The sequence below is a fragment of the Neoarius graeffei genome, chromosome 8 (genome assembly GCF_027579695.1).
Source record: "Neoarius graeffei isolate fNeoGra1 chromosome 8, fNeoGra1.pri, whole genome shotgun sequence".
NCBI lineage: Eukaryota > Metazoa > Chordata > Actinopteri > Siluriformes > Ariidae > Neoarius > Neoarius graeffei.
Window position 1 is genome coordinate 32688333 of NC_083576.1, and position 72089 is coordinate 32760421.

Genomic DNA, 72089 nt, shown 5'->3' on the forward strand with positions numbered 1-72089 from the left:
TGGCCCCTTTCTACTGGCCATGGACTCATGTGGATATACGCAAGTGGTGTGCGGCATGTCACAAGTGCCAAGTGGTAAATCCAGCGGCCTCCCCAAAAGAGCCATTGTGCCCTCTTCCCCTAATCAAGACCTCCTTCAAAAGAATTGGGATCTTGTTGGGCCATTAGATTGTACTGCATGAGGGCATCGATGTTTTTAGTCCTGGTGGACTATGCAATGCGATACCCAGAAGCAGTGCCACTGCGTAACATTTCTGTAAGCAATGTTGCAGAGCCACTGTTTAAAATTATCTCATGAGTTGGGATTCCAAAAGTAATCCTAACTGATCAGGGCATTATGTTTATAACACACATACTTTGTGAACTCTACAAGTTACTAGGGATTAAATCAATCCACACAAGTGTTTATCACCCACAGACAAATGGCTTGATTGAGTGATTTAACCAAACCCTTGAGAACTTAATTCATAAGTTTGTGCACAAAGACATTCATAACTGGGATAAATTGCTTGAGCCCCTGTTATTCGCAGTACAGGAGGTCCCACAAGCCTCCACAGGGTTTTCTCCATTTGAATTACTATATATGCACGAGCTTCATGGCATCTTAGACATCATATGGGAAAATTGGGAGGAGGGGCCTTCTAGTAGTAAAAGTGAAATTCAGTACATTCTCAACCTGCATGCAAAGCTCCACACACTCAGCCACGTAATCCAGGAGAATTTGTGGCAGGCACAAGAACATCAGTCCCAGCTGTACAACCTTATAAAATTCAGACCAGGAGATAAAGTTCTCATATTATTGCCCATGTTGAACTTTAAATTATTCACCAAGTGGCAAGGGCCCTTTGAGGTCACACGGCGAGTTGGGGACATCAACTACAAGGTCAAGCGAATTGATAGAGGCAAGGCACAGCAGATATACCACCTCAATCTGCTCACACTATGGAACGAGGGGGTCTCCGTGGCATTGTCAACAGTAATTCTGGAGAGGGAGTAATTGGGGCCAGAGGTAAGTACAACCCCAATTCCAAAAAAGTTGGGACAAAGTACAAATTGTAAATAAAAACTGAATGCAATGATGTGGAAGTTTCAAAATTCCATATTTTATTCAGAATAGAACATATATGACAGATCAAATGTTTAAATTGAGAAAATGTATCATTTAAAGAGAAAAATTAGGTGATTTTAAATTTCATGACAACAACACATCTCAAAAAAGTTGGGACAAGGCCATGTTTACCACTGTGAGACATCCCCATTTCTCTTTACAACAGTCTGTAAACGTCTGGGGACTGAGGAGACAAGTTGCTCAAGTTTAGGGATAGGAATGTTAACCCATTCTTGTCTAATGTAGGATTCTAGCTGCTCAACTGTCTTAGGTCTTTTTTGTCATATCTTCTGTTTTATGATGCGCCAAATGTTTTCTATGGGTGAAAGATCTGGACTGCAGGCTGGCCAGTTCAGTACCCGGACCCTTCTTCTATGCAGCCATGATGCTGTAATTGATGCAGTATGTGGTTTGGCATTGTCATGTTGGAAAATGCAAGGTCTTCCCTGAAAGAGACATCGTCTGGATGGGAGCATATGTTGCTCTAGAACCTGGATATACCTTTCAGCATTGATGGTGTCTCTCCAGATGTGTAAGCTGCCCATGCTGCACGCACTAATGCAACCCCATACCATCAGAGATGCAGGCTTCTGAACTGAGCGCTGATAACAACTTGGGTCGTCCTTCTCCTCTTTAGTCCGAATGACACGGCGTCCCTGATTTCCATAAAGAACTTCAAATTTTGATTTGTCTGACCACAGAACAGTTTTCCACTTTGCCACAGTCCATTTTAAATGAGCCTTGGCCCAGAGAAGACGTCTGCGCTTCTGGACCATGTTTAGATACGGCTTCTTCTTTGAACTATAGAGTTTTAGCTGGCAACGGCGGATGGCACGGTGAATTGTGTTCACAGATAATGTTCTCTGGAAATATTCCTGAGCCCATTTTGTGATTTCCAAGACAGAAGCATGCCTATATGTGATGCAGTGTCGTCTAAGGGCCCGAAGATCACTGGCACACAGTATGGTTTTCCGGCCTTGACCCTTACGCACAGAGATTCTTCCAGATTCTCTGAATCTTTGGATGATATTATGCACTGTAGATGATGATATGTTCAAACTCTTTGCAATTTTACACTGTCGAACTCCTTTCTGATATTATTCCACTATTTGTCGGTGCAGAATTAAGGGGATTGGTGATCCTTTTCCCATCTTTACTTCTGAGAGCCGCTGCCACTCCAAGATGCTCTTTTTATACCAGTCATGTTAATGACCTAATGCCAATTGACCTAATGAGTTGCAATTTGGTCCTTCAGCTGTACCTTTTTTGTACCTTTAACTTTTCCAGCCTCTAATTGCCCCTGTCCCAACTTTTTTGAGATGTGTTGCTGTCATGAAATTTCAAATGAGCCAATATTTGGCATGAAATTTCAAAATGTCTCACTTTTGACATTTGATATGTTGTCTATGTTCTACTGTGTATACAATATCAGTTTTTGAGATTTGTAAATTATTGCATTCTGTTTTTATTTACAATTTGTACTTTGTCCCACCTTTTTTGGAATTGGGGTTGTATGAAATCCACCCTGGTCCTCTGTGGAGACCACCTTTCACCGGCCCAAGTCACAGAGGCTGTCAGGTTGCAAATGTAGTTTTCCAGTGTGTTCTCACCTCTTCCCAGTCACACTCACCTCATAGAACATCACAACAAGATGCCCCCAGGGGTGGTAGTGCATAGCTGCCCCACTGCTTACCTTTACACAAGAAAACTGTAGTTCATGATGAACTCAAGGCTATGCTTGAAATGGGGATAATTGAGGAGTCACACAGCCACTGGAATAGCTCAGTTGTTTTGGTCCCAAAGACTGACGGGTTGGTTCGGTTCTGTGTGGACTATCAAAAGGTCAATGCAGTGTCTAAATTCAATGCATATCTGATGCCTTGCATTGATGAACTGCTTGGTCAGTTAGATGCAGCTCATTTTTATTTGACACTGCATCTTACAAAGGGATATTGGCAGATCCCCTTTCCCCCCAAAAAAATGCCTTTTTCACTCTGTTCAGTTTATACCAGTTCATCAGCTTTCCATTCGGGTTATTCAGGGCTCCTGCACAGTTCTATGAGACAGCCTACCTCAACGACATCATCATATTTAGCAATGATTGGCTGTGGCACATAAAACACCTCAGGGCCATTCTAGAGTCATTGAGGCATGTGGGGCTCATGGCTAACATGAAGTGTGTGATTGGGCAGATAGAAGTATGGTATCTGGACTTCTACTTGGGTCATGGGCCGGTGCATCCCCAAATTGACAAGACCGCAGCAATTGCGACCTGCCCAAGGCTCAAGACCAAAAAGGGGATGAGACAGTTCTGGGGCTAATTATTTGGATGTCACCAACCCACTGACTGATCTCACTAAAACGGTCCAGTGGACGGAGCCATGCCAACAGGCCTTCACCCAGGTAAAGGCTGCACTGTGTGGTGGGCCAATTTTACACTCCTCTGACTTCTCTCTCCCTTTTGTTTTGCAGACTGACATGTCGGACAGAGGACTGGGGGCTGTTTTGTCCCAGATGGTGGAAGGGGAGGAGCACCCAGTGCTGTACATAATTTACAAACTCTCAATGCGAGAGACTAAGTACAGCACCATTGAAAAGGAGTGCCTGGCCATCAAGTGAGTGGTCCTCACCCTCTGAAACTACCTGCTGGGGTGCCCATTCACTCTCTGTTTGAATCATGCTCCAGTTCCAGTGGCTTCACCACATGAATGATGCCAACACACAGAGCAGTCATTGGTATCTAGCTCTGCAGCCCTTTAGGTTCGAGGTGGTCCACAGGCAGGAGGCACAGATGGCGGTGGTGGACTACCTCTCCCATTGGGGGAGGAGTCAACTGCAGACCAGATGGCTCCCTGGCCTGAGTCAGGTGGTGGGGGTATGTGTCAGCAGGGGCATGGTCAAGTGCCGTTTTATGAATGGAGGGTAAGGCTGGGGAAGGTGAGTGGCAAAGCAGATGCACCTGTGTCTAATTAACCCCTTCAATGCCCTTGGATGAGTCACATATGTCATGAAATCTTTTACCGCTGTGCCTTATGACGTATGCTACTCGTCATAAATGCCTCCTTTTATGTACCTTACATGGCACATTACTTTTACTTCACAGCGCACATTACTGTGAGTTGGTCTAGTGGTTAGCGTGTCTGCCTCTCAATTGGGAGATTGTGAGTTCTATTCATGGTTGGGTCATACCAAAGACCATCATAAAAATGGTACCCAGTTACTTGGTGTACATTGTGTTTTCAAGTAATTCATGTTTATTGACAAGACCCGTTATTTTTACTCTACAACAGTGTTTTTTTGTGATTTTTCTATACAGATATTAAAAATATAAAGTTCTGAACAAGTTAGAGAAAGATTATCAAAATATCCCAATTTTGACCTATATGCCAGGCATATTACAATTAATTATGGGTGGCAGCCAAGGGGTTAATGTTGTGTGCACATATGTGTTTTGCAGTGACTGCCAAGAGCTGATAAAGGGGAAGAGATCAGAGACAGGAAGTTGAGCTGAGCTTTTCAAAGATTAATGTTTGCTTGTGCACAGTTTTTGCAAAGCTGAAAAGCTAATCATAAGAAATAAAAGTATCACTAGACATAAGTACCTGCCTATCTCAGTGCTTCAGTGTCCACCCCAATCAGGGAAATGCTACACATCATTATTGCAAGAAGGCCACCAGAATATATCCATCCATCCATTATCTGTAGCCACTTTATCCTGTTCTACAGGGTCGCAGGCAAGCTGGAGCCTATCCCAGCTGACTATGGGCAAAAGGCGGGGTACACCCTGGACAAGTCACCAGGTCATCAAAGGGCTGACACAGACAACCATTCACACTTATGGTTGATTTAGAGTCACCAGTTAACCTAACCTGCATGTCTTTAGACTGTGGGGGAAACCAGAGCACCCGGAGGAAACCCACGCAGACATGGGGAGAACATGCAAACTCCACACAGAAAGTCCCTCGCCGGCCACGGGTCTCGAACCCGGACCTTCTTGCTGTGAGGTGACTAAATGTAATGAATTTTAAAGTTATTAAATATTACCATCTTATCACCTAATTTTATATATATATATATATATATATATATATATATATATATATATATATATATAATTAGGTGATAAGATGGTAATATTTAATAACTTTAAAATTCATTACATTTAGTACCACTCCTGGAAATGGCTGGGAAGAGGTCTGGTTCCACTTCTGTCAGCAAACATATGCCTGTGTGTGTATATATATATATAGGGGCGGCACGGTGGTGTAGTGGTTAGCGCTGTCGCCTCACAGCAAGAAGGTCTGGGTTCGAGCCCCAGGGCCGGCGAGGGCCTTTCTGTGCGGAGTTTGCATGTTCTCCACGTGGGTTTCCTCCGGGTGCTCTGGTTTCCCCCACAGTATAGGGAAACCAGACTATTTTCTATAGTCCAAAGACATGCAGGTTAGGTTAACTGGTGACTCTAAATTGACCGTCGGTGTGAATGTGAGTGTGAATGGTTGTCTGTGTCTATGTGTCAGCCCTGTGATGACCTGGCGACTTGTCCAGGGTGTACCCCGCCTTTCGCCCGTAGTCAGCTGGGATAGGCTCCAGCTTGCCTGCGACCCTGTAGAAGGATAAAGCGGCTAGAGATAATGAGATGAGATGAGATATATATATATATATAATTAGGTGATAAGATGGTAATATTTAATAACTTTAAAATTCATTACATTTAGTACCACTCCTGGAAATGGCTGGGAAGAGGTCTGGTTCCACTTCTGTCAGCAAACATATGCCTGTGTGTGTATATATATATATAGGGGCGGCACGGTGGTGTAGTGGTTAGCGCTGTCGCCTCACAGCAAGAAGGTCTGGGTTCGAGCCCCAGGGCCGGCGAGGGCCTTTCTGTGCGGAGTTTGCATGTTCTCCACGTGGGTTTCCTCCGGGTGCTCTGGTTTCCCCCACAGTATAGGGAAACCAGACTATTTTCTATAGTCCAAAGACATGCAGGTTAGGTTAACTGGTGACTCTAAATTGACCGTCGGTGTGAATGTGAGTGTGAATGGTTGTCTGTGTCTATGTGTCAGCCCTGTGATGACCTGGCGACTTGTCCAGGGTGTACCCCGCCTTTCGCCCGTAGTCAGCTGGGATAGGCTCCAGCTTGCCTGCGACCCTGTAGAAGGATAAAGCGGCTAGAGATAATGATATATATATATATATATATATATATAATTAATTAGGTGGTAAGATGGTAATATTTAATAACTTTAAAATTCATTACTTTTAGTACCACTCCTGGAAATGGCTGGGAAGAGGTCTGGTTCCACTTCTGTCAGCAAACGTACAGTGGTGCTTGAAAGTTTGTGAACCCTTTAGAATTTTCTATATTTCTGCATAAATATGACCTAAAACATCATCAGATTTCCACACAAGTCCTAAAAGTAGATAAAGAGAACCCAGTTAAACAAATGAGACAAAAATATTATACTTGGTCATTTATTTATTGAAGAAAATGATCCAATATTACATATCTGTGAGTGGCAAAAGTATGTGAACCTTTGCTTTCAGTATCTGGTGTGACCCCCTTGTGCAGCAATAACTGCAACTAAACGTTTCTGGTAACTGTTGATGAGTCCTGCACACCAGCTTGGAGGAATTTTAGCCCATTCTTCCGTACAGAACAGCTTCAACTCTGGGATGTTGGTGGGTTTCCTCACATGAACTGCTCGCTTCAGGTCCTTCCACAACATTTCAATTGGATTAAGGTCAGGACTTTGACTTGGCCATTCCAAAACATTAACTTTATCCTTCTTTAACCATTCTTTGGTAGAACGACTTGTGTGCTTAGGGTTGTTGTCTTGCTACATGACCCACCTTCTCTTGAGATTCAGTTCATGGACAGATGTCCTGACATTTTCTTTTAGAATTCACTGGTATAATTCAGAATTCATTGCTCCATCAATGATGGCAAGCCATCCTGGCCCAGATGCAGCAAAACAGGCCCAAACCATGATACTACCACCACCATGTTTCACAGATGGGATAAGGTTCTTATGCTGGAATGCAGTGTTTTCCTTTCTCCAAACATAACGCTTCTCATTTAAACCAAAAAGTTCTATTTTGGTCTCATCTGTCCACAAAACATTTTTCCAATAGCCTTCTGGCTTGTCCATGTGATCTTTAGCAAACTGCAGACGAGCAGCAATGTTCTTTTTGGAGAGCAGTGACTTTCTCCTAGCAACCCTGCCATACACACCATTGTTGTTCAGTGTTCTCCTGATGGTGGACTCATCAACATTAACATTAGCCAATGTGAGAGAGGCCTTCAGTTGCTTAGAAGTTATTCTGGGGTACTTTGTGACCTCGCCAACTATCACACGCCTTGCTCTTGGAGTGATCTTTGTTGGTCAACCACTCCTGGGGAGGGTAACAATGGTCTTGAATTTCCTCTATTTGTACACAATCTGTCTGACTGTGGATTGGTAGAGTCCAAACTCTTTAGAGATGGTTTTGTAACCTTTTCCAGCCTGATGAGCATCAACAACACTTTTTCTGAGGTCCTCAGAAATCTTCTTTGTTCGTGCCATGATACACTTCCACAAACGTGTTGTGAAGATCAGACTTTGATAGATCCCTGTTCTTTAAATAAAACAGGGTGCCCACTCACACCTGATTGTCATCCCATTGATTGAAAACACCTGACTCTAAGATGAAATAAACACCAAAGGTGCTTTGCTACAAGCAGAGACTGCAGGAGCAACTATGGATGTGGATGTTTAGGTTCTATCTGGTGGAGTACCACGGTGATCACAGGGACCCCTCCGCATCCTCAGCAGGTATCTCAGGGTCACAGGTGTTTCGCCCCTTAACCTGTACACCTCTCCTGAGTGGGGCAGCGAGGGCTGAGTTAGCCTTCACCTGCGGAGGGGGTCCAGCTACGATCCCTTGACAGCCACAGCCACCTGGAACAACTTTCGGCCACTGCGGCTATCTCCCTGATAGCCTTCTGTACCTGTCTGGAGTCAAGTCCGATTTTCTGTAGAAAACTACGCATAGATGAGGCAGGGAAACCCCGAGCCCCAACCTCAATTGGGTAGAGGGTGGCATGCCACCCTGCGAGGGTCGCCTCATCCACTATGTCCTGGTACTTAGCCTTCTTTGCCTGGTGGGATATGGCTAGCCTCTCTTCCCAGGGAACAGTGAGTTCGGCGAGGATGATGGACCTTGAGCTCCTTGAAAGAAGGATCATATCCGGTCGGAGGGTCGTTGCCACCACCTCCTGAGGAAAGACCAGCTTCTTTCTAAGATCCACCCTCAGCTCCCAATCTGATCCGCGGTATAGCATTGATGGTAGGCAGTCAGGTCTTTTCTTTGAGACTTTGCTGCCTTCTGGCTGGAAGCTTGTGAGCCTTGGTGGTATTGGTGGCTGTTTGTTGGCGTGGCACCTCTGTAGTTCGACCCACTTAGCGACCTCGGTGAGGACTTTGTCATGTCTCCACCGGTAGCGCCCATCCGCCAGGGCTTTTGGGCAGCTGGTCAGAATGTGGTTCAGTGTGCAGAGGCTGGCGCCGCACTGGCCACAGGATGCCTCTTGCTCCTTGCCCCAGACCTTTAGGTTGCTTGGTGTGGGTAGGAGATCAGCCACAGCGCGCAGCAGGAAACTCAGCTTGCCTTGGTCAGTGCCCCAGAGCTCCTTCCAAGACAATGATCTCTCAAGTACCCCCTCCCACTGCATCCAGCGTGCCTGGGAGCCCAACCCCACTGCTTTAACTCGGCGGTCTTCTTCAGTTGCCTCCCGCACCCTCTGTACCACCAAGTCCCTTCTGTCTCTGATGTTGCTTTTCGACCAGCTCTTGACGCTGTAGTTGCCAAGCCCGAGCCGTCCGCGACACGCAGTGCCCACAATTTCCTGGTGCCTCCAGTACGCTTCTGCTTCTTTCACCGCCTCAAGGGGTTTCCACTTCCTACCGCAGTTGATGGCGGCACTTGCATGCCTCACTTTTGTGTCCCCGGAGTCCAAAAGCGTGCATGCTGCCCTTGCCTTGGTGGCCTTGAATTCTTCTATGACAGAGGAACATGGTAACCGGAGAATTGATGACCTGCTGTAGAGGTTGACTGAGCTGAAAGCTGGAGGAACGCCCAGCCATTTACGGATAAACCTGCTACAGACCCTCTCCATTACTTCAACTCTGGTCATAGGGAAGTCATAGAGCAGAAATGGCCACTGAAGTCTTGGTATGATGCCATGCTGAAAGCTCCATACCTTGAACCTGCCCAGCAGCAAACTCCTGTCTATTCTTCTCAGCCACTCCTTTAGTTGGGCTGCAGTATCCTCAAGGTTCCCGCTGTCTTTCAGGGTACTGTCATAGCTCTTCCCCAGGCATCGGATTCGCTCCTCCTGGATGGTTGGAATCTGTGATCCCTGGATGCTGAAGGTATTATTCGACAGACTACCCTTCACCATGCACAAACTCCTGGATTTGCCAGGCTTAAACTGCATACGGCCCCAGGTGGCCATCTTCTCCAGTGAGCTCAGGACCCATCGTGTCCCAAGAATGGATGGGGTCATCATGGTGATGTCGTCCATGAAGGCTCTGCAGGCTGGATGCCTTGTCCCATCCGCTGCCATTGGCCCTCTACACTGAGACTCTCCGGCTCTGAGCAGCAGGTTCATAGCTGCCACAAACAGAGAAACTGATATGGTGCAGCCAGCCATTATCCCTTTTTCCAGCCTCTGCCACTCGGTGGTAAAATCCTGCACGGTGAACCTCATGTGTAGAGAGCCCATATGCGACATCACCAGGTTGATGACCTCTGATGGCACTTGGTAATGTTGCAATGCCTTGCAGATAAGCTGGTGTGGGACGTTTGGGTAAGCCTTGGCGAGATCCAGCCAGACCACTGAGAGAGACTTCTTGTTACTTTTTGCCTCCTTAATTATCCTTAATTATTATAATTTCACCTTCAAATTAACTGCTAATCCTCAAGGTTCACATACTTTTGCCACTCACAGATGTGTACTATTGGGTCATTTTCCTCAATAAATAAATGACCAAGTATAATATTTTTGTCTCATTTGTTTAACTGGGTTCTCTTTATATACTTTTAGGACATGTGTGAAAATCTGATGATGTTTTAGGTCATATTTATGCAGAAATATAGAAAATTTTAAAGGGTTCACAAACTTTCAAGCACCACTGTATGCCTGTGGCAGGCTCTAAACCAGGGGTGTCCAAACTGATCCATAAAGGGCCGTGTGGCTGCAGGTTTTCATTCCAGCCATGCAGCAGCACACCTGACTTGGCTCATTCAATCAACTGAACTGTCTTCACACAGTCAAATACTTGCAGCCACACCCACCCTTGATTAAAGGGTGGGTGTGTCAGTTGATTGAATAAGCCAAATCAGGTGTACTGCTGCATGGCTGGAATGAAAACCTGCAGCCACACGCCCCTTTATGGATCAATTTGGACACCCCTGCTTTAAGCTATCTGTGACAGCCCTCCTGAAGATAGTTGTGGCTCAAGTTGGGTTGTATGTTGCACTGGAACCCATAGCATGCACTCTTTTGCATGGCCCCTGTGACAGCAAGGTTTGCTTCAGCATTGCACAAGTACTTTATTGACAGCTTTCATGGGGTTTCTGGCATGCAGCTCACCCACATCCTTATGCTCTGGCTAATATGATGAATCATCATTATATGAGCCTTAGTTTTAGTTTTCTACCATTAAATAGTGGTATTGATTGTAGAAAGGAGCCCTGTGATGACCTGGTGACTTGTCCAGGGTGTACCCTGCCTTTCGCCCGCAGTCAGCTGGGATAGGCTCCAGCTTGCCTGCGACCCTGTAGAAGGATAAAGCGGCTAGAGATAATGAGATGAGATGAGATGATTGTAGAAAGGTTTTACAGTCCTTATATTGGGCCTCATACATAATTTAATAAAGTTGTGTTGAAACATTTTTGTAAACCAAAATTCCCACTATGCATATCTTGATAAATGCCAATCACCCATAAACTACTATGCGCATTCACAGCAGAGCTGTTTTACGTTTAGCCTTTAGTTTTACATTTTACTCCAGATCTACTGTGACCCTAAGCAAGATGAAGCAGTTCCCAAAGAGGAATAAATGAATTAATCTATGACTGGTCATGATGGAGCCTGTTGTGAATATCAACACTGCTTGAGCTTCTCCAATATCTGTTTGGATTTTGATTATGCATTTCTGATTTGATGCTCCAGGCAATATTTTTGCTGTGCATATTGGGACACAACAGCAACTCAGTCCAAACAGTAGCACTAGAATCAATGATGTATGACAGCAAATGGTTCAGTCTTATAACAGAAGCTCATGCAGTTGAAACAGAGTATTCAGAGTGTATTTATCAGACAATCCCATATTTATTTCCATTATGTTGAATTGTTGCTGTAGCACAAACACCCAGTATTCACCGAGACAGTGGATAATCAAATTATGTTCATATTTATATTTCAATCAGTGGAGAGGACCAGCTGTAGCCCCCAGGGTCATTGACTGTCACATGCAGGTGAATCTCTAGAGCCTGTTGCTTTACAATCATTCAAATGCTAATTGTGCCGACATGCTGAAAGCCTATATCCTGTTGGCTGCAAAAGACGTTCCCTCAATAATTTCAGTTGAAGCTCATATAAAGCTGAAGCTCATATAATTTAATTTTGTCAGTGGAAACAGAGTTAATATTATCCTGTCTGTCATCTGACATATATAGTGTAGATGACCCTGTTAATTACACTTTTGAGTTTGTTCATTTGAACCTATAAGATATAGAAAAGGACTTTAATTGAAGTATTGAAGAACATTAATGCACTTGCAAGAAGGACTTTTATCGATTTAATGGGTATTGCAACAGAGACTTTTATTTTGATATGTGCACTTTAGAGGAAGAAAAACGAGACTTATTAGGGCAAAGCTGCGCATTAGCGTTTAACATTTAAATGATAGCGCACCTTGCTGATAGGGTCACCAAGCTCTTACGGTGTTTGAAGGGTGTCCCAGTGTTTATGGTGCCAAAATGTAACGTATTTTTATAGTTTAAGGTTACAGTAAAAGGTTTTTAGTTCTTCAAAGATGCATTTTGTAACCGTATTTACCTTTGAATTGAATTTTGTAATAAACTCTGCTTTTGACATCAGTTTTTGAGCCATCTATCAACGGAGGTAGCCACAGTAAGAGCTTGAGCCTCGCCAAGTTTCCAGCCACTGCAAAGACAACGATGAGTGAGGAAAACCGAGGGATACGATGGGCCTAATCATCCTACATGCTTCACATCGTCTACGACGCAGAGCTCCATCTCCTATACGGACAGAGACCGGTGTACAAGGCCTTCAAGCAATGGTTCATCGGTTCTCAGTCAACGGGGAGTGCTGTGACAGCACGGGCAGCGAGCGGAGGAACTTGGTGGATGGTCAAGATACGGCTAACAGGTTTGAGTGAACTCAATGGATAATGGCAGACAGGTAAAAGTGAATACTGCAAATAGTTACAGACTGCTAAAATAATTGACAATAGTAAGGACTGTCTGTTTCGGCTCTGAACTAAACAAAGGCGGATGGAACTCTGTGCTTTGGAAGAAACTTTTCACGCTAGGCTATAGACAAAGGAGAATATCTTGGTGCTCTAACTACAGACTTGATTGTTGGTTCGGACTTCTAAAGATTTAAAACGAACTTTTCTTATATTCTAATGGACTCAAGTTACAGTGATTAAGGTTAATAGCCTATGCAGTTTGATTTTGATATTTAGCCTACCCTATGTTATTGAGTTTGGGCTTAGCCTATTGTTTGGTATTTCGATATTGGCTTCTGGCCTACTGATTTCATTTAATAAGATAGCTTAGTGAACGTTATTGAAATAGTTTGATTGTTTTGTCGTGCAAGTTAAATAGACTATTTTCAAAATGTCACTGCCCGGGTCATTGCATTTAGAGTCAGGGTTAGAGGAAGACCAAACTCCTGAAATAGAAACTAATGAAGTTGATGGTACCTTAGAGGATGAAAGTAATGCATGTAAAAACCCAGAAGGGAGAAATCAAAATGAAGAATGTACACTAGCTAACTTAAAAGAACCATTTCAATATGCCCAGACTGATAACCAAGGCCTACACTGCTCTGAGCGTAGTCATGTCCCTACTGAAAAGATGCTTGCCTATCAGAAAGAAGAGGCCAAGAGAAAGGAAAGAAAATTTCTAGGCGCTTATCAAAATTGGAAAGCTGAGGTTCGTAACACACGCGAACAACTAAAATTAGACATCTCTTCAACCCAACTAGCCATCCTTGTAGATGTGTTAGAACAAGCAAAGAATAATGTGCTAAAACTGTATGATGAAATAAGGCAACTTGTCACACCTGCATCTGATGTAAGGCGACGAGTAGATGCTTGTGAGGCTGTGACTGCTGACATTATTAAAATTGCCTATGAAAGAATAGCAGGCATTGATGAGTTTGATGCTGTAAGGGAGAGAAACCGACTTCATGCTCTACTTGAGTGTGATTATGCCCATTCTATCTATGGGTCCACTGTCTCTCGAGTAAGTCATGAACATAGCCAACACTCTGATGCGTCCTGCTTAGCAGCTAAACGAGCGGATGCTGCTGCAGAAGTTGCAGCTAAAGAAGCAGCATATGAAGTGATGTTGGAGGAAAGGAAGTATAAAGATAAAATACAGCAATTAGAAGAACAACACAAGAAAGCCTTGGAATCTCAAAAATTCAAATTAGAGCAGTTGCAGGCAGAGAAAGATTTAAAGGCAGCTCAGGCTAAATTAAAGGTCTACACCCAAGAAACAGAAAGAGAAATGAATGCCCTGTCCTTTAACTGCAATGTTGAAATTAAACCAAATCCAGAACAAATTACAACTCAACTTAAATTTAGCTTTCAGGGCTTATTGTCAAATGAGAGCACACCCTCCTTTGCACAGGCCCTTCAGGATAGTATAACCTTAAGTAGACTACCAACGCCAGAGCCTTCAGTGTTCACTGGAGACCCGATTCAGTTCATAGAGTGGAAATCATCTTTCATGGCACTTACTGATCAGAAAAACATTTCTGCTGCAGATAAACTCTTCTACCTAAAGAAATATGTGGGTGGTCCAGCCCGAAAAACATTAGAGGGTGTCTTCTACAGAAATGATAAGGATGCTTATAGTGATGCCTGGAATAGACTAAACGCATGCTATGGACAGCCATTTATTTTACAAAAGGCTTTCAGAGAGAGGCTTTCTAACTGGCCAAGAATCAATCCAAAGGATACAGTCAGTCTGAGGGAATTTTCTGATTTTTTTAAATGCCTGTCAAGATGCAATGCCTCACATGAAAGGCCTACAGATCTTGAATGATTGTCAAGAAAACCAAAATTTAGTACAGAAACTACCCGTTTCGTCTCGTCTCCTTCCGCTTTATCCGGGGCCGGGTCGCGGAGGCAGCAGTCTGAGCATGGAAGCCCAAACTTCCCTTTCCCCAGACACCTTGGCCAGCTCCTTGGGAAGAACACCAAGGCATTCCCAGGCCAGCCGAGAGACATAGTCCCTCCAGCGTGTCCTGGGTCTTCCCCGGGGCCTCCTCCCGGGGGGACATACCTGGAACACCTCCCCAGGGAGACGTCCAGGAGGCATCCGAAAAAGATGCCCGAGCCACCTCAGCTGATTCCTCTCGATGTGGAGGAGCAGCGGCTCTACTCCAAGCTCCTCCCGAGTGACTGTTCTTCTCACCCTATCTCTAAGGGAGCGCCCAGCCACCCTGCGAAGGAAACTCATTTTGGCTGCTTGTATCTGCGATCTTGTTCTTTCGGTCATGACCCAAAGCTCATGACCATAGGTGAGAGTTGGAACGTAGATCGACCGGTAAATTGAGAGCTTCACCTTTTGGCTCAGCTCCTTCTTCACCATGACAGACTGGTGTAGGTATCATGCCGCCATCTTGTGTCAGAACTACAATTCCCAGGCAACTTCCGTGTGACCTATGTCACACGTGGGCGGGATCATCTACGTCAGTCTGCCATGTGCACATAAAACAATGGGACAACGCTTCCATCTTTGTCTCTCGCGTCCGGATTTCAACGAGTCTAGACGCACCAAAGAGATGCTCTCCACCAGAAAGACGTCTTCTTTCTTGCAAGATCCATCACTCAGCGTGATTTTCTTTCTTACCCTTGGCAAAGGTAAACTCTAGAGTCACGCGATCTTTAAACTCAACCTGAGTTACAACCGGTTTACTTGTATTAGAAGTGACGTCACGACTGCAGCCCAGGCAGTTAAAAGTTAAGAAGCAATTGAATCCTTTTTAACTCAAAAGCGCTGTGCATCTTATTCTGATCAGAGACTTTTCCTCACGAACACTGAGGTTCGGACCAAGAATCCTCTGCTTTCTACGGGAACCACCCAAGTGCTCCGCTGGACCCGAAAGTTTTCTACGCCTCCATCACGAGCGGCTCACGTGCTCCCACGGCGAGGCCCGAAACTACACCGGCGAATAGTTCTTCATATCTTGCTAAAGGCAGGATTAAGTAAGATTTTGGCATTTGGGCATAATTAGGATAGTCTTAGGAATTTGCTTTTATTTGAAATAGTGTGAATTTAAACCCAGGTTTATCTGTTACACTGTTAGACACGCAGCGTGTTGATTTATTTTGGTTCTATGTTCTCTCAATTGTTTAATAGATAGGCTGCGCATGCTCCCCTCTGACTAACACTTTAATTTCCTTATCATACATTTTGACCTTATCAAGGTTTCAGTGAGTTTGGTAATGTTATGAGTGTGGAATCTTTTTGTTACTGAGAAAACACGTGCTCAACAGGCCTGACCAGGCCTGATACACTTTAGATAGCGTCCCTTTGTCTTTAGCAACACGTGCTCAGTAGGCCTCACCAGGCCTAACAAACACACTTTAGCTAGGCCATAGGGCCTTTCACAAACACACTAGCAACACAAGGCTAATCTAGGCCTCCACCACGTGTAGTTAGCTACACGAGGCTAAACACATGGTCAAGTCCTTCACACACACACACACACACACACGCACACACACACACAAGCACACGTTAGCAACAGAGTTAATCCTTTGTTCTATTTAGATAACATTCCTTTGTTTTAGCTAGCAACAAGCTAGGCCATACACACACCACACATAAACACACACATGTATACACACCTCATATTTGTATATATTGATTATCCATTTTTGTCTTTGTTATAATAAATCCATTTATTATCAAAGCTGTGTGTATTCATCTTGTTGGTGAACGATATATGAAGTCCCCAATCTCTCGAAAAATTCAAAAAGGTGCATACAAGTTATGTAATATGGTAAGTGATCGTAATAATTTGGAAATATACCATAATTTAGCTGTTTGGTAATTTATTATTAAGCACCAGGATTAATGGTATGATTCATTGAACGATTCACTAAATGATTCACTAAATGCTTCATTGAACGATTCACTATATGATTCACTGAATGATTCACTTCAAATGAGACTGATTCTATGGTATGATTCAATTCAAATGAGTCAAAGTAAACGATTCAATGGGATTGATTCATTTTAATTATTAACCTTCAAATTTAATGAGACTGATTTAATGAGATTGATCACTTAATTTCAATAATTAACTGATTGCACCCACACCGGTAAAGTGACCGCATCACTGTGGAGGCTGCACCGATCTGCCTGTCGATCTCACGCTCCAGCCTTCCCTCACTTGTGAACAAGATCCTGAGATACTTAAACTCCTCCACTTGAGGCAGGACTTCTCCACCAACCTGGAGAGGGCAAGCCACCCTTTTCCGGTTGAGAACCATGTCCTCGGACTTGGAGGCACTGATTCTCATCCCAGCCACTTCACACTCAACTGCAAACCGCCCCAGTGCATGCTGAAGGTCCTGGTTTGAAGAAGCCAACAAGACAACATCATCCGCTAAAAGCAGAGATGAAATCCTGTGGTTCCCAAACAGGATTCCTTCTGGCACCTAGAAATTCTGTCCATAAAAATTATGAACAGAACTGGTGACAAAGAGCAGCCCTGCCAGAGTCCAACATGCACTGGGAACAGGTCTGACTTACTGCTGGCAATGCGAACCAGACTCCTGCTCCGTTCATACAGGGACTGGACAGCCCTTAGCAAAGAGCCCCAAACCCCTTACTCCTGAAGCACCCCCCACAGAATACCACGAGGGACACAGTCGAATGCCTTCTCCAGATCCACAAAGCACATGTGGACTGGTTGGGCAAACTCCCATGAACCCTCGAGCACCCTATGAAGGGTATAGAGCTGGTCCAGTGTTCTGCGACCAGGACAAAAATTGCATTGTTCCTCCTGGATCCAAGGCTCGACTATTGGTCGAATTCTCCTCTCCAGTACCCTGGAGTAAACCTTCCCTGGGAGGCTGAGAAGTGTGATTCCCCTATAATTGGAGCACACTCTCCGGTCCCCTTTCTTAAAAAGAGGGACCACCACCCCAGTCTGCCACTCCAGAGGCACTGTCCCCGACTGCCACGTGATGTTGCAGAGGCGTGTCAACCAAGACAGCCCCACAACATCCAGAGACTTGAGATACTCAGGGCGGATCTCATCCACCCCTGGTGCCTTGTCACCGAGGAGCTTGCAAACCACCTCAGTGACTTCGGCTTGGGTAATTGACGAGTCCACCTCTGAGTCATCAGCCTCAGTCTCCTCAATGGAAGACATGATGGTGGGATTGAGGAGATCCTCAAAGTATTCCTTCCACCGCCCGACAATGTCCCCAGTCGAGGTCAACAGCTCCCCACCCACACTGTAAACAGTGTTGGCAGAGTACTGCTTCCCCCTCCTGAGGCGCCGGATGGTTTGCCAGAATTTCTTTGAGGCCGACCGGTAGTCCTTCTCCATGGCCTCCCCGAACTCCTCCCAGTTCTGAGTTTTTGCCTCTGCAACTGCCCGAGCTGTGGCCTGCCTGGCCTGCCGATACCTGTCAGCTGCCTCAGGAGTCCCGGAGGTCAACATGGCCCGATAGGACTCCTTCAGCTTGACGGCATCCCTTACTTCTGGTGTCCACCACCAGGTTCGGGGATTGCCGCCACGACAGGCACCGGAGACCTTGCGGCCACAGCTCCGAACAGCTGCGTCTACAATGGAGGTAGAGAACATGGTCCACTCAGACTCAATGTCCCCCGTCTCCCTCGGAAGCTGGGAAAAGCTCTCCCGGAGGTGGGAGTTAAAGACCCCCCGACAGAGTGCTCGGCCAGACATTCCCAGCAGACCCTCACCATACGTTTGGGCCTGCCAGGTCTGTCAGGCTTCCTCCTCCGCCACCGAGATATGGCCCAGAAACTACCCGACTGGGCCATATCTCGGTGGAATCGGCAAGTCACACAAACTGAGTCGAAATCATGAACTCCCACCATTCCAAGAGTTTGCTGCATTTGTGGCATTAGAAGCAGAAATCGCATGCAACCCTGTAACCTCCTTCTTTGCCCTTCACTCATCAGAAATCCCTGCAGAGAAACGAAACCTAAAAGACAACAATGGACGAAAGGTTAGAGTGTTAAGCACACAAACAATGATGAGCAGAACACAGAAAAAACACTTCTAAAGCTGCCTTGTGCATTTTGCCAAGATGATAAACATCAGTTGCCCAGCTGTGCCAAATTCATAGCTAAAGACTTAGAAGAGCATAAGAGGTTTGTAGGTGCAATTTGTAATTAAGTGATCACTCATTAAATCAGTCTCATTAAATCATTAGATCAATCTCATTAAATCAGTCTCATTAATAATACCTTTTAATTTTGGTGCTTTGATAATTTATTATTAACAGCTAAATTATGGTATATTTCAAATTATTTAATCACTACCAATGCAGCAACAATGGATCACTTACCGTATTACACAACTCATATGCACCTTGGAATTCTTTGAGATTGGATGACTTCAAAGAATATGGAAGCAACACAAACACAGTTTAACAATTAATTGAATTTATTATAACAAAGATAAAAATGAATAATAGCAGTTGAATACATTCAAATATGATATGGTCATATACTTGATGAGCGCGCGTGCGTGTGTGTGTGTGGGGGGGCCTTGTGGCCCAAACAAAGGACTAGCCTTGGTTGCTAACTAAGACAAAGGAATGTTATCTAAGGTGTTTTTTTTGTGTGTGTGTGTGAGAGTGTGGAGGAGGGGTCACCACGTGTTTCTTTGTAGAACAAAGGGTTAGCCATGGTAGCTAACCCACTAGCTTATAGCATTACTAAATCCACTGAAATCTTGATGAGGTCAAAATATGTGTAATAATGAAATCAAAGGTTAGAAAGGATAGCAAGAGCATGCAAAAGCCTATTAACAATTGAGAGATCAACACAAATAGAACAATAATCAATTTAACACCCTAAGTGTCTGCAGTGTACACAAACAATTCCTGAGTTTAAATTCACACTACTTCATAAAGCTAATTCCTAAGACTAGTCTTTGCATTTATCTGATGCAAGTACTGTAGGATATGGCCAATGCTCATATTTAAGACTCTGTAACAATAGGGGAAACATCCACTGCGTGCTAGTCATGGCAAAATCAAGAGTGAAAGTGACTACAGTCCCCAGATTAGAGCTGACAGCTGCCATCACCTCTATCAAAGCAAGCAGCGTGCTTAAGGCTGAGTTAGAATATGAAATTGCAGATGAATTTTTCTGGACAGACTCCAAAGTCGTACTTGGATATATCAATAATGACGCATGCCGCTTTCATGTGTTTGTTGCGAACAGAGTACAGAGAATACACCTTAGCTCAGAGCCACATCAATGGAAATACATCCCCACAGAAGAAAATCCAGCAGATCACATGTCGAGAGAGTTGACGGTTGATGAGATGTTGGCCTCTAACTGGTTCACTGGACACAAGTTTTTATGGGAAAAGCAGATTGATCTCTTTTATGGAGATCTCACCAGAATTGTCAGTAGGAGATCCAGAAGTAAAAGTAGCTAAAGTCCTTAACACAGAGAGTACAGATCACCCAGGCCTAACAGATCATTTGTCCAACTTTTTTTCTTGGTCCCGTGCTACCAGAGTTGTCACCTGTCTCCTGAGATAGGTAAAGAAAGACAAATCAAACCACCTTGCCACTGTTACTGAAAGAAAGCAGAATGCGTCATTGTCAAGGCTCTACAAAGGGAGACATATAAGGATGAAATGAACACAATAAATAAAGGCAAAACTGTACCACAGAACAATGAGTTGTTTGCTCTTGACCCCTTTATAGAAGAAAATGGAGTGCTTAAGGTGGGAGGGAGGCTCGGCAGCTCTGCATTGCCTTATGCCTTCAGACATCCTATAGTCATACCTAAGAGCCATCCCATAACCAGAATGATCATTGCAGACTGTCATGAAAAGGTCAAACACCAAGGCAAAGGATTCACAATGAATGAGATAAGAGCAAACGGATTTTGGATACTAAGCATGAATAAGGTCGTGGCGTCTTACATTCGACAGTGCGTCGTCTGCCGAAAATACAGGAGACCCACTGAGGAACAGGGAATGGCTGACCTGCCGTCAGAAAGAGTAGACCCCTCACCGCCATTTAGCTATTGTGGAATGGACTGTTTTGGCCCTTATCTTGTTAAGCAAGGGCGCAACACTCAAAAGATATGGCCTTCTTTTCATGTGTTTCTGTTCTTGGGTAATCAACATTGAGATGTTGAATGACTTGTCCACAGATGCCTTTATCAATGGGCTGCGCTGCTTTATTGCTATACGTGGTACAGTTAGGCAAATAAAGTCAGATCAAGGGAGTAACTTCATTGGAGCCCGAAATGAATTGCAAGAGTCATTAAAGGAACTTGATCAAGAACGAATAGCTGCTTTCCTGTCTGACAAATAGTGTGACTTTGTCATGAATGCTCCTCATTCAAGTCATGCTGGAGGAGTGTGGGAGCGACAAATAAAGACATTAAAGGCTGTACTGAACACCACACTCTCACTCTCACCGGGAAGGATGGATGATTCTTCACTCCATGCTTTCTTTTATGAAACAATGGCAATAGTGAACAACAGGCCCCTCACTGTCACAAATTTAAGCGATCCAAATAGCCTAGAGCACCTTATGCCAAACCACTTACTTACCCTCAAGTCCACAGTAGCATTGCCCCCACCAGGCAAGTTTACCAGTGAAGACCTATATACACGCAAGAGGTGGCGTCATGTGCAGTTTCTAACTGAGCAGTTTTGGAGTCGCTGGCTCAAAGAGTATCTTGCCAATATTGCCATTAGACAACGCTGGCATGTACCGAGGAAAAACCTACAAATGGGTGACATATGGCCCTTTTCCACTACCCTTTTTCAGCTCACTTCAGCTCACTTCAGCCCGACACGGCTCGCGTTTCGACTACCAAAAACCAGCACGACTCAGCTCGCTTCAGCCCTGCTTAGCCCCTAAAACTCGCACCGTTTTGGAGTGGGGCTGAAGCGAGCCAAACCGTGCCAAGTGAGGTTGGGGGCGTGAGCAGACACTCCCCTGTGCACTGATTGGTGAGGAGGAGTGTCCTCACATGCCCACACACGCCCCGCGAGCACGCTGGGATCTGTAAACACCGCAAACCCGGAAGAAGAATAATTACGAATTACGAGAATTTCTGAAGCCTTATGCGCCTCGCCTCATCTATACGCTCTTGCCAGTATCTGTTGGCCACAGCACCAAGACCAGCAACACTAACGACTCCATGTCCTCCATGTTTATTGTTTACTATTCGGGTCGTGAGACTACCGCTTAAAAGCTCACTGAATCAGTGACATAACAGAGCATCGTGGACGAGTTCGCGGAGCGCAAGGCTCGTCGTATGCCCTTCAAATAATGCGCGCAGTAGGCTATTGATGTTTTATTATGAGCCATGTACAGTATGTCGCCTAATGTTTTTTTGTTTCTGAGTTACATGTTCGTTTGAAGGACTTAATGTACAAAATAACATAGTTGCACCCCGTAGTGTTGAAATTGGTAAACACAGTGCATTCAGTGAGGTTTGCACCGCCCTCCTTTTATTTCTGACTCTTCCTGTCACCGTTGCAACCTCTGAGCGCTCATTCGTATGCCCTTCAAATAATGTGCGCAGTATAGGCTATTGATGTTTTATTATGAGCCATGTACAGTATCCTAATGTTTTTTGTTTCTGAGTTACATGTTTGGTTGAAGGTCTTGATGTACTAAATAACATAGTTGCACCCGGTAGTGTTGAAATTGGTAAACACCGCAGTTGCGGACATTTTGTAGCCTAAAATGATGTTATGATAAGCTTTAATAAAGGGCCCGGTCATTTGCCCCGCCCCCGGCCCGGCCGTGACTTGTTCCGCCACTGTCACTGATGTCACTGTTTGCGCTGCTTAACGACATCACGTGACGTCCACCCACTTTCGCTAACTCCACCCAATGTGTCCACCCACTTCCAGCCAGCACGGTTCAGCGCGGTTGTAGTCGAAATGCAACTCCAACAGCCCCGCTCAGCTCGACTTGGCACGGCACGACTCAGCCGCGTTTGTAGTGGAAAAGCGGCAATAGTGATGGTTAAAGATGAGGACTTACCAAGAAATGAGTGGCGGCTCGGACGAGTCTTAGAGACTAACGCAAATAAGGATGGGCTTGTCAGAAAGGTTAAAATTAGGTTGGGGGACAGAAACCTGAATCACAAGGGTGAGTGTGTATGCAAACCATCAATAGTTGAACGCCCTATACAGAAACTAGTCTTATTTACGGAGACCTAAAAATTAGCTTAGTATCTGCCACTAATTCTCTTTACCTAAATGTGTAGGTTTGAAGACTCATGAGGTAAAATGGACCCAGGATTTAAAAGGTCACTTTATGATTTACAAGGTCATTTAATATGTTAAAAACAGGTCATTTCATGATTTAAAAGAAGCTAATTGATGATTTAAAGGTATTTGACTGGACAGAGATCCACCGTCTCTCCCTTTTGCCCCCCAAAACTGGAGTGATCACAATCTCGCAGATAGGTCACCTCGTGTCACCCAGAATTCTGGGGCGATTTGTGAAAAAGACAGGGACTCAGAAATTAGTTTCACCGTCTTTTAATCACAGCTTCGCCAAAGACGAGAGAATACAAAGAGCTTTTTATACCGTGTGTGTGTGTGTGTGTGTGTGTGTGTGTTGATATCTGTGTGTGGGTGTGGGTGTTGATATCTGTGACTGGGTCAGTCTGTGAACACTTATCAGTAGTTCTGCTCAATGTTGACGGAGAAAAGAATGCATGCTGCAGAGAGAGAGACTATAGTGTTCATATGTGTGAGTGAAACCTTGGTCTGAGCAGGTCACATCTTAATTACAGTGGTGCTTGAAAGTTTGTGAACCCTTTAGAATTTTCTATATTTCTGCATAAATATGACCTAAAACATCATCAGATTTTCACACAAGTCCTAAAAGTAGATAAAGAGAACCCAGTTAAACAAATGAGATAAAAATATTATACTTGGTCATTTATTTATTGAGGAAAATTATCCAATATTACATATCTGTGAGTGGCAAAAGTATGTGAACCTCTAGGATTAGCAGTTAATTTGAAGGTGAAATTAGAGTCAGGTGTTTTCCATCAATGGGATGACAATCAGGTGTGAGTGGGCACCCTGTTTTATTTAAAGAACAGGGATCTATCAAAGTCTGATCTTCACAACACATGTTTGTGGAAGTGTATCATGGCACGAACAAAGGAGATTTCTGAGGACCTCAGAAAAAGCGTTGTTGATGCTCATCAGGTTGGAAAAGGTTACAAAACCATCTCTAAAGAATTTGGACTCCACAGTCAGACAGATTGTGTACAAATGGAGGAGATTCAAGACCATTGTTACCCCTAGGTAATCCCTAGGAGTGGTTGACCAACAAAGATCACTCCAAGAGCAAGGTGTGTAATAGTCAGCGAGGTCACAAAGGACCCCAGGGTAACTTCTAAGCAACTGAAGGCCTCTCTCACATTGGCTAATGTTAATATTTGTGAGTCCACCATCAGGAGAACACTGAACAACAGTGGTGTGCATGGCAGGGTTGCAAGGAGAAAGCCAGTGCTCTCCAAAAAGAACATTGCTGCTCGTCTGCAGTTTGCTAAAGATCACATGGACAAGCCTGAAGGCTATTGGAAAAATTTTGTGGACGGATGAGAACAAAATAGAACTTTTTGGTTTAAATGAGAAGCATTATGTTTGGAGAAAGGAAAACACTGCATTCCACCATAAGAACCTTATCCCATCTGTGAAACATAGTGGTGGTAGTGTCATGCTTTGTGCCTGTTTTGCTGCATCTGGGCCAGGACGGCTTGCCATCATTGATGGAACAATGAAGTCTGAATTATACCAGCGAATTCTAAAGGAAAATGTCAGGACATCTGTCCATGACCTGAATCTCAAGAGAAGGTGGGTCATACAGCAAGACAACAACCCTAAGCACACAAGTCGCTCTCCTAAAGAATGGTTAAAGAAGAATAAAGTTAATGTTTTGGAATGGCCAAGTCAAAGTCCTGACCTTAATCCAATGGAAATGTTGTGGAAGGACCTGAAGCGAGCAGTTCATGTGAGGAAACCCACCAACATCCCAGAGTTGAAGCTGTTCTGTACGGAGGAATGGGCTAAAATTCCTCCAAGCTGGTGTGCAGGACTGATCAACAGTTACTGCAAATGTTTAGTTGCAGTTATTGCTGCACAAGGGGGTCAGACCAGCTACTGAAAGCAAAGGTTCACATACTTTTGCCACTCACAGATATGTAATATTGTATCATTTTCCTCAATAAATAAATGACCAAGTATAATATTTTTGTCTCATTTGTTTAACTGGGTTCTCTTTATCTACTTTTAGGACTTGTGTGAAAATCTGATGATGTTTTAGGTCATATTTATGCAGAAATATAGAAAATTCTAAAGGGTTCACAAACTTTCAAGCACCACTGTACATCAATCATAAGCATAATGTTCTTACACATTTCATATCAGCAAATGTTCTGACAATGTTCAAAAAAGATATCAATATTATGCACAACTTAATCTCTATAACACAGAGCAATATGTCCTTACGACAGTAATGGAATTTTTAAACAAAAGATACTGTGTCTAGCTGAGACAGAAGGTCACAGAATAAATTAATACCTTCTTGGTCATTTTAAACAAAAAAATACTGTTTCTGAGGGTCACAGAATAAATCCTTTACAATTAAGAATAAATCCTTACAATTCCCCTCTTTGATACTAGAGATTACAACTAGTATCACACCCCGGTATTCTGTGTAATAGCAGGATAATATACATTGGAGTTTTTCCTGCGCAGGGGAGTATAAGTAAAAACATTCATCATATTATATATCCTATCCACCAAGCATCTAAAAATACAGGGTCCAAAAAGAAGAAACAAAAGGAAAACCACAATCACTGGTACACACATAGATAAAGTCGCAGTCCATTTCCCAAACAGTTTAGAGAACCATATCCACCCAGCTGAGTCTCCATGCTTATCATGCTCCAGTTGTTGAGCGATCTGTTTCATTTGATGTACGGCTGCACCTATTTCACCATCTGGGCTGTCATTAGCAGGGACAAAGGTGCAAAGCTTTCTCCGACCATAGCACAAACACCCCTCTTTTCTGCCAACAAAATATCAAGGGCCATACGATTTTGAGCAGTCATTAGGTGCAGGGCAGTTAATTCAGTCCTAATACCATCTACAGCTCTAGTGGTTTCATTAACAAAGCTGGCTAAGCGATAATGTGTTATTTCTACTTCCCTCCACAGATCAGATACGCCAAACTGAGGAAACAGCGACGTCCAGAAATGGTGCCATTTAGAAGTAAGCTGATGTGCCGGGGGTGGGAAAGTGCTATAGATATCTCGTTTCGGGCAATGAGCAGACAGGGGATGGAGAGCAGTGATAGCGTTCTTGAGTTGTATGGGAGCACAAACGCCTGACCAATTGGTGGGAAATGAAACAAAGAGGTCAGATCTATTACCGCAGTACCAGTACCAGTTTAATGCTAATTTAACACCAGGATAATTATTAGGGTGCGGCAGAAGACAAGCAGGATGGGCCCTACATGTATTATTGACATACCCGATGCTGTTGTGTGTGCAATTAGTTAGTGGAGGGTTACATTGGCATGAATTTGGGACCCAGCGAGGACATGGAGAGGTGGTAGAATTCTGATCATATATGTGATCGAGAATTAGGAATTTGTCCCAAATACACAATACTTCCTTCAGAGTAATTTGTTCTAAAACAGTGAGGGAAAATGAAATTAGAGGGCATATCGACCTGCAGAGTAGTGAGAACAGAGTCCTGTAAGACAATGGCAGGGGTTTCCATGCTAGATACTGAAGAAGTCTGGTTTAACGTTGCTGCCACAGAGGGGTGTGGAGAGTAATTACAGAAGGGGCCCCAAATGGTAAAAATTGGATTGTGATTCTCCTAGAACGCATAATACAGAGCTTCAGAGCATAGAGGCAAAGGTGGACATGTAATAATAGAAGACGGCATCAGATGACATACATAACTTTAATTCGTGTGCGCTCGTGCAGTCTAGTTAGCGTATTGCCAAAAGATGTTGTCTCGAGGTCCAGCTCGAGCGGGTAACCCTGCTCCGAGCAGCAGTAGAGTGGCCACAAAGCTCATGATGAGGATTTTCATGGTTGTAGTGAGGGTGATTGGTCCCAGACGGGGCACGAGATCTCTTCCCCTTTTTGTTCACGGCTTCTTGCAGGAAGTGATCGGAAGATCCTCAGCTCCTGCAGGATCCCTGTACAGAGTTTAGAGAGGAGAGAGACTAGAGAGGGACACAGAGAAAATGTTAATAGCAAACTTGTCATAACACAGCTTTGTTATGGGGCCTTCTTCAATCGCATGGCATGGATCCACTGTGGAAAAAGGTCAGTTAGAACAGCAGTACAAGTAACGGCGACTATTTCTGCAGGCCCACTATATCTAGGTTCTCCCAATTGTCCAAATCGTTTAAAAAGTCACACCAGCACCTTGTCTCCCACGTGAAAGGGGTGTGTGGGTGCTGCTGGTGGAGACGATATTGTACTATTGACCTTGGTACAAATTTTATGCAACTTATCTATAAGGGCTGCAGAATACTCATCCATATGTGTTTTCAAATCAGAGGTACCCAGAGACGGAGTTCCCTTCTTCCAGGGGAAAGGGAAAGGTCTTCCAAAAATAATTTCATAGGGGGAGTATCCCCCTAGGCTAGGTCTAAGTGTCATACGAATTTCAGTCAGAGTGACTGGCAATAAGTCTACCCAGTTCTTCGAACCTGTGGCCTGCATGGCCTTAGTTAGTTTGTCTTTCAATGTTCGATTAGTACGTTCTACAATACCAGAGGATTGAGGGTGGTACAGAATGTGAAAATGCCAGTTTAGTGAGAGATACTTGCAAAGGTTTTGTGTGACTTTTGTGGTAAAAGGGGTACCTTTGTCTGAGTCTATAGCGTCTGGAACCCCATAACGAGGTATTATTTCTTTTGCCAGAATACGAGTAACTACCTTCGTGTTTTCTTGAGAACAGGGAAAGGCTTCTACCCATTTAGAGAATTTGTCCACAATGACCAGGAGATATTTAAATGGCCCGCAAGGAGGCACGTGTGTGAAGTCGATTTGCCATTCTAGGAACAGAGATGTAGGTATGGGTAAACACTCGTGTTCCGCGCCTGCTTTAGAAGGATTATTTTGTGCACAGATGAGGCATCTCTCGAGAATTGAGTCCACTGAGCTGTTTAAATTGGCTATACAAAAAAGTTTGTTCATGTCCCCCTTCACCCCCTTCGTGTGCGATGAGTCACGCTGTGAAATTCGCGCACGAGGAAGGGAAGGCAATGAGATGGAAGACAAAGGCGGCCATCCTGACTGTACCATAGGCCATCATAGGCAACATAAGCGCCTTGTAACTGCCAAAAGACAGAGTCATTTGGAGAGGCTGAAGCCTGTAAAGAAAAAAGATCTAAGTCTGGAATCAGTGCACTGGTGAGGCAAGAGGTATTACACGACGAAGGATCTAGGCCAGGAGACATGACACCAGAGGCAGCAGCAAGTTTTGCAATACGATCGGCAAGAGAATTACCCATGATTTCAGGTGTGTTTCCCAAGGCATGCGCCTTAGTTTTAACTATGGTGAGTGACCTAGGGAGATGACAAGAATCAATGAGATTTTGTACTAAGGTAGAGTGAGAAATGGGCTTCCCGTCTGCGGCGTGGAAGCCTCGAGACTGCCAAATCTTCCCAAAATCATGAGCCACACCAAAGGCATAACGAGAGTCTGTGGAGATTGTGACATCCTTACCCTGAAACAAAATACAGGCACGCGTAAGAGCATATCAAATCAAATCAAGTTTATTTGTACAGCGCTTTTAACAATAAACATTGTCGCAAAGCAGCTTTACAGAATTTGAACGACTTAAAACATGAGCTAATTTTATCCCTAATCTATCCCCAATGAGCAAGCCTGTGGCGACGGTGGCAAGGAAAAACTCCCTCAGACGACATGAGGAAGAAACCTCGAGAGGAACCAGACTCAAAAGGGAACCAATCCTCATTTGGGCAACAACAGACAGCCTGACTATAATATTAACAGTTTTAACAGATATAACCCTCAACTGTCCTCATGGGGCCGTCCTTCACAGGAGTGGGGCGATAAAACTCCGACCAGACACAGGGCACCAGGATGGATCAAGCAGGTCCGAGGGGCAGAAGAGGCCAGCATCTCAATCCCAGGATCAACATGTAACTCAGAGGGACAGATGGGGGGGGAAGAGAGAGAGAGAAAGAAAACACATTGTTAGGTATGCCCTAAAAATGACAAGTATTAAATCTGTGTGGTAGGCTCGCAGAGACGAGAGTCTTTACATCAGGCATAACACACAATGGCATGTTAATATGGTAAAAAAATATATCATGACCTGCTCTGGCTGGATGCTTGATTGGGTGATGGGAGCACACTCCTCAGCAATGATGAGATGCAGATGGGACCCTTAGGCCTGGCCAAGACAATTCAGTTACATTTCACCGGGTCTGGGACATGCGACAGAATGTCTGATGGCCGATTCCCTGCAGGCTACGATAGCCAGTCGAGGTCCCCACCGTCTCCACCAAAAGATTTCCTGTTGACTCCATGTAACTCAGAGGGACAGATTTGGGGTGGGGGGGGGGGAGAGAAAGAAAACACAGGTGGTTAGGTATGCCCAATGTCACCTGAATAAGTAGGAACAGTATACATATTGCACCGAGTACAAGCAGGGACTCCGGCAACTAACTATGACAGCATAACTAAAAGGAGAGAGCCAGAAGGTAACACAGGCATGAGGGAGCCCCGGGACATAAAGCAGCCAGCCACTACACCGTCAACAAACTCGAGTGAGCAAGCGAGTGGGGACTGACAGCATCCATACATCCCAGTTTACCAAAACACTCTATGTCTGAGGACCCTCCAGATCTACTCCTTTACCTCATAAACACCATTAACAAAAGGCTTGACTAAACAGATATGTTTTCAGCCTAGACTTAAATGCTGAGACTGTGTCTGATTCCCGAACATTACTTGGAAGGCTGTTCCATAACAGTGGGGCTTTGTAAGAAAAGGCTCTGCCCCCTGATGTAGCCTTCACTATACGAGGTACCAGCAGGTAGCCTGCACCTTTTGATCTAAGTAGGCGTGGCAGGTCATAGAGGAGCAGAAGTTCACTCAGGTACTGTGGTGCGAGACCATTTAGTGCTTTAAAGGTCAATAGTAGTATTTTATAATCAATACGAAATTTGATTGGGAGCCAATGCAGTGTGGATAAGACAGGCGTGATGTGGTCATATTTTCTAGTTCTAGTAAGGACTCTTGCTGCGGCATTTTGAACTAACTGGAGCTTGTTTATGCACTTATTGGAACATCCAGACAGTAAGGCATTACAATAATCCAACCTGGAGGTAACGAAAGCATGGACTAGTTTTTCTGCTTCATGCAATGACATTAAATTTCTTATCTTTGCAATATTTCTGAGATGAAAGAAAGCTATCCGGGTGATGTTATCAATGTGAGTTTCGAATGAAAGACTGGGGTCAATAATCACTCCGAGGTCTTTTACTGCTGCACGTGAAGAAACAGAAAGGCCATCCAGAGTTACTGTGTAATCAGAAAACTTACTTCTAGCTGTATGTGGTCCTAGCACAAGTACTTCAGTCTTGTCAGAGTTAAGCAGAAGGAAATTTATAAGCATCCAGTGTCTAATGTCCTTAACACATTCCTCAATTTTATTAAGCTGGTGTCTCTCATCAGGTTTTGCAGAGACATACAACTGTGTGTCATCAGCATAACAGTGGAAACTAATACAATGTTTACGAATAATATCGCCCAGAGGTAACATATATAGAGAAAAAAGCAGTGGACCCAAGACAGAACCTTGTGGAACACCAAACTTTACCTCGGTACGTCTAGAAATATCACCATTTATATCAACATACTGATAACGATCAGTTAGATAAGACCTGAGCCAGGAGAGGGCCATTCCCTTAACTCCCACAACATTTTCTAGTCTATCCAGAAGAATGGAATGATCAATGGTATCAAATGCTGCACTAAGGTCAAGCAACACAAGTAGCGAGACACAGCCCTGATCAGACGCCAACAGTAGGTCGTTTACTACTTTAACCAGTGCTGTCTCTGTGCTATGATGAGGTCTAAATCCTGACTGATACATTTCATGGATGTTATTCCTATGTAAATATGAGCATAACTGCTGTGCCACAGCTTTTTCAAGGATCTTGGAGATAAAGGGGAGGTTTGATATTGGCCGATAATTGGACAGCTGACAGGGATCAAGGTCAGGTTTTTTAATCAGGGGTTTGAGAACTGCTAGTTTAAAGGATTTGGGTACATAGCCAATCATAAGAGAAGAATTTATTATTTTTAGAAGCGGTTCAATTACTCCAGGCATTATCTGTTTGAATAGATGTGTCGGTAAGGGATCTAGTACGCAAGTTGAGGCTTTTGATGTAGAGATTAATGAAAGTAATTCAGTTTCTTTTAGGGGAGTAAAACATTCTAACTGATGATCTGATACAGTTATATTGTTAACTACAAGGTCACTTTCATTGTCTAACCTTAAATTAGTAGTTTGAATTTTTTGTCGGATATTCTCAATTTTGTCATTAAAAAAATTCATGAAGTCGTTGCTACTACATACTGCAGGTGTGCATGTGTTGATAGTGGACTTATTCCTGGTTAATTTTGCTACAGTATTAAATAGGAATCTAGGATTATTTTTGTTATCTTCTATTAGGGAGGAGAAATATGTTGATCTCGCAGCACTAAGAGCTTTTCTATACTTCAGGAAGCTCTCCTTCCAAGCTAATTTGAACACTACCAATTTTGTTTGACGCCATTTACGTTCCAATTTTCGAGTGGTCTGTTTTAATGTGCGAGTGTCATCATTATACCAGGGTGCTAATTTTTTGTCTCTGACCATTTTCCTTTTTAGAGGAGCTACATTATCTAAAGTATGGCGGAATGTTGACTCTAAGCATTCAGTTGCCTGATCAAGTTCTGCAGGGGCTGACAGTGACCCAATCAAAGTTGACAGCTCTGGGAGATCATTTATAAAGCTCTGTGCAGTAGTTGACGTGAAAGTACGTTTAATACAGTAGCGTGGTGAGGTGCATATATTATTACTCAGACATAGTTTGAATGAGATGAGACAATGATCTGAGATAACTTCAGACTGTGGAAGTATGACTATATTGTCTACGTTTAATCTGAATGTTAGTATTAGATCAAGGGTGTGACCACCATTATGGGTCGGTCCTATGACATTCTGCTTAATCCCGACTGAATCTAAGATGGACACAAACGCTGTTTTTAAAGGGTCTTCTGGGTTATCGAAGTGAATATTAAAATCTCCGACAACTAAAGCTTTGTCTAAGGAAATAACCAAATCTGAGATAAAATCTGCAAATTCAGAAAGAAACTCAGAATATGGCCCCGGGGGCCTGTAAATAATAAGCAATGGAATTAACTGGGTAGACTTATTTTTCGAGGCTACATACATTATATGAGTATGAAGAACTTCAAATGTATTAAATTTATAACCAGGTTTGTGTGTTACACCTAGATAATCGTTATAAATAACTGCGACGCCTCCTCCTCTGCCAGTTAGATGAGGCTGGTGTATATAACTGTATCCAGGAGGACTCGCTTCATTTAATGCTATATATTCATTTGGCTTAATCCATGTTTCTGTTAAACACAGTACATTAAACTCCTGATCAGTAATGAGTTCATTAACCATTAGCGCTTTAGATGTAAGAGATCTAATATTTAATAGCCCCACCTTTAGATCAAAGGTGCTGGCAGCAGCTGTACAGTCAGTCTGATCTAATTTTATATTGATTAGGTTACTGGAACAAACTCTCTGAAAATTTCTACCTTTTTTACCTGAGCATACAACTCAGCTGCCTGAGCCGAGGAGAAAGAAAGAGCGTATGCCTCATGCACAATATCAGGCAGTGAGCACACAGAGTAACCACAGAGGAAAACACCGTCTGAGGGTTTAAAACAAGAGCCATCAACAAAAAGTACTTCCTCCATTCCTAGAGGGCTGGAGGAGAGGTTGGACCTGATACTAGTATTATGTACGATTTCAGACAGACAATCATGGTCAATGTCATCTAAAGTGTCATTCTGAGAATTAAGGAGGCGTGCGAGAGAGTGAACTACAGTATCGAAGGAGGATGTGGCACAAATTTCGAGATTGTTAGTAGAACAGAGAATGGTTTCATATCCGGAGTGGCACTGTGCCATCATATGTTGGGTCTGTAAATTTTGCAACACCTGTTTAACTTGATGCGACGAGTGCAAAATCAATGGGTGAGACAAAACCAATTTTTCTGCATCTAAAACCATCAAAGCACATGCGGCGACAGCCCTTAGACATGCAGGTTAGCCTTGAGCAACAGTGTCTAACGTTTTAGATAAAAACGCACAAGGACGCATCCCCCCATGTTCCTGGGCCAACACCGCAGAGGCTGTGCCTTGGTGTTCACAGGCATAGAGATGGAAGGGCTTGGAGTAATCAGGTAAACCCAGGGCCGGGGCGGAACAAAGAGTGCTTTTGAGGGAGTGATAAGCATCCACCATAGCGTCAGTCCAGGTCAAAGGGTGTTGCAGTGGATTGTGATGAGAGATTGCAGAACGGAGAATCTTGTCATATAAAGAGCAGTCAGGGATCCATTGTCTGCAGTAATTGATAAGACCCAGGAACGCCATCAGTGCATGTTTAGTTGCAGGGTGCTTTGTGTATAGAATCACCCGCACCCGATCAGATGACAGCTTACGACAACTTTGTGAAAGTTCAAACCCCAAATACTTAAGTGTCCATGCAATATTGCAGCTTGGTCCTGGAAACCTTAAAGCCCTTGTGTGCCAGATGTTGGAGCAGGCATAAGGAAGCGTCTTGGCAGATTTCTGGTGACTCAGCAGATACCAGAAGATCATTTGCTTACTGCAGGACCACAGAGCCCTGGGGGAGGGAGAGGTCACAGAGTGCATCATGAACTATGGCTGAAAAAACAGCAGGAAAGTCAATGAAACCTTGAGGCAAACATGTCCAAGTATACTGTCTCCCCCTGTGCATGAAGGCAAACAAAGGCTGTGTCTGCTCTTCAACAGGAACACTGAAAAAGGCAGAACAGAGATCAATAACGGAAAAACAGTAATGATGAGCAGGAACCTGTGACATTACAGAGGAAACGTCAGGTACAATGGCTGCAACAGGGACAATCAGTTCATTAATCTTACGTAAATACTGCATAAAACACCAGGTACCATCAGGTTTAGGTACTGGTTTGACAGGTGTATTGTACAAGCTGGTACACGGTCTCACCACGCCTTGCTCGAGAAGAGACTGTAGGATGACATCAATCCCCTGAGCCTTAGCTTCAGAGAGAGGGTATTGTTTAACATAAACAGGAAGCACATGTTTAAGCTTAGCCTCATAAGGCACACAGTGAACCAGGCCAATCTTGTCCTTGTGTTCCCCCCAGAGGGAGGAGGGGAGAGCACTCAAAGGATCTGTAGGAGAGAATATAACAGGGTTTACAGCAGCAGTACAAACAGCGGAGATATTTGGGACAGTCATACAGTGGTTGCTAGTTCAGAATGCTCGCCTGTCTGCCACAGAACGGTAGGGGCCCTGGCGGTAAGCTGCGGTAAGGGTGCAGTTACAACTTGCAGCCATGGGGGCAGCATAACACTGAAGTAGGCTTTGTCAGTGGCTTCCTTGAGAGTGCATACTCCCAGCACACTGCAAAATTCTTCCGTCCCTTCCAACGAACGTTGTCAGTCACTACGTATATATGCAGAGCTACATAGTCGAGCTACTGGCAGTAATCGAGCTAAGCTCAGAATTGGAGTTCTCCAGATATCCAAGTATGCGCTGTAATAAATCGAATTATTGGATGGTGTAAGTCATACTCCAGGCTGCAGACCCCTTTAGTTGTAGGCTTTTTAATAAGATGTGTAGGTTAGTAGCTAAGCAAAATGAATTCAAATAGGCTATATCCTGTTGACAACAGGAACACAAAGTTCGCAAGTTGCGACAAGAATGTGTTAATCTGTAAATGCGGCGCCCATTGTACTGACATTTATCGCATGACATAGACGATAGCCGATTACCTCTACTGCAAACTAATAATAAACACATTCTAAGGCAAACGAGTTGATCATTCTGCGCAAAGCCAGCTGCAAAAACGAACAGAGGTGCCAATTTCTCTCCTCTCCCTCCCTTTCCATTGGCCCAGCCGGCTTAAAAAAACATGTGCGCCCGCCATCTCTCCCTCTCCTTTCGTTGATAATCAGCGATTTGGTGATAGCAAATTACCTCTATTGCTAACTAATAACAGAGACAATTGAATGCATACGAGTTGATAATTGCACACCACAAACTTGAGCAGATGCGCCAGTTTCTCCTCTCACCTCCTTTCCTCCATGCAGCTGTTAAAAAAAAATTGCAATTGCACAGTTTGTTTGGCATGCCCCGTCACTTAATTTTTTGCACAGACACTGCCGTTGTTTTGTAGATGAAGACAGTTTGTCTGGTTATGTTAGTTATTAATAAATATCCCAACTTAATTTATAACAATAATATTCTAGCGCACGCCGATTCAGCTGATAACGAGATCATTAAACTGCACAGTATTCTCAAGCACACTTCCAGGATTTAAGTTAGAGAGGTGAAGAAGTGGCTGCACGTGATTTTGGTATTTAAAATAAATGTTGTTTGTATAAATGTAGTTCGGGAGGAAGCCCGCGGAGTGATTGACAGCTGTCATTACCTGCTCCCGCCTTCGTGGAGATTTAATCCCTCCTGCTCCTTTCACCTGCCATGCGCAAAGGCTTCTCAAATTGTCCCACCACCTCCCCCTTCTCCATTTCACTAGAGCACCCAGCTGCAATTCCTCAATAGAGATCTTGCAGTCACGTGACCGGAAAGTACACAGACGCCATCTTGTCGGGCAACAACACAGCTGAATACTGCTGCACTCGTGTACAGAATGGATCACTTTCAACTGACGGACTACACGGCTCATTTTTCTAATGCACAGATAATTAGATATATGTCTAAAATAAACGGTCTACAGATTTGTGACCCTTATGGCTTACCGGACGGAGTTTTCACGACCGTGTCAGTGGATCTTGAACTGCCGGAGGTGGAATACCCAGACGTGTATAATTACCTCATCAACTTTCCCTCGCTGTTCAGTGGTGAAGCACTGCGTGCTTATAAATCTCTGGACAGTTATCTCTACAGAAATTCAGGATTTGTCAGCCCCCCTAAGATGTGGCATCTTGTAAAGAAGAAAAAAACTATCGTCATTGGCCGGGTAAGTAACTTAACTGATGCTAGATATATCAGTAGTATCTAGCATAGCACTGACCAGCCGATTATGGTTGAATATTTTATATTATCAGTTAGATCAAGTATCAGTAGTCTATCACTATTACTGTATATATGGTAAACCTGCTTAATGAAATAAAAACGTATTTGTCCAGTTTAATTTCCTTAGTTTTTACCTTAATTAGCAATACTGAAATCGTAATTCTTAGAATTAAAGATGTGTGGGCATATATATTTATTTATAAGTCCTTATAAGGATTTATCCTTATATTTATAAGGATTTACTACTAAGACAGTGGTAAATTCTTATAAGTTCTTTACTGTTTTTTTTCGTACCACACCGCTAAAGACCCAACCCTCCCCCCCGCCCCAACCCTCTTTTCTCAGGCTCCCACTTCCCGGAATTTTTTTTATTAGAGCAAGTCATAAACTTATGCTGCAAATAACCACATGGATATACTGAAATAAATACATGACGAACCTGAGATGAAATGGTCACTGCACAGGCACCAGTGATCGTTCCTTCCAGTCGGTACCCATGCCTTGTTGTTGTTGTTTGGATCAACCCGGCCGATAGCAGCAATCCATTTTGCGCGCCTGTCAGGGTCCTGTGGCAGCCTATGAAACTTTCTTCCTGTTTTCTGACCTCTCCTGTTGTGGCATTTATATGCCATGCAAGTATCCGGCATTGTGGCACGGTAATTTTTGAATATTTCGGCAAAAAAAAAAAGAAAGTCAGCGTCGGAAATATGGCGCTTGACCGCCAAGATGGCGTTTGTCTACAATCTGGAGCGGATGTGACGTCACATGCAAGTGCTCCATAGGGGGTGTGTGAAGCGGATCTCATCCCGTATGATCTCCGCTGAAAGCATCCAGGTACCGAGGCCAGCTGACATGCCAAACATGCTTACTGTACACCAAGCACTCAAGGGCGAACTAGTGAAACTTGGTTTATAATTTACGCTATTTTACACATCTAATGACAAAAGTTAAGATAGGCTACTAAACTGTTGGGACGAAGGCTGAGCATTTTTGCACAAGTGGAATTTAAACACATAGCCTAGTTATCATGCAGTGACGTTTCATTTAATTTCTCAGCATTCCAGCTTAATGTGCAGCAGAAATTATTCATCATAACCCCTGTCTGATTGGCCGTGCTTGCCCTGAGAGAACGCGCACTTGAAGGCAGTAGCCAACAGATAAGATCTGGGCAGACCAGGGGTTTGGGGGAGGGGGGGATACAAGGGTGTAGAAATGGTTCTGTGTGTGTGTGTGTGTGTGTGTGTGTGATGCCCCCTCCCCCAGCCTGGATAGCTTTGTAGACCTTGGTGAGTGATTGATGCCTGGGTTACTGTACACTATTTCAGTTCTTAAACGTTTGAAACCTGGCTGACAGTGGCTTGCAGCAGATGGATTGATACGCAAGAATGTTTTACATTCAAAAATAGTAACGCACAGTGTATTAAATAAGTAGGGTGGATTGCCCTAATGTGGGGCATTTTTTTGTCACTTCAACTTTGGTGGACTATTACAATTTAAAGCCATAATCTCAGCGACCTTCATTCTACTTGGCTGCTGGATCACTTTTCATTCTCAGATATCTTTCTCTGCCTGCCAATGGGTTTGAGACCAGTGCAGGGCCATAGGCGCACCCTTCCCCCTCCCGACCATCCCCCCCAGCAAATCGCACCGTGTGTGTGTGTGTGTGTGTGTGCGCGCGCACATTGGGGGAGGGGTTGCAAAGTTCATTCACACGATTCAGCCCCCCCACACACACACAAGAGGGTACTTCACGGCAACGATGTATCAAAAACAAACCGCTCTTATTTTCACACTCAACATCAAGCAAACAAAATGTGCACCAGGGCACAGGAAAACAAAAAAACGAAGTCATACCAGATATGTCCAATACATACACACACATTTGAAACACATTCCCCTTCCCAGAGTCAAAGTTGTAAAGTCCGCTGAAGCAGTGCGCATCCCGAATCAGCGGCAATCAAGGGATGGATGAATGCGAGTCCACATGCAGGCGTTCATTATTAGCGCTGCAGTCGCTGACAATTTGGCATGACAAAGATTTCCCTATGAAGGTGTTTGTGTGTGTGCATGTGTGTGCGTGTCCATGTCTCCTGCGCTCCTTGTCAAAGTGCACAGAAAGTGCCAACCAACAAGTGTCCAGATTTTTTTAAGTGTACAGAAGTTTTAAAAACAATTTATTTATACATAGTGTTCAGTCCTTCAGAGGGTGTGTGTGTATGTGTGTGTGTGTCCTTTCCGTCCTCAATCCCCCTCGCTGCGTCTGTTATCTCACTGAAGCCCCTGTACTGTACGACTCGGCCCTTTGTTAGTCCCATAGGCCTATTAGTGCACTGCCATGCAATGTTTCCTCTCTCATACTGTACGTCCGTTAATTTTTACAGCGCACTGGAAAAAATATGTTGTCAGGTATCATTCACAGTTGCCAGAAAAGAACCATAAATAACATCCCTCCGCCCCTTCCTCCACCACCGATTTTGCTACTGAGGTGGCATTCCAATGAAGTGCCAGAATATTTAAGGCATTCTTCTACTTTGTCATCCATTTGCCGACATTGTACATACCCCAGAGAAATGCCAGAAGAATCCAGAGGGGGGCCGGAGGATTTTGCTATCTGGGGTGAGTGCTCCCAAGTGCTACCTAGTGGTCGTTTGGGTACATTGCAGCTCAGTTCAAAACGGATGCGGTACGTACCGCGTCTATACCACGTGCTTGCCTCGTCAGTGCGGGCACATTGAACTCACAACATCTGTACATGAAGAGAGATGAGCCAAGGCGGGAGGCAGAAAGTCAGGGGTGCAAATAATCATTCTGGATCTCTGAAACGAAATGGATAAATGTAACAGACTCATTAGATCCTGACCCAGTAGATTAAAGGGACACTGTGGCATAAACACAAAAGAGTGATGTGTACGAAGTGCTGTGTCGGCGGGACAGGTTACCAATAACAGAGGAGTGCAAGGGGAGGAGAAGGGGACCCCATCAATTCCCACAGAGTGAACAGTTTTGTTAGAGAGAGGGCCCTCGTAGGGTTTTCCCACAGAGGACATCGTAGCACCAGTGTCAATTAGAAAAGGAAGCACCTGTCCATTTATAGCTAATTCTACACCAGGCAAATCATTGGCTAGATAAGAGTCGAAAGAACAATGTAGCATTATGGGGTCGCAGCTCTGTAGGCAGCTCTAAGGTTGATATGGGCCTGTGGGGCGTTGCTGCGCAAAAGGATTTGCCGTAGGGGCAGCCGGTGGTGGCTGCTGAAGGTTAGGAGGAGGAAGGGGAAACATATCAGAAGATTGAGGGTTAGGGGGGTGAGGGGGAAACATATATGCTGTGAATTAGCTTCATCCGCCTTTTTCTTTCTACACTCATGTTGCCAATGTCCTTTTTTGCCACAATAGTGGCACGCTCCAGAGCGTACCCTGCCTTGTGGGCGGATGCTCGAATTCTGATTCTTTTGTTGTCTATTCATGTCTCCATGGGGCTGTGAGTATGATTTTCCACCGGCCACAGAGAGGCAGGCTACCTGCTTACTATCCAAAATACCATCTCCCTCCATAGTTCTAATTCTTTCCCCTAGGGTTTTTATTATCATATTGCTACGGTCACTTAAATGATATTTCAGAACCTTCTGTATGTCAGGACGACAATTATTCAAAAATGTCGAAATAAAGAGTGGGTTGGCTCGCTGTTGATCTAATTGCATGTTTCCCAGACAAGTCCACATCTCGCTAAAATGCGTCAGAAACTTTGAAGTGAGTTCAGCCTTCTCCTGTTTACAATTAGTAACCTGTGAAAGATCACGGTTAGCCTGCTGTCGTGAGAGCAGATAACACGTCAATTGTTCCTTTAATTCCTTCATAGCTTTACGGGTATCCTTCCAGTAGAAATTAAACTCATTCTTTGTGGTGGTTTTGCCGTCACTTACTTCTATCTTAGTTTTAACCACTTCGTATTCATCATTCTTAGGATCTAGACATGGCACTGCAGCTATTAATGCAGTTTCATCATAACTGTCACCTAGGACGGCATGAAGGATAAAACGGTAATCTGCTCCTACCAGCTGGCAGTGTCGTGACATTTTTACGAGCATGTCTACGAAGTTAAGTGGTTTGTCTAACGAAGGCAACATTTTAATAATACCTTTTAGGTCTGATGCAGAAGGCGGAGTGATTTTTAGCCCTCTGCCCTTCTGAATCCATACACAAGCGGTATTCACGGGGGGAGGCGGCGGTCTATCTGATCCCACATCGTCGTCATCATCAGAGTCGTCGTCTGTATTAGAATCGTTAGTCTCATTTTTTAGTAATAGCGTATTTGAGCTTACAGAGGGTTTTTTACCAGCCTTGGGTTTATCTGGTTTAGCACCTGTCTCAAGAGATGCAAGCGCGCTGGGAGCGCTATCAGCAGGGCATGAATGATTACTTAAATCCGGATATAGTTTTGGGACCGGTGTGGATGCAGGAACATTTACTTGATCCCTCATACAGCGGCGGTAGAGCAGAGGCTATAGGTGGTGTGATAACAGGTGTAACAGTAACAGATGTAGACGAAACGGGTTTTGCCTTATCTTCAGGCTTAGGGCATGGTACTGATTTTTTTTTTTTTTTTGCTCCTTAGTTTCTTTAATTCTGTGAAAATCATCCCATATTGATTTCATTCTGACCCATTCTAAATAGCCTTTAATCATATAATCATAATCCCATTCTGGGTCGCCCAGTCCCTCGTATATTTGTTTATGTACCGAAGTGAGGTATTTTGGTTTAAAAGTGCCTGCGCGAGGATGAGTCAGAAACTGAGGCTGGGATTCAGTCCAGCCGGCCAAATTGTCTAACCACGGACTAGTGTAGAATGCTAAACCACAGCGATTCATCCAATCCCGTGGAGTTTCTTCAGGGTCCAGTCTGGGTACCTTAACACAACTTCCCCCCCATGGTGACATGAAAAGACCGTCTCGAGATAAATTATTCTGTGGTAACTCATACAGACGTCCGCGTACTAATCTTCCCGTGGCAACTCTTCATGGGGATACACAAATCATTCCGTGGCAACTAACACGGAGATAAATGGGTTTTCGGATACTACCAACCAGGCAGAAGTTCCTTAAAATAAAATAGATCTCTTACCTGATCAGTAGTATCCCGGACGAGCCCCCAAAACTGATAGGACAGAGATCCACCGTCTCTCCCTCTTGCCCCCCAAAACTGGAGCGATCACAATCTCGCAGATAGGTCACCTCGTGTCACCCAGAATTCTGGGGCGATTTGTGAAAAAGACAGGGACTCAGAAATTAGTTTCACCGTCTTTTAATCACAGCTTCGCCAAAGACGAGAGAATACAAAGAGCTTTTTATATCGTGTGTGTGTGTTGATATCTGTGTGTGTGTGTGTGTGTGTGTGTGTGTGTGTGTGTGTGTTGATATCTGTGACTGGGTCAGTCTGTGAACACTTATCAGTAGTTCTGCTCAATGTTGACGGAGAAAAGAATGCATGCTGCAGAGAGAGAGACTATAGTGTTCATATGTGTGTGTGAAACCTTGATCTGAGCAGGTCACATCTTAATTACATCAATCATAAGCATAATGTTCTTACACATTTCATATCAGCAAATGTTCTGACAATGTTCAAAAAAGATATCAATATTACACACAACTTAATCTCTATAACACAGAGTAATATGTCCTTACAACAGGAATGGAATTTTTAAACAAAAGATACTGTGTCTAGCTGAGACAGAAGGTCACAGAATAAATTAATACCTTCTTGGTCATTTTAAACAAAAAAATACTGTTTCTGAGGGTCACAGAATAAATCCTTTACAATTAAGAATAAATGCTTACAGTATTTAATCTGCACTGTGTTAAAAATGTGTTTGAACAATTCATGATTTAAGATCATGAATTGATTTAAAAAGATTTAAGTATGGTGTATACTTTAAATGGGTTGTTTGATGTTACATTGTTATGTAATGCTTATCCAGGGTCATTTTCTATTGATAGCATTCATTCCTGTTGTAACATGAACTCCTGATTTGGTGGGAGTGTAGATGACTCTGTTAATTACACTTTTGAGTTTGTTCATTTGAACCTATAAGATATACAGTTGGGTCCATATATATTTGGACACTGACACAAATTTTTTTTTTTTACCTGTTTACTGAAACATATTCAAGTTATAGTTATATAATGGACATGGTCATAAAGTCCAGACTTTCAGCTTTCATTTGAGGGTATCCAAATAAAAATTGGATGAAGGGTTTAGGAGTTTCAGCTCCTTAACATGTGCCACCCTGTTTTTAAAGGGACCAAAAGTAATTGGACAATTGACTCAAAGGCTATTTCATGGGCAGGTGTGGGAAATTCCTTCGTTATGTCATTCTCAATTAAGCAGATAAAAGGCCTGGAGTTGATTTGAGGTGTGGTGCTTGCATTTGGAAGATTTTGCTGTGAAGAAAACATGCAGTCAAAGGGGCTCTCCATGCAAGTGAAACTAGCCATCCTTAAGCTGCAAAAACAGAAAAAAAAACATCTGAGAAATTGCTACAATATTAGGAGTGGCAAAATCTACAGTTTGGTACATCCTGAGAAAGAAAGAAAGCACTGGTGAACTCATCAATGCAAAAAGACCTGGACGCCCACAGATGACAACAGTGGTGGATGATTGCAGAATAATTTCCATGGTGAAGAGAAACCCTTTCACAACAGCCAACCAAGTGAACAACACTCTCCAGGAGGTAGGCATATCAATATCCAAATCTACCATAAAGAGAAGACTGTATGAAAGTAAATACAGAGGGTTCACTGCACGGTGCAAGCCACTCATAAGCCTCAAGAATAAAAAGGCTAGATTGGACTTTGCTAAAAAACATCTAAAAAATCCAGCACAGTTCTGGAAGAACATTCTTTGGACAGATGCATGGCTGCCAGCACTGGGTCACTAGTGTTTATTGATGATGTAACACAGGACAGAAGCAGCCGGATGAATTCTGAGGTATTTAGAGACATACTGTGTGCTCAAATCCAGGCAAATGCAGCCAAACTGATTGGTCGGCGTTTCATAATACAGATGGACAATAACCCAAAACATAAAGCCAAAGCAACCCAGGAGTTTATTAAAGCAAAGAAGTGGAATATTCTTGAATGGCCAAGTCATTCACCTGATCTCAACCCAATTGAGCATGCATTTCACTTGTTAAAGACTAAACTTTAGACAGAAAGTCCTACAAACAAACAGCAACTGAAAACCGCTGCAGTAAAGGCCTGGCAGAGCATTAAAAAGGAGGAGAAACAGCATCTGGTGATGTCCATGAGTTCAAGACTTCAGGCAGTCATCGCCAACAAAGGGTTTTCAACCAAGTATTAGAAATGAACATTTTATTTACAATTATTTAATTTGTCCAATTACTTTTGAGCCCCTGAAATGAAGGGATTGTGTTTTAAAAAAATGTTTTATTTCCTCACATTTTTATACAATTGTTTTGTTCAAAATTCATTGTGGTAATGTACAGAACCAAAATTAGAAAAATGTTGTCTCTGTCCAAATATTTATGGACCTAACTGTAAAAAAGGACTCTTATTGAAGTATTGAAGAACATTAATGCACTTGCAAGAAGGACTTTTATTGATTTAATGTGTATTGCAACAGAGACTTTTATTTTGATATGTGCACTTTAGAGGAAGAATAACGAGACATATTAGGGCAAAGCTGCGCATTAGCATTTAATGTATAAATGATAGCGCACCTTGCTGATAGGGTCACCAAGCTCTTACGGTGTTTGAAGGGTGTCCCAGTGTTTATGGTGCCAAAATGGAACGTATTTTTATAGTTTAAGGTTACAGTAAAAGGTTTTTAGTTCTTCAAAGATGCATTTTGTAACTGTATTTACCTTTGAATTGAATTTTGTAATAAACACCGCTTTTGACATCAGTTTTTCAGCCATTTATCAACGGAGGTAGCCACATATAGTAACAAACAAACATTAAAGACATGTCTGGGAAGATTCTCAGTCATCCAGGTCATAGTAAACTGTGGGTGGTAAAAGAGAGCAACTGGACTTGTTTCCAACAAGAGGACCCAGGATGCAGGCTAGATGTTTGGCAACGTTATAGGTGACAGAGTTTATATTGCTGATGATCGGTCTGAGTGGAGCTCCTTCCTTGTGAATCTTGGGGAGTCCATATATGAGAGGAACGGCTTCTCCAGGGTACAATCTGTAGTACAGAGATCGGTTGATGGCTTGGTCCTTTTCTAGTTGTTGCAGGCAGCTAACAACTTTTCTTTTTGTAATAACTGGTGGAGTCCCGCCTCATATACAGACTCCCCAGAATTCACAAGGAAGGAGCTCCACTCAGACCTATCATCAGCAATATAAACTCTGTCACCTATAACATTGCCAAACATCTAGCCTCCATCCTGGGTCCTCTTGTTGGAAACATGCCACATCACGTCAAAAACTCCCAAGATTTTGCTACTAAAGTTGCAGACCTCAAAATAGACTCAGACGAAACCATGGTTTCCTACGACGTCACTTCTCTATTCACCTGCATTCCCACCACAGAAGCAGTCAAATCTGTTAGAAAATGACTCCTTCAAGACAGTACCTTACTGGATAGAACGAACCTCACCATGGACCAGATTTGCACCCTGCTTGACCTCTGCCTGACCACCACTGTTGGGTTCACCCAGAAAGAGACCCCGATTCCTTCGTGCCGATGCCTCGGATCCGAGGACGAGAATGATCAGGTCGAGAGAAACGGACAGAAAACCAGAGGTTTCACATGCCGGTTTATTCGCACAGTCACTTTGTCAAAATGAAAACATTTTTGAAAACGTCTTAGTGTCTCTGTGTTTTTGTCTTCGTGTGTGTGTGAGTGAGATGGGTGTGCGTCTATGTGGAAGTGTGTCAATCATAATATAATCTTGATCTAGATCTTGAATCAATCATAATATAATATATTTTTGCTGACAGTAAGGTACAGATAGATATCAGAGTTTTGGCTTATCAATATTATGGTTAATTTTCATGGAATAGCATGGAATGTCTAAACACAGATAATGCCTAGTCTAGAAGGTCAAAGATGCACAAAGTTTGCACAGAAAGGATCTTAATAATTAAACATAATTTCTTAACACACGTGTGTTAAGTCAGTAAATTACATCTTGATTTCATCAACATAAGTAAAATAACGAATAATATGTCTTTAATAATGCTAAAATAAGGAATGTTATAAGAAAATAAACAAAATAAGAACATAAGAAAATAAAATAAGAAAATAAGAACAACACAAGAACAATGAGAATATGTCTGAAAGAGGGAAAACAACTAACAGGATTAAACTCATAACTGAATTAGGTTAATGCTTTTAAACTAAAACCCCTTAGAATCATAAGATCTTAATTATAATTATAATGTCATTATGAAACTAATCTAAAACTATAAAACTAACATTAATCACGGAATTCATTCATTAATTACGGGATCCAAATCACTACCATAGTATATTTCAAGCTTTTATGAAGCTATGACCTAAGTTTCAACTAAATGAATTAACATAAACATGAACTTTAATTCTACCATTTCAGAGTATGTGTGAGTCGATTTAACACCAAAACAGACCTTGGTAAATCCTTCAGACACTTCTCTGTTCAAAATACACATTCATATCAAAGAGTAAGCAAAATGTTCCCAAACAATGTCCAGCCGGACCTAAGGTCGTTTCAACTAATATAATTTTGATACAGAATAAGCCAAGAATTAATACTTAACTAAACTTACTTATATCTACATATATCTTGATTTAACCTACTGATTCTGATTCATATTCTGATCATAACCTACATATAATAAAATTTGACCCAAAATACCCCCTTTAATACTAATCACAATATTAACTAGATTTTAATTAGATTAGTGTCACACCCTAGCAGGACGATAATATACATTGTTTTCTCTATGCAGGGGTTTGTGGGTAAGACTATTTATCATCTTATGCATTCTGTCCATCAAGCATCTCAAAATGCAAGGTCCCAGGAAAATAAACAAAAGAAAAATCACCACTACAGGGATACACATAGAAAGAATAGCAGACCAATTACCAAACAGTCGAGAAAACCACACCCATCCTGCCGTATCCCCATGTTCATCATGTTCTAGTTGTTGAGCAATCTGTCTCATTTGATGTACGGCTGCACCTATTTCACCATCCGGGTTATCATTAGTAGGAATAAAAGTGCAACAGCTGTCTCCAATCATAGCACAAACACCCCCCCCCCCTTTTCTGCTAATAAAATATCAAGGGCCATACGATTTTGAGTAGTCATTAGACGCAGGGCGGTTAATTCAGTCCTAATACCATCGACAGCTTTAATGGTTTCATTAACAAAGCTGGCTAAGCGATAATGTGTTAATTCTACATTCTTCCATAGATCAGCTACACCAAAATGAGGAAACATTGATGTCCAAAACCGGTGCCACCTAGTAGTAAGATGATGTTCCAAGGGTGGAAAATTATGAATGACATCTCGTTTTGGGCGATGAGCAGAGAGAGAGGATGGATAGCAGTGATAGCGTTTTTGAGTTGTATGGGAGCGCAAATGCCTGACCACTTGGTGGGAAACAAAACAAGGAGATTACTATTACCGCAGTACCAGTACCAGTTTAATGCTAATTTAACACCAGGATAATTATTAGGGTGTGGTGGAACACAATTAGGATGAGCCCTACATGTATTCTTGATATACCCAATACTGTTGAGTGTACAATCAGTTAGCGGAGGGTTACATCGACATGAATTCGGGACCCAGCGAGGACATGGAGAGGTGGCGGAATTCTGATCATATATCTGCTTACATTGAGACTTAGGAATGTGTCCTAAATAAATATTACTTTTTTGAGAGTAATTCATTCTAAAACATTGAGGGAAAGTGAAATTAGAAGGCATATCTACTTTCAAAGTAGTGAGAATAGAATCTTGTAATATAATGTCGGGGGTATTTGTGCCATGTGCTAAAGAAGTCTGGTTTAACCTTGCTACCACAGAAGAGTGAGGAGAGTAATCACAGAAAGGGCCCCAAAATTTAGAAGGTTGGCCTTTTGGCCCCCAAGCATAATATAAAGCTTCAGAGCATAACGGCAAAGGTGGGCGTGTAATAATAGTAGAAGATGGCATCAAATGACATACATAACAACTTTCGTTTGTGTGAGCCCGTGCAGTCCAGTTAGCGAATTGCCAGAAGATGTTGTCTCAAGGTCCAGCTCCGGCGGGTAACCCTGCTCCGAGCAATAAGAGAATAGTCACGAGGGCTCGGGCAGGTAACCCTGCCCCGAGCAGAGATGAAGCAGCCACGAAAGCTCAGGCGGGTAACCCTGCCCCGAGCAGTGAAGTGGTTCCGAAGGCTCGGGCGGGGAGCCCTGCCCCGAGCAGTGATGTGGTCCTGAAGGCTCGGGCGGGTAGCCCTGCCCCGAGCAATGATGAAGTCACGAGACCCGCGATGTGGACCATCATGGTGAGGTGGTTCCAAACGGTTCATGGGTGGTTCCAAACTGGGCACGAGATCTCTTCCCCTTTTGTTCACAACGTCTCGCAGGCAGTAACTGATTCTCAGTCAGCTGGGCTCAACTCAGTCAGCGTTTGCACACAGGTCAAATCTATATAGAGCACAGAGAGAGGAAGAGAGAGAGGGAGACAGACTGGATAGGGACACAAAAAGCGTTAATAGCAAACTGATTATTGTAACACAACTTTGTTATGGAGTCTTCTTTAGTCGGGTGGCATGGATCCACTGTGGAAAAAGGTCAGTTAGGACAGCAGTACGAGTAATGGTGACTATTTCTGCAGGCTCACTATATCTAGGTTCTCCCAATTGTCCAAATAGTTTAAAAAGTCTCACCAGCACCTTGTCTCCCACTTGGAAGGGGTGTGTGTTTGCTGATGGTGGAAATGATATCATACTATTGACCTTAGTACAAATTTCATGCAATTTATCGATAAGGGCTGCAGAATACTCATCCATATGTGTCTTCAAATCAGAGGTACCCAGAGCCGGAGTCCCTTTTCTCCAGGGGACAGGGAACGGTCGCCCAAAAATGATCTCGTAGGGGGAATAGCCGCCGAGACTAGGCTTCGATGTCATGCGAATTTCAGCCAATGTGGCTGGCAATAGGTCTACCCAATTTTTGGAACCTGTGGTCTGCATAGCCTTAGTTAGTTTGTCTTTCAATGTTCGATTAGTACGTTCTACGATACCAGAAGATTGAGGATGGTATGGAATGTGAAAACACCAGTTCAATGAAAGATACTTACACAGGTCTTGTGTGACCTTTGAGGCGAAAGGGGTACCCTTGTCTGAGTCTATGGCATCAGGAACCCCATAACGAGGTATTATTTCTTTTGCCAGCGTACGAGTCACTACTTTTGCATTCCCTCTAGAACACGGAAAGGCTTCTACCCATTTAGAGAATTTGTCCACAATGCCTCGGATCCGAGGACGAGAATGATCAAGTCGAGAGAAACAGACAGAAAACCAGAGGTTTCACATGCCGGTTTATTCGCACAGTCACTTCGTCAAAATGAAAACATTTTTGAAAATGTCTTATAGTGTCTCTGTGTTTGTTTTGTCTTCGTGTGTGTGTGTGTGTGTGTGTGTGTGTGTGTGTGTGTGTGTGTGTGTGATGGGTGTGCGTCTATGTGGAAGTGTGTAATGATCTTGAATCAATCATAATATAATATTTTTGCTGACAGTAAGGTACAGATAGATATCAGAGTTTTGGCTTATAATCAATATTATGGTTAATTTTCATGGAATAGCATGGAATGTCTAAACACAGATAATGCCTAGTCTAGAAGGTCAAAGATGCACAAAGTTTGCACAGAAAGGATCTTAATAATTAAACATAATTCCTTAACACATAAATGTGTGTTAAGTCAGTAAATTACATCTTGATTTCATCAACATAAGTAAAATAACGAATAACAATGTCTTTAATAATGCTAAAATAAGGAATGTTATAAGAAAATAAACATAAAATAAGAACATAAGAAAATGAAATAAGAAAAGAAGAACAACACAAGAACAATGAGAATATGTCTGAAAGAGGGAAAACAATTAAATAACTAACAGGATTAAACTCATAACTGAATTAGGTTAATGCTTTTAAACTAAAAACACTTAGAATCATAAGATCTTAATTATAATTATAATGTCATTATGAAACTAATCTAAAACTATAAAACTAACATTAATCACGGAATGCATTCATTAATTACGGGATCCAAATCACTACCATAGTATATTTCAAGCTTTTATGAAGCTATGACCTAAGTTTCAACTAAATGAATTAACATAAACATGAACTTTAATTCTACCATTTCAGAGTGTGTGTGAGTCGATTTAACACCAAAACAGACCTTGGTAAATCCTTCAGACACTTCTCTGTTCAAAATACACATTCATATCAAAGAATAAACAAAATGTTCCCAAACAATGTCCAGCCGGACCTAAGGTCGTTTCAACTAATATAATTTTGACACAGAATAAGCCAAGAATTAATACTTAACTAAACTTACATATATCTACATATATCTTGATTTAACCTACTGATTCTGATTCATATTCTGATCATAACCTACATGTAATAAAATTTGACCTAACAACCACCTATTTCCAGTTTAATGAAAGCTTCTACAGACAGAAGCATGGATGCGCCATGGGCTCACCGGTGTCCCCTATTGTGGCCAATCTTTACATGGAGGAAGTGGAACATAAAGCTTTGACCACTTTTTCAGGAGTTGCTCCCAGCCACTGGTTCAGATATGTGGATGACACCTGGGTTAAAATCAAAACCCATGAGGTGGAAGCCTTCTCTAAGCACATAAATGCAGGTGATATCAACATCAGTTTCACCCTGGAGGATGTCAGTGGGAATAATCTAGCCTTCTTGGATAGTGATGTACACATTAAACAAGACCGAAGCCTGAGCATTGAGGTCTACCGGAAACCCCCCACACACAGACCAGTACCTACTCTTTGACTCGCACCATCCACTGGAACACAAATTGGGCATCATTAGGACCTTGCAACACAGGGCTCAGAACATTCCTACAATGGTAGAGGGAAAAGAAGGAGCAGAATCACATCAAGGAAGCACTTCAGAACTGTGGCTATCCTAACTGGGCTTTCTTCAAGAGCAGAAAAAGGAACATAACGGACCAGGAGGATAACAGGAACAAATGCAAGAACATTGTCATTCCCTACATTTCTGGTCTATCTGAGAAACTCAGGAGGATCTTCTACAAACACAACATTCCGGTACATTTCAGACCCAGTAACACCCTGAAGCAGAAACTGGTCCACCCTAAGGACAGAATAGCCAGACACAAACAGGACAACATAGTGTATGCAATTCAGTGCAGTGAGGAATGCTCGGACTTGTATATTGGGGGAAACAAAACAACCGCTTCACAGGCGCATGGCTCAACACAGGAGAGCCAGTTCCTCAGGCCAGGACTCTGCTGTCTATCTTCATCTTAACAACAAAGGATACTCATTTCAGGATTGCAACGTATGCATTTTAGCCACAGAGGATCGTTGGTATGAGCAAGGAGTTAAAGAAGCCATTTTTGTCAACCTGGAACAGCCATCACTGAACAGAGGTGGTGGTCTAAGACATCATTTATCAGCTACCTACAATGCAGTCCTTGGCACACTTCCCAGACTGTTTTCAGTGACTCACAGGAGGACAGAGAGAACTCACAATCCATTGATAACCCCAACGGCTCTCTAGACTGTTCACACCCAGCCCCCAGTGACCCACACCAACAGGATGACTCAACGACACCTTAGGATTGCTTTTCATCCATGAGAGGATAAATTCCTGATGCTCCCTATTAGTCAGATGGAACTGGAGAAGCCTTTCGGATGAGAGGTGAAACGTCTTCAAGAATCTTCAAGCAAGTCCAGTTGCTCTCTTTTACCACCCACAGCAAACATTAAAGACAGTAGAACATGAAAAAAACCCTTAAATGAGCAAAATAAAAATCTCGATGAAGTACAACAGACTGCTAACATTATGCAATTATCACTTTTCCTCTCTGTAATGCAACCAAGAAACCTTGCTTTACAAGCCCATATTAAAACTGATCTCAGGTCTTGCATCCGTTGTTTGTTAACTGAGGCTTTTTAGAACAGGTCTATGCCACTTTCATCTTCCTCAGCTACTTAGCCCAATTAGCAACTACCCTCCTGTCAGGAATGGTGAGCTGAGGTGAAGTGAGGACCCAAGAGCAGACTCAGAAAACAGGTAGTGTAAAGAGAAAACTTCTTTAATGAAGTAGATGGCAGAAAGGCAAAGGTACAGTTGGGCTCAGGCAAAAATGGGTAGTCAAAAAACAGGCTAAGAGGTCAAAAACACAGGAGCAGGTAGACACGATCTGGGACAAAAAACAGGACAGAAAAATCTTCACAAAACTGATGAACACAGGGACAAGGGAAATACAGGCAGAAGTAGCAAAAGACATGATTCAAAAGAACAGGCAGACAAAAAACAGGGACAAAAAAATAGACAGAAAAACATGGAGAAATCCAGGCAGGGGTAATCAAGAAGACACAATACCAATGAGCTGTAGCAAGGTGAGAAAAGTCTACAAGAGACAGTCTGGCAAATGGGGTAGCTCCAAACAGTTCTTAAAAAGCCTTGGCTGATGGGAGAGGAGTGGTAGCAGGTGTGAGAGTGCCACTTCAGGAAATGGCCTTCAGCAAGGCAGGACTGAATTCCTGTCCTGGATCCGGCCTGGAGCCGGCATGGAAGTCCCACAATCTAAGGCATGGATGGACTGGACTGTGACAGTAACCCCAATTCAACTGGTGCCTCTAGGCACCTTAGAAAGTGCCTCAGGGTGTTGTTGGTGGAAGTCCATGATGAGGGTGGGATCCATGATGAACTTGGCAGGAACCCAGCTCCTCTTCTCAGGACCATACCCCTCCCAATCAACCAGGTACTGTAGTCCTCTGCCTTGGTGTCGTACCTTCAGCAACCTCCTGACAGTGAAGACCTCACCACCATCTATGAACCTGGGAGGAGGATGGAATTTGTAGGGTGGAGACAGGGAACTGGAGACAAGGGGTTTGACTTGGGAGACATGGAAAGTTGGGTGAATACAGCGCATGGTTAAAAGCAGAGACAGTCTTTCAGAGGAGGGATTAATTACCTTGGAGATGGGGAAAGGTCCTGGGAGCCAATTTGCGGGAGACCGTCTTGAGGGGCAAGTGGCGAGTGGAGAGCATTACCCGCTGCCCCACCCGATTAGATGGGAGCTGCCGAGCAGTGTTTGTCGGCTTGCTCTTTAAATATCTTGACAGAACATGGGAGCTTTTTCCTGGTCAATGCCCATGTTCTCCTGCAGTGGCGCACAAACATCTGGGCAGAGGGCATGGCGACGACTTCTTCTTGGATGGGGAAGAGTGGTGGCTAGTAACCCAGAGAGCACTGGAAGGGGGAAAAACCTGTCGCAGAGGTGGGTAAGGAGTTGTGAGCATACTCTATCCAAGGAAGAGTCTTGCTCCAGGAGGCAGCATTCTTGGACACCATGCACCTGAGAGCCACTTCCAGCTCCTAGTTGGCCTGTTCTGTCTGTCCATTGGTCTGAGGGTGAAAACCTGAAGACAGACTGCGAGAAGCACCAATGAGTTTACAGAAAGCCTTCCAGAATTGGGCAGAGAACTGGGGTCCATGGTCTGATATGATGTCTGAGGGGAGTCCGTGTAGACGGAAAACATGGAGTATCAGCAGTCTCCTTGGCAGTGGGAAGCTTGGGCAGAGGGATAAAATGAACAGCTTTAGAAAAATGGTCGACAACAGTGAGGATACAAGTAATTGCCACCTGAATTAGAGAGTCCTGTGATGAAATCCAGGGCTATGTGTGACCAGGGCTGGTGGGGAACAGGAAGGGGTCTCAGCAGGCCGGCAGGGGGTCTGTTGCCAGTCTTGTTCCTGGCGCAGATGTTGCAAGCTGCCACAAACCTCTGGACATCCTCCTTGATGGATGGCCACCAAAAATGTTGTTGGATGAGTGCCAGAGTCCGGGCTGCTCCTGGGTGGCACGCCATTCTGGAACCATGACCCCATTGCAACACCTGTACTTGCACAGAAACAGGAACAAAAAGATGGTTAGGAGGTGCAATACTGGGCCCTGGGTCCTGCTCATGGGCCTTCTGGACTAGGGTTTCCACCTCTAACAGAGCGGCCCCCACCAGGCACTGTGGAGGAAGGATGGTTTCAGGGAGGTTGATTCCTCCTGGAGGGGAGAAAACATTCTGGACAAGGCATTGGGCTTACCATTCTTAGAGCCTGGGCGGAAAGAAAGTGTGAACTTGAAGTGAGAAAAGAAGAGAGACCATCAGGCCTGTCGAGAATTGAGGCGCTTGGCAGTCCTGAGGTATTCGAGGTTCTTGTGATCTGTCCATACGATGAGGGGAAGGTCTGACCCCTCCAACCAATGTCTCCATTCTTTCAAGGCCAGTTTAATGGCCAACAGTTCCCTATTGCCAACATCATAGTTTCTCTCTGAGGGGGAAAGCCAACAAGAGAAGAAGTAGCAAGGATGAAGCTTGTTGTCACTAGTCGATCTTTGGGACAATATGGCCCCCACCCCTGACTCCAAAGCATTGACCTCAACCACAAACTGCTGGAATGGATCTGGAATGGTGAGTATAGGTGCTGACATGAACCTTCGTTTGAGCTCGGAGAACGCCTTCTCGGCCCCTTCCTCCCAGCTGAAAGGGACCTTGGTGGACATTAGAGCCATGAGGGGCCTAGCCACCATACTAAAGTAACTGATGAATCACCTGTAGAAATTTGCAAACCCAAGAAACCACTGGAGTTCTCGCCGAGAGGACAGGGTGAGCCAGTCAGTAACTGCCTTGAGTTTCAGGGGGTCCATCTGAATCTGTGTGGGGGAGATAATGAAACCCAGAAAGGAGACAGAACTTCTATGGAACTTGCATTTCTTGGCCTTAGCAAAGAGTTTATTTTCCAGGAGTCGCTGAATGACCTGCCTGACGAATATGCGGTGTTCATCAAGGGAGCAGGAAAAAAATCAATACATCATCCAGATAAACAAAAATGTTAAGGTAGTCCCTCAGGACATCATTAACGAGGGCATGGAAAACCACAGGAGCGTTAGTCAGGCCGAACGGAACCACAAGATATTCTTAGTGGCTTGTGGGGGTGTTAAACACTGTCTTCCATTCGTCCCCTTCCCTGATCCTCACAAGGTGGTAAGCATTATGCAGGTCTAGCTTGGTGAAAATCTGGGCTCCCTGGAGTAACTCAAACGCCGTAGACATGAGAGGTAGGGGGTAACAGTTCTTGATGTCATTTAGCCCATGGTAATCAATGCAAGGGCGCAAGGATTTCTCCTTCATAAAAAAAAGAATCCTGCCCCTGCAGAAGAGGAGGGACAAATAATTCCAGCTGCTAAGGACTCAGTGATGTATTTATCCATGGCTTGCCTTCCAGAAGGAGAGTTAGAGAGAGAGAGAGAGTAAAGTCACTCCTTAGGTGGTGCAGTCCCAGGGAGAAGGTCAATTCCACAGTCATAGGGCCTATGGGGAGGAAGGGAAACAGCTTGAGACTTGCTGAACACAGGTTTTAAGTCATTATACTTGGGAGGCACGTTAGAGAGGTCAGGATATTCACCAATGGTGGGCTGGAGCAGCTCGGCGTGAGGGAGGGCAGATCTTAAGCATGATGATAAACAGAACTGACTATCCTAAAATGGTGTTGTTAGTCCAGTTGACATGGGGGTTATGTAGAGTTAGCCAGGGCAGACCAAGAACTATGGGCACATGGGGATTACTCATGACAAAAAACTGGATGGATTCAGAGTGGTTGCCAGAAATTCTTAAGGTGACCAGGGCTGTTCTATGGGTGATGGTGGTCAGACCAGTACCATTAATGTTAAGGACAGTGAGGGATGGGCTCAGAGCCAGTAGTGGAATCCCCAGGTGCTTGGCAGTGGTCAAGCAGATCAGGTTTCTGTCAGCGCCTGAATCAATGAGTGCCCGGAGGTCGTGGGGCTGATTGCCATGGATAATGACCGCTGGGAGTAGCGGTCAATTGGTAAGGGGCTGATTCTGGACATTGCCCACCAGGACCCCTAAACTCACTGGTGGGCTCTTCCTTTTAAAGGGCAAGATTGGCAGAAATGCCCCAGCTGTCCGCAATAAAAACATGCCATCATATCCCGACGGCGCTGTCGTTCCTCAGGTGAGATGCGGACTTGGTCTACCTGCATTGGCTCAGCGGAAGGAATAGGAGGCTGAGGGGGAGCAAGATTAGTCAGAGTTCTCTCTTTCACCTGCTGTCTGATCCAGGAGTCAATATGACTGGCGAGGTCCATGAGACTGGGGAGATCAGGTGGCAGTTCTCGTGAGACTAGCTCATCCTAGATGGAGTCTGACAGCCCATTCAAAAATGTGTCAAACAAAGCACTCATTCCAGCCACAAGATGCCGCCAAAGTGCAAATCTCAATTGCATAGTCAAAAGTGGACCGGGCACCTTGCCGCAGCCTCATGATTTCTCTTGCTGCCTCTCTGCCAGACAGAGAGCGATCAAAGGTTTGCCTCATCTCCTCTGTGAAATCCTTGAAGCTGATACAGCATGGTGTATTGGTGTCCTACATGGCTGTTCCCCACTCCCTAGCTTTGCCAGTGAGGAGAGTGATGGTGTAGACCATTCAGGAATACTCTGTAGGGAAGGCCAGTGGTTGAAGCTCAAGGGTTAGCGAGCACTGAGATAAAAATGATCTGCAGGTACCTGGTTCTCCATCGTATGGCTGTGGGGCAGGAAGTCTCGGCTCTCTGACGAGGGCTGGAGTAGGAGCTGGAGAAGCGATAGGTGGAGGGGGTTGTGCAGGAGCAGACATTTCTTGAAGCTGTTGTAGCTGAGTGGCAAGAAGATTGAGAGTGTCAGAGATGCCGACAAGGTTTTGATTCACCTGTTGGATGTCCTATTGGTGGGTCCCAAGGAGAGGTCCCTGTTTCTGCACAGCTGCTCTTAGCTGGGCGAAATCTGCTGGGTCCATGTTGGCCAGACTGCTGTCAGGAATGGTGAGCTGAGGTGAAGTGAGGACCCAAGAGCAGACTCAGAAAACAGGCAGTGTAAAGAGAAAACCTCTTTAATGAAGTAGATGGCAGAAAGGCAAAGGTACAATAGGGCTCAGGCAAAAATCAGTAGTCAAAAAAACAGGCCAGGAGGTCAAAAAAAAAAAAAAACACAGAGGAGCAAGTAGACACGATCTGGGACAAAAAAACAGGACAGAAAAATCTTCACAAAAACTGATGAACACAGGGACAAGGGAAATCCAGGCAGAGATAGCAAAAGACATGATTCAAAAGAACAGGCAGGCAAAAAACAGGGACAAAAAACTGGACAGAAAAACTTGACAAAAAACAAGGAGAAATTCAGGCAGGGGGAATCAAGAAGACACAAAAAATCTCCCTGTTTTAACTTGCCAGGGTACAGCCATTGAGCTGGTCTCATCCTATAAGTACCTGGGTTTCCATGTTGATGAACGTTTAACATTCAAGTACCATATTTCAAGTTTAGTTTCTAAACTTAGGGTAAAATTGGGCTTTTACTTTAGAAATAGATCTTGCTTCTCTCTTGGAGCCAGGAAACGCCTCGTGTCAGCAACCTTTCTTCCACTGCTTGATTATGGTGATGTACTGTGCATACATGCACCAGTTACATGTTTACATTCTCTGGATACTGTGTATCATTGTGCTCTGAGGTTTGTCACTGGATGCAAGAATCTGACCCATCATTGCACTTTGTACAAAAAAGCTGAATGCTCATCCCTGTCTGTTAGAAGATTCACTCATTGGTTGACTTTTATTTATTAGACTCTACTTGGTATGGTCCCATCCTGTCTTGGAAATTACCTTGTTAGGAATCATGGACATTATAGCCTACGATCCACTGGCTTTTTTATTCTGACTGTCCCTCATGTTTTCACAGAACTGGGGAAAAAGGCACTTCGCTTTGCTGCTCCCTCTGCATGGAACTTTCTGCAAGATGAATTAAAATTGTCAGATTTGATTCCTTTTGATAGCTTTGTTAGAATTCTTAAAACTACAAAACTCAAAAGCATTGGGCTGTCACTGTTTCTAATTTAGATGTTAAAATGTGTTACAGATGTTAATCTATCTCTGATATTTTTATTTATTGTATGATTGTTATTATTGTTTGTACTATAAAATCTGCTGCCTCTTGGCCAGGTTGCTTTTGAAAAAGAGATTTTATATCTCAATAAGCTTTACCTGGTTAAATAAAGGTTAAATAAATAAAATAAATAAAAACAATACTAATGAGCTGTAGCAAGGCGAGGAAAGTCTACAAGAGACAGTCTGGCAAATGGGGTAGCTCCAAACAGTTCTTAAAAAGCCCTGGCTGATGGGAAAGGAGTGGTAGCAGGTGTGGGAATGCCACTTCAGGAAATGGCCTTCAGCAAGGAAGGACTGTATTCCTGTCCTGGATCCGGCCTGGAGCTGGCGTGGAAGTCCCACAATCTAAGGCATGGATGGACTGGACTGGACTGTGACACCCTCCATGTTTTCATGTTTTCCAGTAGGAGATGTCAGACCAGTGATGAAAGACTCCTGAAAACCTCTGTGTTTTCCTACTTCACTGTCAACTGACTGCACTTAGTGCTAAGCAAATCTTCAGTAAACTTCCAAAAGCTGTGAGATCTGGCAGCAAGGAAAAGTTTATTGCACAGTTTGACATGACTAATAGATGGCTGGAACATTGGACCAATATTGTCTCCCATATGATAAGGAATCCCTCTTGCTGAAAAATGTATTTTGTACCTGACAGGGTAATGAAAAAGAATTTTGGTTTTTACTTTTACATAGTGCTACAGGTAAGATACTTGTTTTTAAATCTAAAACCCAAGTTAGTCACTGTAAGGTTATTACTGGATTTTATGGACATCAGAACTTTCCATCCGTCCATTATCTGTAGCCGCTTATCCTGTTCTACAGGGTCGCAGGCAAGCTGGAGCCTATGCCAGCTGACTATGGGCAAGAGGTGGGGTACATCCTGGAAAAGTCACCAGGTTATCGCAGGGCTGACACAGAGACAAACAACCATTCACACTCACATTCACACCTACGGTCAATTTAGAGCCACCAATTAACCTAACCTGCATGTCTTTGGACTGTGGGGGAAACTGGAGCACCTGGAGGCAACCCATGCAGACACAGGGAGAACATGCAAACTCCACACAGAAAGGCCCTTGCTGGCTGCTGGGCTTAAACCCAGGACCTTCTTGCTGTGAGGCAACAGTGCTAACCACTACACCACCATGCCGCCCGATCAAAACTTTCAAATTCCTTTAACATTTGCTTTTAAATTTCAATTAGTGCAATAACAGTATTGACCGACCACAATCTCTAGCACATGGGAGAGAGGAGAGGAGACAGCATCGATTTTATGCAGGGTCACTTTCAGGCTGCACTGACCATGATATGGTTAATTACACTGTTTAAAAAAGTTATGCAATTTTACAGTAACTCAGGTGGTTGGTTGTCAATTAGTAATTTTCTGATTACAGCTCACAGCTGACAGCACAGATTTGTCAGAAATGAATGGGAGATGGATGTAAGTACAGAAGGTGTGTTTATTAATAAAAGTGAAGACACGTAAAAAATCCACAATGGCAGGCAAACTCGTAAAATGGTGAAACAGGCAATTGGTCGAGTGAGGCACAAACAGACTCCCAAAGACTAGGCAGGAAAGAAACATGAGAAACAGGGAATCAGGAAACCAGGAGAACAATCAATGAACAAAGCTCAGTAAAGTGTCAGCAATGCAACTCATTACTTTGCAAGTAAGTGTGCTTTGACAGTCTTTATATAGGCACGCTGGTTGCGCCTTAATCCTTTGCAGGCGTGAGTCGTTTATGGTGCGCGCGCGCGCAAGAGAGTCCACTTGGTGCACATGCTATCCAGAGTGCGTGCAAGAGTCTATCTAATGCATGCACCAAGGCACACAGGTGTGACAGAACACCCCCAAAGAGCTCCCTCTGGGAGCTTAAATCCATTCTCTCTGGCCCCAGGGATGAGGGCCTGATACTGGATGCTGTGCCATCAGTGTGCTGTGCTGTGCCGATGTGGCACCGGATTCTTGGCTCAGGTGGGGGCTTGGGCTCTGGACTGGACATGGGTTTGGGCTCAGGACATGACTTGGACTCAGAATTGGATATGGGCTCAAGCTCTGGATATGACTTGGACTCTGGACTGGACATGGGCTCTAGTTCTGGACTGGATGTGGGCTCAAGCTCTTGACTGGATGTGGGCTCAAGCTCTTGACAGGGCTTGGGCTCTGGATTGGCCATAGCCTCCGTTTGAGCACCACTCTTGTCCTGGTCAAGGCCTGGTGGCAGGATTACGACATCTTCATAGCCAGGTGGCAGTGGGACCACAACATCTTCATACCCAGGCAGCAGCAGGATGACAACATCTTCATAGCCAGCTGGCAGTGGGACAATGACATCATCATAGCTGGGTGGCAGTGGGACAATGATGTCTACATAGCCGGGCGGCAGCGTGACAACAACATTTTCATAGCTGAGTGGCAGCGGGACAGTGATGTCTTCATAGCTGTCTGAGACAGAGGCCACCCCGTCAGCCTCTGGCGCCAATTCTGGAACTGGCTCTGGATCTGATTCTTGTTCCAGCACTAGCTCTGGTTGTGGCACTGGCTCTGGTGCTGGTTCTGGCATTGACTCTGACTCTTGCGCTGGCACTGGTTCTGGTTCCAGCTCTGGCACAGGCTCTGGCTCTTGCACTGGTGCTTTTCACTGTCTCTGGCACTGGTTCTGGCACTGGCTGTAGCATTGGTTTAGGCACTGGCTCTGACTCTGGCAGTTGGTGCTGGCTCCAGCTTTGATTCAGGTGCTGGCTCTGGGATTGACTGTGGAACAGACTGTAGGACTGGCTCTGGAGCAATAGCCTCCTCCACTGGCCCTGCATCAGCCTCTGGGAGGAGCTCAGGAGCAATGGCCTCCTCTGGCGCCGCTGCGTTGACCTCCGATGTGGTAGCCCCTTCCCAAAAAATTTCATGGGGTCCTCCTTCTCTAAATTGCCAGTCTCATGCAGGAACCATAGCATAACATGAAACGTGTGGAAGCTTTGCAGGCAAGGGCGTTCTACTCTTATGAGGTAATCGGCCCATCGGCGTGCTCATCCCGTGAGCCAGGAAATCATGCAGCTGACCTAGACAGGTTCTGGAGGCTTGGGCTCTTCCAGGTCAGTGTAGAAAAAAAAGCACACTGCAGGCTGAATCCTCGAGTGATATTCTTTTCCGTCATAGGGTGCCGAGGTGTCCATTCTGGAAAGTGGCCAGAAAAACATGGCTAGGGATTGAGGCACAGAAATCCTGGAATAGCATAGAGGGGCATGCTGGTTCATTTCTGCTACATCCATAGTGGCGAAGTATTCTATCAGCTTTTTTATTCTGTCAGGTTGGGGTTGGAGTTGGATGTAAGTGCAGAAGGTGTGTTTATTAATAAAAGTGAAGACAGGTAAACAATCTAGGACAGCAGACAAAATTGTAAAACAGTGAACCAGGCAATAGACCTAACCCATAACTATGTCATCACTTGTTTACCGCAATGCATTATGGGAGATACCCGGGGTCAGCTCTGCCGTATTGTTCACTTTCGCCTTTGTTAAACACTGCATTGTTCTGTCTAATTGGTTTTAACCATGCCTAAAGTGAATTGCTGTGTGCCTTACTGTTTCTCCACAACAAAGAGAACACCTAATTTGAGCTTTTATCAGCTGTCAAATGAGAAGAACAGAAGAAAGAAATGGTTAAGTTTAATCTGCAATGAAAACCTTTGTACTGAATCGAAATGGACAAGTGTTTGTAGCTTACATTTCTCTGGTGGGAAAAAGACATACTTAAACTGTGACCCAGCAATATTTCCATGGTCTGCAGAATGGCCTTCGGTTATAGAAATTATAACAATCGATACTGTTCATTGTCTGAAACTAGCGATATTCCAAAGCCTGGAAAATGAAGAAGCATTCTTTGGCTTTTGCTTCTCAAGGTGCTGAAGCACTTGGCAGCCAAACGAGCCTGTCGGATCGATAAAACTCCCAAACCACAAAGGGTTCTCTTTCGGGTATGTATAATGTTCAGTGTACCTAACTAGCGGCATTTATTGAAGAAAATGCATTTATACTGAACACAACATGGCAGATCGGCAGGTTTCCAAAGGTTTTTTTTGTAATGTTTCCAGATATCAAGTTTTATTTAACTAATCACTCATTTATAAATGTTTTGATGCTGTTCATCTGGGCCCAGGATCACTGTGGCAGCGGGGGCATGGTCAAGCATCGGTCTGTGACTGGAGGGCGGAGTCAGGGAAGGTAAGTGGCAGAATCACTACACCTGATGTTAATTAACCTGTTTGTGTGTCTTCCCAGCAACCACGCCCTATATAAGGAGAGAGAGAGCAGAGGAAGAGAGCTCTCTCCCCAACCAGACGGGGTGTGTGTGTGTGGCTGGGAGAGTGAAATCGTGACTGAAAAGTACGAAATAAGAGTTTTGGAACTCAGTTCTGGCCTGCCATACTTCTGTGCTCCACCCACCCGCTCTCATTCCTACAGTGGTGCCGAAACCCGGGATGGAGCACAGAGGAGAACAGCCCCATAGAGTCCTCCCCCTTCGTAGACCTGATCCACGCCCTCGCCACGGCCCAACAGAGCCAGCACCAGGCGCTGCTCGCCCTCTGAAAGGAGCAAGAACAATGGTTCAAGGCCCTGGTGCTGGCGCAACAGGAAGATCGTCAGGCGTTCCGGCACCTCTTCTCGTCGGCGGGGTCCACCACCTCCACGGGCCCACCCCACCTCACCCTAACGAAGATGGGCCCGCACGACAACCCCGAGGCCTTCCTCGCACTATTTGAACAGGCAGCAGAGGCCTCGGGCTGGCCGGTGGAACAATGTGCAGCGCACCTCCTCCCCCTGCTAATGGGCAAGGCGCAGTTGGCCGCACTACAGCTCCCCGCCAACAGCCGGCTGGTCTACGCAGACCTGCACCGGGCCGTCCTCCAGTGTGTGGGACACACCTCCGAACAACAACGCCAGCACTTTCACGCTCTACACCTAGGGGAGGTCAGCCGGCCATTCGCGTTTGGCCAGCAACTCCGGGACGCCTGCCGGCGGTGGCTGAGGGCTGACAACCGCGACGCCGAGGGAATCATTGATCTGGTGGCACTGGAGCAGTTCATCGTCTGGCTTCCCAAAGGAACAGCAGAGTGGGTCCAGTGCCATTGCCCGGGGTCGCTGGATCAGGCCATCAAGTTGGTGGAGGATCATTTGGTGGCTGTTCCCGTGGCAGGATCACAGATCTCCTCTTCTCCTCTCTCTCTCTCCCCCCCCCTCCTTCTGTGTCTCATCCTCACCCCGTTCCCCCACCGCGGAGGTGGGGGCCAGCTCCACCCCAGCCGTCCCGCCGCACCCGCGGTGCCCTCCCATTTCCCGCTTCTGTGTCGGTCTCTCCCCCCCCTCAGGTGAGTGAGCCCCAGAGCACCGGTGCAGAGAGAAAGCCCGGGCCGGTTTACTGGCGCTGCGGGGAGCCGGGGCACCTCCAGCATCAGTGCTCGATAAGGGAGGTGGGCGCAGTGGTCCGGATCCCCGACGCGCCAGGAACTGCCTTCGATTGGGCCGGAGCGTATTGCATACCGATGAGTATCCAAGGGGATACGTATCAGGCTTTGGTAGATGCTGGCTGTATTCAGACCTCAATCCACCAAAGTCTGGTGCAAAGCAAGGCATTGGGGGGAGCACAATTGGTGAAGGTGTTGTGTGTGCATGGGGATGTTCACAACTACCCTTTAGTGTCGGTCCACATTCTTTTTCAAGGGGAGAAATCTAGTGTAAAGGCGGTGGTTAATCCTCGCCTTACCCACTCGATAATTTTGGGGATTGACTGGCCGGGATTTCGGGAATTAATGACTCATTTAGTGAAGAGTGGGTCCTGCCATAGTTCAGCAGGGGGAGGTCCCGGTGTGGCACTGGCGGGAGCAGCTGTCACAGAGCCGTCTATGTCATCTCCGCGTCAGAGTGAGGAGCCACCGGCTCCTCCTCCTCCTCTCAGGGAATCCCTTGCGGATTTCCCGTTAGAACAGTCATGAGACTAGACTCTGCAGCATGCATTTGACCAAGTGAGAGTAATCGATGGTCAAACGCTCCAGCCAAACGCCACCCCGTCCGTCCCCTATTTCTCCATTATGAGAGATATATTATACCGAGTGACGCAGGACACTCAGACTAAGGAGACGGTCTCACAACTTTTGATTCCAAAGAGCCACCGGGAATTGGTATTCCAGGCGGCTCACTTTAATCCCATGGCTGGACACTTGGGGCAGGATAAGACAGTAGCCCGAATAATGGCCTGGTTCTATTGGCCAGGGATTCGCGGCGATGTCCGTAGGTGGTGTACGGCGTGCCGCGAATGCCAATTAGTAAATCCCACGGCAATTCCAAAAGCACCTTTGCGCCCTCTACCATTAATCGAGACCCCGTTCGAAAGAATTGGAATGGATCTCATCGGGCCATTAGATTGGTCAACACGAGGGTATCACTTTATTTTAGTCCTGGTGGACTATGCAACGCGATACCCGGAAGCAGTGCCTCTTCGCAATATCTCAGCACGCAGTATTGCAGAAGTACTCTTCCACGTCATCTCCCGAGTCGGAATCCCCAAAGAGATTCTGACTGATCAAGGCACCTCGTTTATGTCATGCACACTGCGCGAACTGTATGGGTTATTGGGAATTAAGCCGATCCGCACCAGCGTTTATCACCCACAAATGGACGGCTTAGTCGAACGGTTCAACCGCACACTCAAAATTATAATTAAAAAAATCCATAAGCGAGGACGCACACAATTGGGATAAATGGCTCGAACCCCTGTTATTCGCAGTGCGAGAGTTCCCACAAGCCTCCACGGGGTTCTCCCCATTTGAATTATTATATGGGCGTAAGCCGCGCTGCATCCTAGATGTACTGCAGGAAAATTGGGAGGAGGGACCTTCACCAAGCAAAAACGAGATTCAATACATTATTTACCTGTGTGCAAAACTCCACACCCTCACACACCTAACCCAGGAGAATTTGCGGTAGGCCCAAGAACGGCAAATCCGCCTGTACGACAGGGGTACATGCGTTAGGGAGTTCACACCCGGAGATAAAGTACTCGTCCTGTTGCCCATGTTGAGCTCCAAATTGATCGCCAAGTGGCAAGGACCCTTTGAGGTCACACGGCGAGTCGGGGACGTTGACTATGAGGTGAGGCGAACGGACAGGGGTGGGGCTCTACAGGTTTACCACCTCAATCTGCTTAAACTCTGGAATGAGGAGGTCCCCATGGCGTTGGTGTCGGTGGTTCTGGAGAAGGTGGAGCTGGGGCCGGAGGTTCAAAAAGAAACATTGACATCACTTACCTCTCCGGTCCCCTGTGGAGACCACCTCTCCCCGACCCAACTCACGGAGGTTGCCCAGTTGCAGACTGAATTTTTGGACCTGTTCTCTTCCCTGCCCGGCCACACCCGCCTCATGGAACACCACATTGAGATGCCCCCGGGGGTGGTAGTGCGCAGCTGCCCTTACAGGCTACCCAAACACAAGAAAAAGGTGGTTCGGGAAGAACTCGAGGCCATGCTCGAAATGGGCATCATTGAGGAGTCCCACAGTGACTGGAGCAGCCCGGTGGTCTTGGTTCCCAAGGCCGATGGGTTGGTCCGATTCTGTGTGGACTATAGAAAAGTCAATGCGGTGTCTAAATTCAATGCGTACCCAATGCCTCACATTGACAAGTTGCTGGATCGACTAGGCACAGCTCGCTTTTATTCGACACTGGATTTGACAAAGGGTTATTGGCAGATCCCCTTGACTCCATTATCCTGAGAAAAAATAGCCTTTTCCACACTGTTTGGCTTACGCTAATTTGTCACACTTCCTTTTGGGCTGTTTGGGGCGCCCGCTACGTTCCAGCGGCTTATGGATAGGGTCCTCTGCCCCCACACCACCTATGCGGCCGCATACCTGGATGACATTATAATCTATAGTAATGACTGGCAGCAGCATTTGCAACATCTGAGGGCCGTCCTTAGGTCGCTGAGGTGAGCGGGTCTCACAGCCAACCCAAAGAAGTGTGCGATTGGGCGGGTGGAAGTATGGTACCTGGGCTTCCAATTGGGCAATGGGCAGGTGCGTTCCCACATTAATAAGACAGCAGTGATTGCGGCCTGCCCAAGGCCCAAGACCAAAAAGGGGGCGAGACAGTTCCTGGGGCTGGCTGGCTACTACCGTAGGTTTATACCTAATTATTCGGACATCACCAGCCCGCTGACTGATCTCACTAAAAAGGGGGCACCATATCCAGTCCAGTGGACGGAGCAATGCCAGTGGGCTTTCTCTGAGGTGAAGGCTGCACTGTCTGGGGGGCCACTGTTACACTCCCCTGACTTTTCTCTCCCCTTTATGTTGCAGATGGATGTGTCGGACAGAGGGCTGGGGGCTGTTTTGTCCCAGGAGGTGGATGGGGAGGATTGCCCCATGCTGTATATCAGCAGGAAGCTGTCAGTGCATGAGGGGCGCTACAGCACAATCGAGAAAGAGTGACTAGCCATCAAGTGAGCGGTCCTCCGCTACTACCTGCTGGGACACCCTTTCACTCTCTGTTCGGACCACGCGCCCTTCCAGTGGCTCCACCGCATGAAGGATGCCAATGCACAGATCACCCGTTGGTATCTGGCACTCCAGCCCTTTAACTTCAAGGTGATCCACAGGCTGGGGGCGCAGATGGTTGTGGTGGACTTCCTCTCCCGTCAAGGGGGGGGGGGACTCAGCTGCAGGCCGGACAGCTGCCCGGCCTGAGTCGGGCGGTGGGGGTATGTGGCAGCGGGGGGATGGTCTAGCATCGGTCTGTGACAGGAGGGTGGAGTCGGGGAAGTTAAGTGGCAGAATCATTACACCTGTTGTTAATTGATGTTTGTGTGTCTTCCCAGTGACCGCGCCCTTCTTAAGGAGAGAGAGTGAGAGCAGAGGGAGGCTCTCCACAACCAGACAGCTGATGTGTGTGCGTGTGTCTGTGTGTGTATTTACAGCTGAAAAGCTGAATAAAGAGAGTTTTTGTATTCTCAGTTCTGTCCTGCCGTCCTTCTGTGCTCCACCCATTTACACGAACTGCCACAATAGTGTAATTCATTTACATAAATTATTAACATAGTAAAGTCCAAATCATTACTATTTTAAAAGGGCCTCACAAAGAATAACTGAAGATTAAAAGAGACAAATTTAGACTTAAGTCTAAGATTGCTTTGTGATCCCGAGGCCTGTAGTCCAGGGGTGTGTAAAAAATTGCACTTTCTTACTGATAATGTACATTTACTTTTAATAAAATTTGCAGAAACCCTTGGAAATAAACTTTGGGGAGGAAGAACCTGAAAAGGATCATCCAAACAGCATGGCGTCCCAGAATCACCAGCCGATGACCAGTGTATCGAGCCATCCATGTCAAATGCTGAAAATTTAAACTTGGTAGGGTCTTCTGATTTTTGGTAGAAAAGCTGGCATGAGATGTTGGATCAATTCCCTTAACATTTCCCTGTTTTTGCGGAGGAAGCCTCTTTTCAGTGTCGAATTTTTTTGAATGGGAAGTTCGACAGGAAATCGCTGGAGGTTGCAGGTATTCCAGGACACTATCTATGCCTATTGTTGCCCAATAATCCTTACACCACTGTCATATGATTGAAATAATCTAAAGTACAGTGTATAACATCAAGCAAGCAAACAAAATACAATTGGTATCAAGGCATCAACTGAAAATGACTTCACCTTACTTCACAGACATACATGTATCTACTGTAGGTATATTTTACAACAGTAACTGTACCTGTTTTTTTTATCTTCATGTGTCCAGTAAGCCAGTACCCAGAAACACACTAGCTTCTAAAGGACAACCTGCAGAATCTTCTGGATAACATTTTAGGAGTCCTGGAGGAAGGTGACAAACTAAATGATGTGGATGCATTAAAAAAAAAACCTTGTTAAAAGTGGTTATAAAACTGCTGAAAAATGTGAAAGAGGAGTCTGATATTGTCACTAAACTGAGAGACTGGGAAGACTGGGACAGATTTCTTCTGTGGAGATTTGAAGGCTCAGATGAAGATATAAAATTTTGGACTGGTTTTTATAGTCATGATGCACTTATGGCTTTCTACAGGAACCTGCTTGAGCCAAAAGCAGGAGATATAAATTACTGGGGGTCAATAAACCCAGGTAGCAAGGGCAGTGCCCACCTGAAAGGGGGACCAAAACGCAAGTTACAGCCTGTTGATGAAATGTTTTTGTCAGTAAGCCCGCTGGAGACGAGCAGACTACAAACATGGACAGCTCGGACTACACCTCCCAGCACACACAGCACCCTCTATCTCCTGCCTTCTAACTCTCCGCTGACATTCATTTCCTCATCAGTCTCTGACTGCCTTTCTGCCTGTTTGACCTTTGCTAGTGTTTTCTAATTTCCTTGATTTTTGTTTTGCCCGCGTTACTCTGTTCGCTGTTCGCCCGACCCTAGCTTGTTCTTTGACTATGATTCCTGTCTCTCGTTTTGGCTTGGTTTGCTATTCTACAGCTGTCTTCCACCGCACGTACATCCATAAGTGCCTGTGTACTCACAGGATACTTCGCCAGCATGGATGTAGCGGAGGATCACAAACAGAGGGCTCTCAACGCATGGGGCGACTGCTAGGAGAACATCAACAGATGCTCATCGATCTGAACACCAGGATGACTCAGCTAACAACTGTTATGTCGCAGGCCCTCCTAGTGCACACTGAATCTCCTCCTTGCTCAGTGTTGCAACTCCCCACACCAGAAAAGTTCGCTGGCGATCCCACCACATGTAAGGGCTTCTTGTTACAATGCTCATTGTATTTTGCCACCATGCCGGATATTCCGGAAGAATACAAACTCACTAAATTTCTGTCTTTCCTCACCAGCAAAGCATTCCACTGGGCTACAGCCGTCTGGAACAACGGTGGAAAGCCAATGGGGTCATATGAACAGTTCTTCTCCCTATTCAAGAAGGTATTCAATCACGAGCCCAAGGGAATCAAAGTTGAAGAAAGCCTTCTCACCAGCTCACAGGGCACCAGAAGCATCGCCAAGTGTGCCCTGGATTTCAGGACTCTTGCAGCTTCCAGTGGATGGAATGACCCAGCACTCAAAGTGGTCTTTCACCAGGGACTGTGCCCTGAAATACTCAGCGAGCTGGCATGTAGGGATGACAACGTCTCACTGGATGCCCTGATCGAACTGGCCATACATCTAGACCAGCTGTTGAAGCACCGGCCTTTGCTCCTCATGGAGAAGAAGCCAACATCACCTCCCGAGGACCACGCACCCATGGAGCTGTCACGCACACGGTTGTCCCGTGCTGAGCATGCCAGAAGGTGCAAGGAGGGTTTGTGCTTCTACTGTGGGAGCGCCGGTCATGACATCCAACACTGCCCAGTTTGACTTGCCCAGGGAACCTCAACCAAGAGACCTGTTCCAGACCAAGGGCCGGTGAAAAAACATAACTCTAAATCCTTCAAAATCCCAGTGTTACTGAAGATGGCGTCCTCCACTCATGTCCTATCCACCTTCATAGATTCAGGAGCACAGGGGAACTTCATCAGTGAAGCCCTCATGCAAAAGCTCAACCTGCCAGTCACCTCTCTGCAAAGTGCGCTTAGCATCCAGACTATCAACGGCGGACCCATAGGCGATGGCCTAGTCACATCATGGACACAGCCACTGCAGATACAAGTGGGGGCCCTACATCATGAACTAATCTCTTTGTACATCACGACCACTGTCCATCATGATATCATCCTCGGCTATCCTGGTTACAACTGCATGATCCCCTCATCTCATGGCAGAACAAGGAGATACTCCAGTGGTCACCTACCTGCTTTCAGAGCTGCCTCTCTCATCCTCATCTCATCGTCTCCTCCACCTCACTTGAGAGCCCTCTCCCCAACTCCATGGACAACGTTCCAGAATGCTACCAGGATCTTTCTGAGGTCTTCAGCAAGGGGAATGCCTGCAGACTACCACCGCATAGGCCCTGTGACTGCGTCATTGAGCTGTTGCCAGGCATGGCGCCATCACGAGGTTGCATCTCTCCCCTTTCCCAGAAAGAATATGCTGCCATGGAAGAGTACATACAGGAGGCTCTCAAACAAGGTTACATCCGTCTGTCAAACTCTCCTGCCTTGGCCAGCTTCTTCATGGAGAAATGAGGAGGTGGACTTCGGCCCTGCATAGACTATAGAGGGCTTAATGATGTCACCATAAATATCCATATCCTCTCCCTCTGGTTCCGGCAGCTCTCGAGCAACTCAGATCGGCCAAGGTGTTTTCCAAGCCGGATCTTTGAAGTACCTATAACCTGATCTGGATTAAACAGGGTGACTAGTGGAAGACCCCCTTCAGCACAACCACTGGTCACTTCGAATACCGGGTTATGCCATATGGCTTATCTTCGGTTCCCAGCATGTTCCAAAGTTTCATTGATGACATGCTGCAGGACATCCTGGGAAAATACATCATTGCCTACATAGATGACATCTTGATCTATTCCTCAGATTTCCCCAGTCATCAGGGCCATATCAGAACTGTCCTCAAATGGTTGCTGCAGAACCACCTCTACGCCAAAGCCGAAAAATGTGAATTCCACCAAGACAAGATCTCCTTCCTGGGCTACATCATTAGCTCGGAAGGGGTCAGCATTGACTCAACCAAAGTCTCAGCTGTTACCTCATGGCCCCAACCTAAGTCAGTCAAGGACCTCCAGAGATTTCTAGGTTTTGCCAACTTCTACTGCCGTTTCATCAGGAACTTCAGCACCTTGGCTGCTCCATTGACCACTCTCCTGAAAAAGGGTCCCAAGTGCCTCCAATGGAATCCTTAGGCAGAAGAAGCCTTCAACAAGCTGAAAACTGCCTTCAAGTTGGCTCCAATTATCCAGCATCCAGACCCCATGAAACCATTCATCATGGAGGTAGATGCCTCCGACATAGGAGTAGGAGCCATCTTGTCCCAGCGGTTTGGGGAAAAGCTGAAACTACACCCAGTGGCTTTCTTCTCCAAGAAGCTAACCCCTGCCAAGAAGAATTATGACATGGGCAATCGTGAGCTGCTGGCTGGTCACATTCAGAAGTTTGCCGATGACACAGCCATCGTTGGGTGTATCAGTGATGACAGAGAGGAGGAGTATAGGAGCCTGGTGAGGGACTTTGCTGTGTGGTGCAACAGGAACCATCTGCAGCTCAACACCTCGAAGACCAAGGAGCTGGTCATTGACTTTGGGAGGTCCAGACCAAGGTCACAACCAGTTCTGATTGAGGGAGTTGAGGTGGAGGCTGTGGATTCCTACAAGTACCTCGGGCTGTGGCTGGACAGCAAGCTGGACTGGACTTGCAACTACAAACACTTATACAGGAAGGGACAGAGCAGGCTATACTTCCTTAGGAAGCTGCGGTCCTTTAACATCTGCAGGAAACTCCTGTGGATGTTCTATCAGTCTGTGGTCACCAGTGTCCTGTTTTACACCGTGATGTGCTGTCCCAGACCCGGTGAAATGTAACTGAATTGTCTTGGCCAGCCCTAAGGGTCCCATCTTCATCTCATCATTGCTGAGGAGTGTGCTCCCATCACCCAATCAAGCATCCAGCCAGAGCAGGTCATGATATATTTTTTACCATATTAACATGCCATTGTGTGTTATGCCTGATGTAAAGACTCTCGTCTCTGTGAGCCTACCACACAGATTTAATACTTGTCATTTTTAGGGCATACCTAACAACGTGTTTTCTTACTCTCTCTCTTCCCCCCCCCCCCATCATCTGTCCCTCTGAGTTACATGTTGATCCTGGGATTGAGATGCTGGCCTCTTCTGCCCCTCGGACCTGCTTGATCCATCCTGGTGCCCTGTGTCTGGTCGGAGTTTTATCGCCCCACTCCTGTGAAGGACGGCCCCATGAGGACAGTTGAGGGTTATACCTGTTAAAACTGTTAATATTATAGTCAGGCTGTCTGTTGTTGCCCAAATGAGGATGGGTTACCTTTTGAGTCTGGTTCCTCTCGAGGTTTCTTCCTCATGTCATCTGAGGGAGTTTTTCCTTGCCACCGTCACCACAGGCTTGCTCATTGGGGATAGATTAGGGATAAAATTAGCTCATGTTTTAAGTCTTTCAAATTCTGTAAAGCTGCTTTGCGACAATGTTTATTGTTAAAAGCGCTGTACAAATAAACTTGATTTGATTTGATGTGCTGGGGGGGGGCAGCACATCCAAGAAAGATACTTCCAGGCTGGACAAACTGATCAGGTGGGCCGGCTCTGTGGTCGGCATGAAGCTGGACTCTCTGGTGACGGTGGCAGAGAAGAGCTCTATGCACAAACTATTGAACATCATGGATGATGCCAGTCACCCTCTGCACACCATCATCAGCAACCAAAGGAGCCTGTTCAGTGAAGGAATGCTCCTTCCCAAGTGCAGGATGAACAGACTCAAAAACTCCTTTGTCCCTCATGCCATCAGACTGTACAACTCCTCTCTGGGGGGGAGGAGGGGTAACAGGAGGGCAGAGGATGGGAAGGAGCAGTAGCCTAGCCTAACAATAAGCAATACTGGACAACGTGCAATATAATGTGCAATATAAAGTGCAATATCTCTCCTGCCGCCCCCCTTTTTTCTTCCCTCCTTCCCCCTTCCTCTCTTCCCCATATCTTATTCTTTTTATATTTGTATATGTAAATACTTTATTTTAATTTATCTAGAAGTTTTCCTCTATTTCTTTTCTCTGTTTATCTGTAATGATACTGCTGGAATCTTAATTTCCCTGAGGGAACCCTCCCAAAGGGATCAATAAAGTTTTATCTAATCTAATCAAATCAAATTAGCCTTGGAGGAATGGTGACATTGGTTGGAGGGAGCA

General features: G+C 44.8%; 1 protein-coding gene across 1 annotated transcript; it reads right to left on the bottom strand.

Annotated features, from left to right (window-relative positions):
• Positions 1 to 26803: 26803 nt before the first annotated feature.
• On the bottom strand, positions 26804 to 59809 carry LOC132889882 (protein TsetseEP-like). The gene is made up of 3 exons (XM_060926704.1): positions 59161 to 59809; positions 55840 to 55966; positions 26804 to 26855 (listed from the first exon to the last, which is right to left on the bottom strand). The coding sequence occupies exons 1-3, from the start codon at positions 59807 to 59809 to the stop codon at positions 26804 to 26806; spliced, it is 828 nt and encodes a 275-aa protein (XP_060782687.1).
• Positions 59810 to 72089: the final 12280 nt, after the last annotated feature.

What these genes read in the sequence shown, in the direction of transcription:
- LOC132889882 (XM_060926704.1), bottom strand. Translation starts at nt 59,809, where the DNA reads ATGCCAGAACCAGCACCAGAGCCAGTGCCACAACCAGAGCTAGTGCTG. An exon ending in CACTGATGGCACAGCATCCA is followed by an intron (nt 55,967 to 59,160) that starts GTATCAGGCCCT and finishes CTTGCCACTCAG; the next exon opens with CTACAACAGCTTCAAGAAAT. An exon ending in GCCATACGATGGAGAACCAG is followed by an intron (nt 26,856 to 55,839) that starts GTACCTGCAGAT and finishes AACTCTGTACAG; the next exon opens with GGATCCTGCAGGAGCTGAGG.